General features: G+C 34.2%; 15 protein-coding genes and 1 pseudogene across 18 annotated transcripts; 5 read left to right on the forward strand and 11 right to left on the reverse strand.

Annotated features, from left to right (window-relative positions):
• Positions 1–386: 386 nt before the first annotated feature.
• On the reverse strand, positions 387–3771 carry LOC123226884 (rop guanine nucleotide exchange factor 1). 2 transcript variants are annotated; one of them, XR_006504406.1, is made up of 6 exons: positions 3191–3771; positions 2676–2792; positions 2040–2578; positions 1316–1669; positions 615–1107; positions 387–520 (listed from the first exon to the last, which is right to left on the reverse strand). XR_006504406.1 is itself a non-coding variant. In XM_044651433.1 (5 exons), the coding sequence occupies exons 1-5, from the start codon at positions 3465–3467 to the stop codon at positions 676–678; spliced, it is 1719 nt and encodes a 572-aa protein (XP_044507368.1). In that variant the 5' UTR covers positions 3468–3771; the 3' UTR covers positions 387–675. The 2 variants fall into 2 exon arrangements, 1 of the variants encoding a protein (XP_044507368.1); XM_044651433.1 differs by having other exon boundaries at positions 387–1107.
• Positions 3772–8939: 5168 nt separating this feature from the next.
• On the forward strand, positions 8940–12151 carry LOC123226845 (coiled-coil domain-containing protein 124-like). 2 transcript variants are annotated; one of them, XM_044651361.1, is made up of 3 exons: positions 8940–9623; positions 10792–10911; positions 11284–11396. In XM_044651361.1, the coding sequence occupies exons 1-3, from the start codon at positions 9066–9068 to the stop codon at positions 11350–11352; spliced, it is 747 nt and encodes a 248-aa protein (XP_044507296.1). In that variant the 5' UTR covers positions 8940–9065; the 3' UTR covers positions 11353–11396. The 2 variants fall into 2 exon arrangements, with proteins under 2 accessions (XP_044507296.1, XP_044507297.1); XM_044651362.1 differs by lacking the exon at positions 11284–11396 and adding an exon at positions 11801–12151 and having other exon boundaries at positions 8942–9623.
• A 754-nt stretch (positions 12152–12905) lies between these two features.
• Positions 12906–16000, forward strand: LOC123228253 (pto-interacting protein 1-like). Its single transcript, XM_044653596.1, has 6 exons — positions 12906–13732; positions 13826–13935; positions 14014–14818; positions 14952–15182; positions 15266–15415; positions 15596–16000. Exons 1-6 carry the CDS (start codon positions 13487–13489, stop codon positions 15686–15688), a joined length of 1635 nt encoding a protein of 544 aa, XP_044509531.1. The 5' UTR covers positions 12906–13486; the 3' UTR covers positions 15689–16000.
• A 31-nt stretch (positions 16001–16031) lies between these two features.
• On the reverse strand, positions 16032–17777 carry LOC123226684 (GDSL esterase/lipase At5g55050-like). The gene is made up of 5 exons (XM_044651209.1): positions 17509–17777; positions 17170–17309; positions 16855–17088; positions 16510–16759; positions 16032–16424 (listed from the first exon to the last, which is right to left on the reverse strand). The coding sequence occupies exons 1-5, from the start codon at positions 17744–17746 to the stop codon at positions 16201–16203; spliced, it is 1086 nt and encodes a 361-aa protein (XP_044507144.1). The 5' UTR covers positions 17747–17777; the 3' UTR covers positions 16032–16200.
• A 741-nt stretch (positions 17778–18518) lies between these two features.
• Positions 18519–21112, reverse strand: LOC123227919 (L-ascorbate oxidase homolog). The gene is made up of 7 exons (XM_044653056.1): positions 20864–21112; positions 20672–20781; positions 20261–20531; positions 19707–20155; positions 19245–19610; positions 19052–19130; positions 18519–18957 (listed from the first exon to the last, which is right to left on the reverse strand). The coding sequence occupies exons 1-7, from the start codon at positions 20990–20992 to the stop codon at positions 18745–18747; spliced, it is 1617 nt and encodes a 538-aa protein (XP_044508991.1). The 5' UTR covers positions 20993–21112; the 3' UTR covers positions 18519–18744.
• Positions 21113–25347: 4235 nt separating this feature from the next.
• Positions 25348–26712, forward strand: LOC123227920 (signal recognition particle 43 kDa protein, chloroplastic). Its single transcript, XM_044653057.1, has one exon. It carries the CDS (start codon positions 25435–25437, stop codon positions 26545–26547), a length of 1113 nt encoding a protein of 370 aa, XP_044508992.1. The 5' UTR covers positions 25348–25434; the 3' UTR covers positions 26548–26712.
• A 1336-nt stretch (positions 26713–28048) lies between these two features.
• LOC123227921 lies at positions 28049–30166 on the forward strand. The gene is made up of 3 exons (XM_044653059.1): positions 28049–28568; positions 28884–29069; positions 29780–30166. The coding sequence occupies exons 1-3, from the start codon at positions 28131–28133 to the stop codon at positions 30065–30067; spliced, it is 912 nt and encodes a 303-aa protein (XP_044508994.1). The 5' UTR covers positions 28049–28130; the 3' UTR covers positions 30068–30166.
• A 385-nt stretch (positions 30167–30551) lies between these two features.
• Positions 30552–31226, reverse strand: LOC123227786 (phosphoprotein ECPP44). Its single transcript, XM_044652915.1, has 2 exons — positions 31053–31226; positions 30552–30926 (listed from the first exon to the last, which is right to left on the reverse strand). The coding sequence occupies exons 1-2, from the start codon at positions 31224–31226 to the stop codon at positions 30552–30554; spliced, it is 549 nt and encodes a 182-aa protein (XP_044508850.1).
• Positions 31227–32136: 910 nt separating this feature from the next.
• LOC123227319 (lysine histidine transporter-like 8) lies at positions 32137–34583 on the reverse strand. The gene is made up of 5 exons (XM_044652083.1): positions 34109–34583; positions 33899–34032; positions 33377–33813; positions 32801–32932; positions 32137–32714 (listed from the first exon to the last, which is right to left on the reverse strand). The coding sequence occupies exons 1-5, from the start codon at positions 34429–34431 to the stop codon at positions 32226–32228; spliced, it is 1515 nt and encodes a 504-aa protein (XP_044508018.1). The 5' UTR covers positions 34432–34583; the 3' UTR covers positions 32137–32225.
• Positions 34584–43275: 8692 nt separating this feature from the next.
• LOC123227083 (lysine histidine transporter-like 8) lies at positions 43276–46641 on the reverse strand. 2 transcript variants are annotated; one of them, XM_044651717.1, is made up of 6 exons: positions 46465–46641; positions 45572–46283; positions 45333–45469; positions 44810–45243; positions 44080–44211; positions 43276–43988 (listed from the first exon to the last, which is right to left on the reverse strand). In XM_044651717.1, exons 2-6 carry the CDS (start codon positions 46000–46002, stop codon positions 43500–43502), a joined length of 1623 nt encoding a protein of 540 aa, XP_044507652.1. In that variant the 5' UTR covers positions 46003–46283; positions 46465–46641; the 3' UTR covers positions 43276–43499. The 2 variants fall into 2 exon arrangements, with proteins under 2 accessions (XP_044507652.1, XP_044507653.1); XM_044651718.1 differs by having other exon boundaries at positions 45572–46641.
• Positions 46642–50505: 3864 nt separating this feature from the next.
• On the reverse strand, positions 50506–50940 carry LOC123227787 (auxin-responsive protein SAUR68-like). The gene has a single exon (XM_044652916.1). The coding sequence runs from the start codon at positions 50938–50940 to the stop codon at positions 50506–50508; it is 435 nt and encodes a 144-aa protein (XP_044508851.1).
• A 931-nt stretch (positions 50941–51871) lies between these two features.
• On the forward strand, positions 51872–52655 carry LOC123228328 (auxin-responsive protein SAUR68-like). Its single transcript, XM_044653682.1, has one exon. The coding sequence runs from the start codon at positions 52084–52086 to the stop codon at positions 52507–52509; it is 426 nt and encodes a 141-aa protein (XP_044509617.1). The 5' UTR covers positions 51872–52083; the 3' UTR covers positions 52510–52655.
• An 821-nt stretch (positions 52656–53476) lies between these two features.
• LOC123227392 (auxin-responsive protein SAUR68-like) lies at positions 53477–54191 on the reverse strand. Its single transcript, XM_044652171.1, has one exon. The coding sequence runs from the start codon at positions 54051–54053 to the stop codon at positions 53607–53609; it is 447 nt and encodes a 148-aa protein (XP_044508106.1). The 5' UTR covers positions 54054–54191; the 3' UTR covers positions 53477–53606.
• A 9242-nt stretch (positions 54192–63433) lies between these two features.
• LOC123228305 (auxin-responsive protein SAUR67-like) lies at positions 63434–64101 on the reverse strand. Its single transcript, XM_044653659.1, has one exon. It carries the CDS (start codon positions 63970–63972, stop codon positions 63526–63528), a length of 447 nt encoding a protein of 148 aa, XP_044509594.1. The 5' UTR covers positions 63973–64101; the 3' UTR covers positions 63434–63525.
• An 834-nt stretch (positions 64102–64935) lies between these two features.
• LOC123227788 (auxin-responsive protein SAUR62-like) lies at positions 64936–65283 on the reverse strand. The gene has a single exon (XM_044652919.1). The coding sequence runs from the start codon at positions 65281–65283 to the stop codon at positions 64936–64938; it is 348 nt and encodes a 115-aa protein (XP_044508854.1).
• Positions 65284–66227: 944 nt separating this feature from the next.
• Positions 66228–66970, reverse strand: LOC123228393 (annotated as a pseudogene).
• Positions 66971–67267: the final 297 nt, after the last annotated feature.

A 67267-nucleotide genomic window follows, 5' to 3' on the forward strand; every position in this document is an offset into this window, starting at 1 on the left:
AACTTTAAAACGATTCATGATTTAATCCAATCCTTAAAACCGCATAAAAGTCAGTATTAATATAATATTTCTAATGTAAAATGTTTAATTGATAAATAGAGTTAATATAATCTGCACTAAAGTGTACAGTACCTATAATCTATTCTTTTTCAAAGTTTTCTTTTTTCTTTATTTCGTTTCTTGTTTCCCATGACTCAAACTCGCAACTCCAACGCATATGTACGCTGGGAATAAATAAGTTCTATTATATTATTTATTATAACCACTTTACGAAGCTTAGTATGAATTAAATGTTAATTTTGACAGACTTGTATGTAGGTTTCAAGAGACTTGAAAGCTGTCGACTGGTTGGTTGCCTGGTTGAAATATTAGCTAGTCTAGCCTACTACTACAAATCGCCCATTTTAATTAAAATCGGCTGTTGCCAAATTTAGATGGGGAGTTAAATTCTTCACCAACACGTTAGATAATACATAAGTGGCCTAAGCGTTAATCATCGTCTTCTTTCCTTAACTAACACCTGACAAAAACACCATGATCAAAACTTTTTGAGCATGATATTCCTACGGCTAAATAATATACAAGGTATATAATAACAAATCCTATTCCCTTACCCGTGAGTCTCCCGAAGATCTGTGCAACTTCTTTGATATTGGAACTGGCTGAGAAATCTTGTCAATCTCGCTCTGGTACATCCCTAGGAACTCTTCGTGAACTCAGGTTCCCGGTATAAGACCAAACCCGCTCAAACTCCACAGGGCATGGCTTTTCTAGCTTCCGCTCTGGTGCCTCCTTAAGACCACTCCTCCTCATAGATATAGGTGCTCTCCCTGGGCTTCCGATGATCGGAGTTGAAGAACAGAAAGTCGGTGTAGCAAAGGGCGAGCCATATGGGCTGTGTTGGATAGAGAAGGGGCTCAGAGACATTCGCTTCTGGATGGGAATGCCACTCGAACCTCCCCTGCTGAATAGAGAATGTGATTCTGCAGCAGCACATCGCTTAGTAGCGTCATCAACGTAAAGCACGTCATCGATTCTTGCCATAATGTTGAAAGCCAAGCTCTCCATCACCCTTGAGTAACTTTCAAGAATTGACTGCCCTACATCCTGCAATGAAAAGAACAGTTTTACAACTGGGATTTGTTTAAAAAAAATCATCATTGTTTCTTCCCAAGGAACAAATATCTATACATCATATACCAGAGATGTACAGCAACAATCTCCAACTTATGGCCTTTAAGATGTTCAAAATACAAAATTGGCATGGCTAATAAGTAGCTAGTTGTATATGATATTTAAGGACCAGCAATAATACCTTGTTATACTGAATCTTGTTCATATCCAATGCAGTCTGTGGAAGGCCTGGGAAACGAATCCTCAGGCTCCGTAAGAGGTTTTCAGCTCGCTGAGCCAGAAAATTTTTCGTTTCAGTGTCAGCAACTAGACCTTTGACCTTGCCACCCCAAGTTAGGCGCCTAACTTTCATGTGACTTGTGTGTTTTCTTTGATCTTTCTGCTTCCAAACATGCACTGCTGCCTCGATCCTGTTGATTATTTCAAGAGTGTGATGTTCCGATGACAAATCAAGGCAATCAAGAAGGCATTCAGGCGAAAACTGATCAGCAGTTAAGTAACGGTAGATGATGTCACCAAGACAAGCTTTTCCGCTCTGACAACAAAACAAATAGTTAATAATTCATTGTATAGAGCTCAACTCAGTTACTTAATAGCAAATGCTGTGAGGATGTCCATATTAGATACTTAGCCTCTGTTTATGCTAAAAGGGTAAATAAGTCAATCATCTAAACATTTAATGAGAGAAATACAATAGTACATCCCCATATCTATAGTAAATTTATTGATGGACCACATTTTAGCACCTAAAACAGTACGTGAAACTTATTCGCTCAACCATCTCAATCTTCTGGACCTGCACAGAGCCATCATTTACTGCTGAGAGGTTGAGAAATCATAATGTGGCACTAGTATTTTGTTTTGTGCTATGCTAAAAACTTAGTTTGAGTTACAGCAACCAGTACCTTAGGCAAGGTCTCCAAGTAAGGAGTTGGTATCTCCATTTCTGCAAGCACACTACTATTAATTGCCATGGCTGCCTTCAGTATCTGATTTGTGCAATCCCTACATTGCTGTAACTTTTTTCTGGCATCCTCAGACAACCCACTTTGTGGCACTTTTGGACACGGCAACCACCACTTCTCTTCCTGTCTCACGGACGGCCTCCCATTAGGAACCAATGATGAAAACCCATCACACTCACCCCCTTCACCCATAATAATCCCTCTATCAACATACCAAAACTCTGTCTCACCGAACCCATCAAGCATACTAATCAACATAGCATCAAGCTTCTTAAGTGCAGGCAAGTTCACATATAAATCTGAGCGAGGTCGTGTAGCCATCACTTCATATGTACCCCCACCTGGAAATTGTTGTATGGACGGTACAAGCTCAACAATAGAATCACTAACACATAATAGCCACTGCATTTCTCTCTTCCACATTGCTTTCTTTTGCTGAGCCAATGGCTCTAACCTCCACAATTCTCCAAACACAGTCGCTGAAAATCCAAAAGCAAACACCTCATAGTTACAAAACCGGTAACAAAATGCCAATAATTACATTAAATTAACAAATAAGTTCAGATTAAAACTAACCAGAGAGATTGGTGATAGCATTTGAGATGGCAAGCGCAGTACAAACACCTTTACCGCCACCGGACATATCTTCTCCTAGAAGTAGCTTAGCAAATCTTTCTTTCATCATCTCAACTTCTGCAGAACAACAAAATAAAACATCCTATTTAAGAATGTAAATAAAATTTAAAGTAATTATTTTAACTTTGACAAGTTAAAAGAAACTAAAAAGGAAAAGAAAAACAGAGCACATCACATAATGAGATCCGCGCTCAATCAACACTTCCCAATGTCTTCTAAACCAGTAGTTCAAAAACTTAAGTCAAAATTTAATAGAAAGCATATAAGCAAAGAGAAAACTGACACGTATTCAGATCTCCACAAATAGAAGATAACATAAGAATTTCAGTTGCCAAGAAATTGAAAGAAAACGAACTAGTACTCATTTTTCTTCATTTTTCAACCACAATTTATAAAAGAAGTAAACATTAATTAAAACACCAGAAATAAAAATAAAACAAACAAAAATATATTACCTGACAAATTGGTATCAGGCCTCTCCTGTTTCTCGTCCCAAACAACATCCTTACCGCCAATCACCGGCACCATAATCGGAACACGAAATCCAAAACCCCCGACGACCGGACGGGGAGATGACGTGAGCGAGCTCGAAGCACCTTCGGCATCAAATCTCCGACAAGAGAAGCTACTACCACTACAACTTTCGGACTCGCTGACGTCAGCGCTGAGAGAGTAGCTCCCGCACCTCTCGCTCTGCTGATCAGAGGCCTCATCATCGGACGTCACGCTCATTGCGTCGGCCACTACAACTGATTAAGATCGGACGGTCGAGGCGAAAAAATAAAGACAGAGAAAAAAGCAAAGGAAAAAGATGTGAGACTGTGCAGCTCGTTCGCTGTTTCACATTGTAGTACTCTTTTTTGGCCTTATCTTTCCTTTATATCAACTGTAGTTTAGTGTCGTGGTATAGTGAAGAAGAGTGTTGTGATTCTATTTTTTGTTTTTGTTTTTGTTTTTTGTTTTTAAAGGAATGTTGTGTGGCTGTGAAGTTGGAGTGATGATGAGGGTGAGCTGAGAGATGATGGTGGGAGCAAAAGCAAAAAGCAGAGGCAGACGGCGTTTGCAGATGTTGTCTTTCCGTAACTGCTGCTGGGCTCACCACCCGACATGCGCCCTTTTTCTGTGGGGTCCGTCTTCTATTTCTATTTTTATATGTATTTTTCTAGGCCAAATAACTATTTCCCACCTAAGGTATGCTTTTTTTTCCAAAGTCCCCTATTAACTTTGAAAATCTGATTTATCCACCTATAAGTTATTAAAATTAACTGAGTTCGTTAGTTATATCATTTTTCCTTCAAACCCTAAATACTAACAATTTCCCCTCAACCTAAATTTTCAAAAATTATATTTTTCCTCTAGGGTCTTCAAACATTCAAATCCAATTTTTTCGATAACGATTTTCAAACACCTATTCTCTCTCTCCAATGACCCCTCTTTTCGATAGTACATTTTCTAACACCTTGCGACATCGTTATCGACAAAATGTGACATTATCATCAACAAAATGTGACATTATCATCAACAAAATGTGACATTATCATCGACGAAGATAACTCGTCTTTTACTCTGAACGAAGATGATTCGTCTTCTTTGATGGTGATGCCTAGGAGGGGAAGACATCGCACGATTGGAAAAAAGAGGCAATAGGAAGAAAGAGACGTCGCCTGAAGATTATCAGTCGTTGTCAGAAAATTCAATCGGAAAGTTTAAAAACCTTAGGAGGGAAAAATTATTTTTGAAAACTTGGTTTAGGGAAAATTATTAATTTTTAGAATTTGAGGGGGAAAATAAAATAAAATTTAAGTTTATTGTTAATATTACAGATAAAATAACGATTTTGTCTTTGAAACCGTTTTTTTTTTAAAACCATGAGTGGGTAACTGAGATTTTCAAAGTTACCTGGGAAGGGGGGAGGATTTAAAAAAAAACATACCTTGGGTGGGAAATAGTCCTTTGGCCATTTTTCTATATTGTAATACTTAAACGTGTTTCATGCTACAACTTCTTTATCCTAATCAAATTCAAAAGGTTAAATAATAAGGTAATATTTTAATTTTAAATAATTATTTATATATTTATATAATTAGATATTATTTTAATATAAAATTATTTAATTATATAATAATATATATGTATATATTTATGTATTTAAAATAAGTATAGACAATTTTATTATAAATAAAATGATAAATTTTTATTTTTCAAATTTGAAATTAATTATTAATTTTAGTAGTTAAATTCAAATATCATAATTTATAATGCAAATAAAGATGTAAATATTTTTTTAACTATTAAAGGATAAATAATTATTTTAAAAATTATTATATTCTTCTTATATATTTTAATAACATATCTATAGTCTTAATTGTTATAACATAACTTTTATATCTTTAATTTATTACATTTTATTCATTTATTGTGAGTTATAATTATAATTTTTAAAATTATTAAAGAATATATTAAAATTTAAAAATTTTTAAAACATCTTAAACTTTTAAAAAAATTTTAAAATCTCCAAAAAAAACCTTTATTATTACCCTTAAAATTAAAAAAATCATATATATGATTATATTTTATTAATACTCTTAAAATTTTTATTTTTAATTGTAATTAACATAATTTATGAGTATAAAATTTTTTTAATAAGCTTAGAGGTGTACAGTATTATTTAGTTAGAGGTTTTTAAAAACATTTTTAAATAAATTTAATGAACAAATAATATAAATAATGAAATTGTTTTGGTTAGATAAAAAACTTTACATAAATGTCACTTTTGTAAATTCAAAATTATATTTTTATTATTTTACTATGATACCTGTTTTTTTTTTTTTTAATTGTTTTCCAGACAGTTTGATAATTGGGGTACCGTGGTGGCCAAGGGGAAAAATATTTTATATAATATTCAATAAAATAAATATAAGTGCCCCCGGCCAAGAGGACCAGACGTGGGGTCCACATGCATGTGCCCATCTTAACTTCAGTTTGTTTTAGCTGTTTTTGGAGGGAATGGCGCGTGAAAGACACGTCAAAGCGGCTTGTTTTAATGGGGGGAAGAAATTCCCAAGTGTTCATCCTCAAATAAGAACCGTGGTCGAGAATCTCTAAGCGTCAGATTAAAAACAGAAAAGATCATATTTCATCATTTTCAGCGCATCGTTTATGATTAACCCAGGCTGAGATCATTTAATCACACAACCATTCAGCGTCTTTGGGCCCACACCAAATACGGACGGTCTAGATCTTGTTAATGGGCATCTCTTAAGGCCAAAAGTCTGACATTATGTAAAGAAGAAGCATACGATGTCGGATATGATTACGTGATCTGAACAGCTCGTATTTCACACGTTTCAGTTCCTTGTTGGTATGATATATTCGAGATGGATTTACATTGCGTCATTGAAGTAATCAAATCAGACGGTTAGTAATTAATTAACCTGATAATTGAACTTCTTTTAATCGCCTGAATTGAATCCAAGCCGTCAAGCAGAACTCACGTGCACATAATTGATCAATAACGGGGAGCATTATTTTGAATCCGACGACCGAGGACTGAGGACCACGGTAGAGTTTCGTGCACGCCATTGACCTATCAAGAAAGTTTAAACAGTAGGTCGGCTGGTCGGATCCGGTTATAAGCTAGGCATTGTTTGGTTTAATGATAGCGGAAGGCTAGACCGAGGATAGGACTGTGTTTTTTGGGGAATGTGACAGAAATGGCTTTATATTTTGGTTACTAGATGGGGAAATGTGGACCGTTGATCTGGTAGATGTGGTAGTTGACATTGACCATAAGCAAACCTAATTTAAGGGGTAAATTGGGTATTTAATGGATAATTGAGGTTGACTGAATATAATTGCATAAGCAAACCTAATTTTAGGAGTAAATTGGGTATTTAATGGATTGGCCTTGGGACAACAGCTAGGTCTAGGGTGGACGTTGAGAAAATTCAAAATTCTATCGTTATTTGTATTTTAAACTACTCTCCCTCTCTCTCTCTCTCTCTCTCTCTCTCAAAAATAATACATATTATATGATTTATTAAATTAATATATAATATAATATAATATATATTATTAATAAAATTTATAAATATTTAAAAAATATATATAATATACTTTCTATGTATATAAAAATTTTTAAATTTTTAAATTTTTAATGGTATTTGAAAATTTTTTCAAAATAATCTCATGATAATTAGATTTTTTTAAATGACGTATACTATAATATGATATGATACAAAATATATAATATGAAAAATTAAGTCTTTAATATACGATTCGATTAACATGATTTTTATACTAAAGTTATCCTTATTATAATACATGTATAATGAATTATCAATAAAAACTATACGTATCTATTTTGAGAACATAAATAATTATATATTTGGTGTATGTCATCATGTGATTAGATAATCTTAAATTAAAAATAAAATAATATTCAATCATATGATAATATATATTTATTTATGTATTTAAAATAAATATACATAATATTACTCTAAACTTGAAACTCTATATGTATAATATTAATCTTTAATTTAAACCATTTACAATAAATGGTTCTTAATGGTTTTATATCTTAATGTTTCGAAAATACCGTGTTTCTCGCACAAAACCAAAATCTCCCAATTGCCTTAATGAATGATCAATTATTTTTCATATAAGGTGTATATGTTAGGAAAATTAATTACATTAACCACATTTCATACACCAAAATGGAATTGATTATATATTTTTTAGGGTTCAATGAATATGATTTAAATCTCTAATTTGAAAAACAAATTTACCTTCTAACTATTCTCTATAAACCCTAACTTTACATAAACAAAATTATGATTGATATTTATCTATGTGAGGGTGTTATTAGATGTTTGATCATACTTGAGGTGAATTGATATTTCACAATACGAGAGTTATCAGATATTTGACTATGTAAGGTGCAAATAAATATTAGGTCATGCGGTGATATTTGATATTTAATTATATATATAAAAGCTAAATTAATATTTTACTTTAAGTAAGGGAGTAAATTGATATTTGTTAAATTTGGATTTTTTTTGTTAGAATACTATTAGTTATGAAATGTAGAAAAACTTCATAATGGGCATGAAGGATGAAGTAAATTGATAACTTTTAAATTTTATATAGAAATTCTCAAAATATACTTTTACTTAGCATATCTAATAGAACTTCAGAAATTTGTACGTTAATGATAATCTAATGTCGGACAACACATTTCGATGCACATGCATGGTCACTCGCGCCTTAAAATGGTGCTTTGGAGGGAAGTTCATCTCACCAATTAGCACATGCTTTTTTTATTTTTTATTTTTTGTCTTGAAAGCAATTCTAGAAGTTACACTAAAAAAGGAAAAACCTAAAATGAAACAAAGTTCAATTTACCCCCATAAATTGGAAATTAACTAAACCTTGCAAGATTGAAAATTTTCCAAAAGACCCACAACCACACGTGGTGGAAAATTGTCAAAAAGCTTTTCAACGTGAAGTGTACGTGGTAAAACCTCACATATTATTGACTACCGAATGGTAATAGGTGAATAAATAAAAGGCCAAAGAACTTTTTTTTATTATATATATATATATATGTATATGTGTGATAAATAAAAAATTTAAATACTTATCTAAATTTTAATCCGTTAAGATATACTAATAAATTTTCTGTTAAAATTAACAGATAAAATCATTATTTTATTAGTAATATTAAAATAATTAAAATAATATTTTATTTTTTTCTTTTTGTTTAGAAAATTTATAATTTCTTTTATGAGTAAATTTTGAAATTTTGTTTTTCTTTCGTAAGATACTAAATTGAAATCCGATCATTTTTATTTATAAACAGTACTCCTACAATGGAAGAAGGAGTTATTATCATCTAGAGGATAATTTTTTAGTGACAATTATAGTCCAACAAAGTTTGAAGTCTCCAACCACCAACAAGGGCCACAGAGAAGGGTGAAGGAAAAAAAAAAGTGGAGGAAAAAATTATTTTTTAAAATTAGAATTATGATAAAATATTAATTTGTAAAATGTAAACAAGAAAAATAATATAATATAATATAATTTTAATATTATTATTAAATATTAATTTTATCATTTTAATGATAATTTTAATCGTTGGGTTTGTCATCACATGCAGGCGTGCTTTTGAGATTAAGATAAAAGTTGCGTGGGAAATGGTCATTTTGACCTAAACAGAAACTATTTTCCTCTCGTGATCGTGCAGAAGCGAAGTTAATCCAAACCAGAACCAAAAATCGAAACAACAATACACGAACAAACACTCTCCAATCAAATAATCATTGAAAGATGCCCAAAAAGATGGGAGTGAACAGCAAAGCCGAGGCAGCGCGGGCTCGCAAAGGCGCCACGGAATTGGAACGGAAGGAGCGCGAAGTGAGAGAGAAGGAAGACCAGTACTGGCGTGAAGCCGAGGGAGGAAAGTCTCGCGCAGCCAAGAAACGCGAGGAAGAGGCCGAGAAGCGAGCTGAAGCTGCTGCGCGGAAAGCCGAGGCAAAGCGTTTGGCCGAGCTGGAGGAGAAAGAGCTGGAGAAGTCCATGAGAAAGCCGGATAAGAAAGCTGATAGGGTTTCAATTCCGGTGCCAAAGGTGACGGAGGCGGAGTTGCGGAGACGGCGCGAGGAGGAACAGGTGCAGATGGCGAAGAATGCTGAGGAGGCGAACAAGAGGCAGGCAAGGACGGCGGTGGAAGAGGAGTATGAACGGATGGTTTTGGTGACGAATACGAATCGGGATGACTCTGTTATTGAGGCAAGGACTGTGGAAGAGGCCATTGAGAAGATGTCGGTGGCGGATAACTTACCAATCGACCGCCACCCTGAGCGGCGGCTAAAGGCCTTGTTTAAGGTTAGTAGAATCGAGATGAATTATTGAGTATTTTTTTCTTTTTTATATTTTTAATTTATGTTGCATGGAGTTATTTAGAAGCTAACTTATTGTTTTCATTTGAACGAAGTTGAATTGATATGTTTTGGTTTTATTTGGTAAAGGGAAGCAATGCATTTCAATGTCCTGTACTGGTGAAAGGGAGCAATTCATGTTTTAAAATTTTGATGGAGTTATTAACTTATTATTTTAAAAATATGGATGGGTATTTTTTGCTTGAGTGAGGTTGTTTGATTGTGGTAGAATCATCTATATTAGCTTAACCTGATGTAAAAGAATTCGCTATTCCCATGAAGCTAATTAATAATGGCCCAACTTGCAAGTAGATACTGTGAAGAGGGAGAAACTGTAGAGCTTTTCAAATTAGTAGGGCACTTTTTCCGGTGGAGCAAATTAATTCAAACTTTCTTGATGTGGGAGATATATTTGGAGATTGTAATCGCATTGATATGGGCCATGAGGCATGGATGGGGAAGGCCTCGGTGTGGCAGGGTGAAGATGGAGAGGGTCTTTTGCTCTCCAAAGCTGCCTCACTGCCTTTTCATACTTGAGGGAATGCTTTTAGTGCTCTGTCAGTCCCTTTGTTCTCTGAAGCTGCTCATTGCCTTCTTATACTTAGTGATTGCAGTGATTGCTTGGTTGCTTTCAATGAATGTATCCAAATAAATTTTCCCCATCTACTTCAAAAATTGAATAGTTCATATGAAAGAAAGTATTGGGAATTTCAAGTCAATCTGCTTGCAATTCTCCTAGGCTAGTAACTTAGTACAATGTAGTTACTTAAATCCTTTTTTAATTGAATTTTTTTGGTTTGAGACATTTGCTTATTCTGATTTTATTTGAGATTATTAATCTTTATCTTTTCATTCTTCCTTTCCTCAGACAATGTCCTTGGTAATTTTCTTGTATGCTCACTGTAAGTTCTGAAATTTTATATAAACATATTGTATGGTCTTCTGTAATGCTTGTTCTGATGCAATATTCTGATTCATGCTTTGAAAATCAACTGAAGAATTTTATGCGTTTAAATGATAAGCGATATTCACTTTTTACATTTCATCCTGTTACACTATGATGACTAAAATTTTTATTATTGTTGATTTTGTCAAATTCTTATGAACCTGTATAGGCTTTTGAAGAAGCTGAGCTCCCCAGGCTGAAGGAAGAGAAACCAGGTCTTACTCACACTCAATACAAGGACTTGATATGGAAACTATGGAAGAAATCTCCAGACAATCCTCTTAATCAGGTTGGTTTCGGAGTTTGAGCCAGGGCTTTTGAGTCAATCTTAAATGTCATTCGTAATATAATGAGTTCCTTCACTACATAATGTGTGTAACATTATTTGATCCTGATACGAACCTTAGGAGAATCACACCTCAAAAGCTAGTTATTGAGATGGGAGAGCCCAAGACTATATAAACCCCACACTAATTGCCCATACTTTCCAATGTGGGATCCAAGTCCCATACTTTGCACTTGGGATCCTAACAGACCCCTCACGTTGATGTCTAGATGTCATAGATTCATTTTCATGAATAGCAGTATGTTATGTATCTGGGTTGTTTCACTCTTTGTTCTCAAGTTCAACCTTACTCCGGTTAACTTCCTTCTTCCACAGACCTGTAATTCAATCACACAGCCAACCACGGATATACAACAACACCGGTATATGTCTACTGGAATATAAAAATGGAAGACTCAATATTTCTGCTATATTGATTAATAACAAAACAGTACAAGATTGCCACAAAATGTATCACACAATGACTCTCTTCTTCAACACAAACTCTGGCGAATTCAAGAGTGCTGGAAACCTCTCTCAAGGCTGGATTCAAGAGTCTGCTTTCTCCAAAAGGGTTTCCCCAACACTGAATTTTCTTCCTTCCCACATTCTTTCCCTTTTCCCTTTTATATATTGTTTGTTTTTCTTCACATGTTTGGTGCCTTTTTCCCAGAGTTGGCCATGTGTCCTTTCCTCTCTAAAATTGCTCCACCTCATTAATGAATACCAAGGTCCTAAAACGGTATTACTGGTCTAATGGGAACTATCTAGGTTTATGGTGATCAAATTTTTTTTCTTTTGTTAGCGCACATCTTGCTAACCTGAGGTCTATTATCCATTTTTTCATGTGTAGGTTGCAGAGTAAGAATCATTGCATCTTGAAACAAGCAGCAGGCCATTTTCCTTGGGCACATTATTGAGGAATGATGTTATATCTTGTGCAGAGTGGAGTACTTACAGTTTATACCTTATATGTGGTTATTGTATGTTTTGGTTAAGCTGATTAAAACCATAGTATTAACTTTTTTTTTTTTTTTTTTGGTTTTGGTGTTCCTGCTTGTTACTGTTACATCCATGAGGTTTGGCAAGTAAAGCAAAATTGAACTTGAGACTCCATGAATGTATGTATATGCAGAGAATTACATTTGTGTTATATGTGAATATTATCTTTCTTTGTTATAAAAGATTCCTGTTTTCACTGGTAGTTCACTGTTGTGTAAAAATTCGGCGTAGAGGCTATAAGATAAACTCCAGGTTAACTGGAAGTTTTCAGCCGAAGGTGCCATATCCTTGAAAGTTGGAGTGTCTGGAGAGTTCTGTGGAAGCTTTACTTTTGGGTTTGTTCGATACTATGTTGGCAGCAATCAGTTTAGCTATGGAGCTTTCATGCGTCATTGCTTCTTGGATTAGAAGGCGGCAGTGTGAACTGGCTCATGGGAAACCATTCGTTTGATTGGTAGGCTTTATAATTACTACAACCACCAATGGTAAAATCCAAAAGTCAAATGGGCATTATGCTTAATGCATGTGCCCATTTCTTATGGGGATGACTGGTTGGAACAATTATGGTGTCTTATCATCACCAATATCATTTGGCTTTAGTAGTTCATATATGTCTAGAGTATTATGCTTCTAATTTCTTAATTATAGGGACCTACCTGTTGGCATAGTGTCCTATGAAATGTAACAAATCCATAGATTCAACTTAAAAATTGTGTATTTAAAACTATGTGCAAATGATATATTTTAAATTGAATGTTATTTTTGACTAAACCTCGTAGAAATTGATTGCTAAATTGATGACTTTTATTGTTATTAATATATTATTGACTTTGAATATTTATTCTACTATAGTTTTGTTTTTGAGTGTTATTTAACCAATTATTATTTTAACATCCCAAACGATGTAAAACATATATTTATATACAATATTTCTTTTGTGTTTTATCGATGTAAAATTTTGTAAGGAGTCTCACAATAATGAACATGTGCTATTGTTGGCAAAATTTAATTCCATCTGTTGCCTCTAATCATCTCTACCTCTCCTCATTCAAGGCACGCTCATCAAATAAAGCAAACCCTAATTAACAACCTCACCAAACATGTACTGCCTGTTTAATTTCTACGATGAAGAGATTTAGGAAATTGAGTGCTCCAACCTGTAATTCTTCTTTGTAATGAAAGATTTGGTCCGTATTGAAGATAAGCTCTTATTTATAATCTACATTCAAGTAATTTAGTAAGTGTAAATTGTCTGTTCATTACTACAATCATTCCTCTTCATAAGAAGCAGAATGGTAGTTGGCACGGGAAGTTTTTCTTTATTGATGAACCATCAACTATCTGCTTGAGTTTTCTGAGAAAGTCTGCAATATACTTTAAGGCATTGCCTTCTTCTAGTTAGTTCAGAATTTATGGCAATGTGGGCACCAGGGGGAGGTAATTCCTGGAATCTGCAGGAACAGAAGCTGCATATAGACATCAGTTTTTTCGTATCTGAATTGGAATTGTGTCTTAACATCAAAAGTTGCATTGTTTTATGATGGTTGGAAGATTGAGGATTAAGAGAAAACTTTTAGCCCTCCTGAGAACAAAAACGGTGAAGAAGAGAACAATCATCATGGGTCTAAAATCTGATAACTATAGTAGAGGGGTGCTTCTTCAGTTACTCAATACAGTTGTTCAGCCTGGAGACAGTGTGCTGGCAGTTCATGTTGAAGAACCAAATGATTCTTTTGATCTCAACACTTTTCACATTCATGAAGACATATGCAAGTCCAAGCTGGTAGGAGAAAGATAGATGGTCTTCTTTTGAATGAAATAGTTGAGCAGAAAAATTTTGTTTGATTGATTTAATTGTTTCTTTTTAAAATGGCAGGTTGATTTCCTTGTCAAAGTCTGTACTGGAGACTCATACATATCAGAATTATCCAATGAAGTACGAGTCAATTATGCGACAATCCTAGCACTTGGATGCGGCCATTCAGGGTATTTAATCTTTTAATTAACTAAAAAAGCTCCCTCTTTCTTTCTTTCTCCTTCTCTCAAGTGATTTTTGTTGTGCAGGCCCAAAGATTCAGTAGTTAATAAATGCTTGAAAGCCTTGCCTCCCACTTGTACTCTTCTAGTAATGGATAATGTTGGAATTCAAGTTCAGATGCAGGGAACCTCACAGCAAGGATCTACAAAAGTAGTCCTTCAACCTTCACTATCATCTCCATTGAAATACCCTTCCTTGGATTTGAAGCAACCGGCAACCAGCCGTCAGTTGAAAAAGTCATTCACTGCACCATCTGCCTCAATGTCATCACCAATCAGACAAAATTGTGCTTTGAGACTCTGCAGTTTAAAGAAAACAGTGCAGGTTCCTGACTTCCTATCACAAGAACTCTCTCAGAGATGGTTACTCCTAGAAGCTGGGGGATCCATTAGGCGCTTCACGTCACAAGAGCTCAATCATATCACTGATGATTTCAGCCCTGAAATGTTGATAGGAGAAGGTGGGAGCAGTGTGGTTTATAGAGGTAACCTAGAGGATGGTCAGATGGCAGCAGTCAAACTCTTCAAAATTAGACTCTGGTCAGAAGAGGATATTTTCCAAGAAGTAGAGTTGTTATCAAGTATGAAACATGAGAACATCGTACAAATAATTGGGTATTGTCACAGCCAGGAAGTCAATGCCGTAGTGTACAATTTACTAAATGGAAGCCTGAAACAATATTTGAAACAACTCAAGTGGAATGAAAGGATGGCTGTTGCAATTGGTGTTGCGAAGGCACTGGCTTATCTTCATCACTGTTGTGACCCTCCAATCATTCATAGAAATGTGAAGTCATCCAACATCCTCCTCTCTGACAGTTGCCAGCCACAAGTAAGTTCTACCTTAACTAAATTCATTCAAAAGGCCCACTGATTATCATGTTTAATTTCACTTAGATGGTTTTACATGAGTATTAAAATTCAGTCCTATAACATACATTGCATACTTGCATTTCACTTCTTAGCTCTCAGACTTTGGAGCTGCAATTGTTCATCAAACCCAGCAAGCCTCAGCAAACATAAAGCCAACTGACATTATCGCGACCTTTGGATATCAAGCCCCTGAATACATGATGTATGGAAAGGTTGATGAGAAGATTGATGTGTACTCCTATGGGGTTGTGCTTCTGGAACTCATCACTGGGAAGGAAGCAATTCAAACAAACCAGACAAAACGTGAAAGCTTAGTACTTTGGGTAATACTTATCTTTTGAGTGAATATTGAAATGAAGCTTGTAAATCTGAAAGCACTAAGCAAATGTGCATGGTAAACTTGCAGGCGAGGTCTTTACTTGGCTGTGGCCTATGTGAACGCCTAATTGATCCTTTCTTGAATGAAGACTACAAGAAGGAAGAAATGGAAATAATGATATGTGCGGCACGCCTCTGCCTATTGCATTCATCTTCTAGAAGGCCAAAAATGAAGATGGTAAATATGTTTTTACAAATTAAATTTCCATTCTATCGAAATCCCTACTTTGAAACCCGAAAAGCTCACTTGATGGACCACTTTTAATCCTTCTATCAGTGATGCTTTTGTATGGCTAAAAGGAATATGGTTTCTAGCCATCTTTTTAAGGTAGTTGTTAACATTGATCTGTTTTGGCAGATACTGAGGTTATTTGAGGAACCAGAATACTGGCTAAAGATAAAAAGAGAAAAAGATGAGCTCCTAAATGGATTATTTCCAAAGGAGAAATAGACCTCTGGAAACACTATGATAAGTCTGGCTGCAATTAATCTAGAACTTCTGATAATATCTAAACATTTTTAACTTGTCAGTAATCTTAATCTATAGAAATTGGACTAATGTATGTCTTGATAAAATGGGTCGCAATTTGGTCCTTTGTTACCTCATAAACTAGTTAAATTCATGGTCAAGGCCAAATCAATTCTTCTCTTTTTTCTTTTATGGTATTTTCGCATTTTACATTATGCATCAGAACAATGGTCATAGTAGATGTAATGCAATACCCCTTTTTTGTGGAATTATACATTTAAATTTTATCATCCATTTCGATCTTTTGTCAGTATATTTAAAGAAAGTTTAGGGAAATACAACTCAAGCTCAAGTTTTACATTGAATTGTGTCATTGGATTCTGTTTATTCTTGTTCTATAAGCATGTGAAAGATATAACTAGAAAACAATGATAATTCACTTGTTGGGAAACAATTGACAATATTGGGGAGGAACTTCTGAGGACTATTTCTGGCTATGCTGTGGCTAACTGAGAGAAGTTGATTGGAGATACAAATCTCTGTTCATCACTAGTGTAAAGAGTTACAGCTGCCAACTTAGAAGCAGTCTGTGTAGGGTGGAATAAATCCCAGAACAAGTATTGATGCCTCTTTGAACAAAGAGTTGCATTTGGTACACAAAAGGATTCTCCATTGAACTTCCCATCTCCACAACATGCACTTTTCACTTCCTTAAATTCTGAGAAATCACAAGAAAGTTGAGAACAGTTAGATTTTATCATTTAAGACTATATTAGGACCCAATACAATAGTGAGCAGCTTACTGAATACAGCAGGATTGTCTATAACATTTATAGTCATTTCATATGTGTTTCCAAGTGAATACTTCATGTCCTTGTATTCTGAACTGAGTTTGCACATGAGAGTTTCCATTGAAACATGGAAAGCTCTTGCGTATTCGTTCAACTCCTCCAAACAACCTCCAGTAGCATTATAAATCCTCTGAGATGGGCAACATCCAATTGGCGGAACACTTATTATGCCAAACTTCCTTGCACCAAGGTTAAGCAGAGCCTGAATATGAATTCAAGTTCAGTACCATGTACAAGAATTCTGTTACTGAACTTGAGCAAAGCATATATATGAGAACAATGAGGAAGAAATCTTACCCGTAAGTAGTTTTCATACGCAAGTGCTAAGGTGGATATGAACTCTTGCTTTGGTAAAGTACTAGTAGAATGGTAATAGGTAAAAATATCATTGCTACCAGTACTGATGAAGAATAAGGACTTTGAGAGAAAATTTTCAGTTCCTGCTGGACCAATTGCAGCCATGAGCTTGCCATGAACATTGAAAAATTGTTCTATCTGCTCACTCAATGGGACAACATTCTTTTGGTTGTTCTGCAAGAAAGCATTTGAAATTATTTTTATCTTTTTAAAAGTTCATGAATAATAACTTAGAACAGAATAAGATATCTTTACCACTGTTTGTCCAGTAACATCAAGAAGGCCGGAGCCTCCAGAGGCAAAGTTTATACCTCTGAAGCTATTCTTCTTCGCAGCATATGCAATGTTTGAAGAGAAAAAAGGCGGTGGACTTCTTTTATAACCCATTAGCTTGGCTGAACGAGAAACCATGAAGAATTCCAAAGTTAATTTATGCAACAATGATATTGGTTCGAAACAGTGCAGCTGAAACTTCAGTGTTTGATAAATTTTACAAATTTATTTTCTGCATTCTATGAATCCCAGTAAATAAAATTTGGGTTTTAACAGAGATGGACCTTCATTTCACATGCATAGAGTGAGAGTTATACTAACCAAGCAAATCAGCACTGTTTAGGCCATTACTGAACCTTCCAGTTGGTCTTTTATTAGGAAAATCTATGCCATTGTGAGGGAAGTCAGCTCTTGCTGTGCTGCCAGGCAAGAAATTGTCGGTCCCAACATCAGCAGTTGAATCGCCAAATATGAATATAGGTGGCACCTGTGCATCTGCGGAGTGAAATACTACCACCAGGGCCAAGGAAAGGACCAAAAAAACTAACCCTTTTGCCATGGGAATTCCTTTGATTCCCTCCCACACTAAACTTTCTGTGAAAAGCTTCATTTAAACATTCAAGATGTTCAAGTATTTATATAAAAAAAAAAAATTACGTAATGGTCCAAACAAGTGCCGGAAAAGTTGTCATTTTCTACAAAGAAAACAAGCAGGCGATTTGTCCAATAGAATTGATTTCCTTTGTGATTATGGGTTTCAACAGGGAATGTGATCAGATGAACTAGAAAAAGGGTTCAGCTAAGTAGCTGATCTTTGAAACAGTCAGTGATTATGCTAACTCTGTGACAAAATTAGTGAATTTTCAACGTCTTCAGGAAGACTGAAGTCTGAAAGAAGTTGATCGATCCGAAGATTTTATTTAAATGTAATAAGGTAGGAATCAACATTGCATTTTCAACAAGTCATTTGCATCAGGACACAAGATAGTTTTTTGAATGTGTCAATGGTCTTGCCGTCTTTGGGATTTGTATCTAACTTGCCAAAAAAAGGAAAATCTACTGTTCCATGACAGAAACAGGGAGGCGTGTTTGTTCTCACAATGTTAGTCTTGTAAGTTTCCAAGTGTTAAATTTACTGATAAGTTTAAATGTGACATTCTAAACGAATCTTACAATGGCAAAACACTAAAATATATTGTGCATCTTAATCCTTGAGATGTTAAAATAATACTAATTAATAGATTTTGAATTTAAACACTTTAAACTTCAAGACACATTATAATTTGTAAAACCCAAAAGTAAAACTATGAAAACTTCACAGAATCATGAGATCAGGAAAAGATATTTGCATTGGATTTCATTTCAGAGAAACAACAGTCTGATCAAGGTATAACAAGGGAATTGTTTACGAGCAAAACAAATAAATTGCTTCCTCCTATCATGACAGACCATAATACAAATTTTGTTGCAAAAGAATAGGACCTCGAGATGGGGTCATTTGATTCTAATGTGTGATGATTGTCAATATGTTAACTATAACTAAAGCAGCAGCTCATTTCATAGAGGCCTTGTGTGTCTGCCTTTGGCCCTGCCACAGAGAAGTGCATTTTTTGGAATGGGGTATTCATCCCTTACTGATTGCGAAGTTGTGTAAACTCTAAGGTAGAATTGTTGTCCAAGATATTGCCGCGCCCAATACTCAGTCCTCAGGTTCCACATTCCCACATTGTCAAGTGATATGTAAATAGCTGTCCACGAATTGGGATATACCTGTAACACCAAAGGTAAAAGTTTCTGTCATTTGAGAAGTTCCATGGTTGAATTTATCATCATGCTAACATTAGATTAGAAGTACACTTCTTACCTGAGTGGTGCAACGTGAAACAGCATCTCTCAGATTGTATTGGTTTCGACTAGCCGCTGTCCACTTGCCTCCATCCATTCTGCAGAGGATTACCATTATAAGATTAGTGCACAAGCAACAGCACAAACACTAAAAATTTATAACTAGTGATTAATGTGGTACAATATGAAAAGTTCATTGTTTAAGTTCTTACCCCACAACCCAGAAGGCGTATCCATCAAGGTGCCAGCTCTGGACAATGTCTTCTTTGTTCTCAAACACAATCTCAATGAATTTTCTGTAGTCAGCTCCCATGACTGATGTGTCAAGGTAGATATTGCCACCGGTAGGCTGTTCTGGTATGCTTCCAACGCGAAAAACGCCATCAATTTTGAAGTAGTCAGCAAGCTTGAGGGGAGTGTCAGCTGGTTTAAAAGATACACTATTAACCGCATATCTTTGCTTGCCATTGACTCGACCAGCTGAGCTCTCTAGCCTGATAGTCTTTGTAACATTAATAAGACCATAGTGGTATGAACCCTGTGGATTTGGCCTTGGTCCACTTGCTGTAAGGTTAGTTCTGCATTGCACCAAAAATACCAGCAATCCTCAGGAAAATATACCCCATATGAACCATCAAACAGTTAACTCAGAAAAATTTTAACAATGGGGATACCTGATGGAGCGGGCCTGATTGAGAGACCAATCAATTTGGTTGGTGGGTCCGCCAGGAAGGGGACCTGATGGCTTGCTTTTGGAGTTGCTATAGTGGAGGATGGCGGTGGTGGTCAGGATTTTGGTGGTGAAACGGGATGAGACTACAATAAAGAAATCCTGTGCAGACTGGTCCATGGTAACAAGCACAGAGTAGGACTGACCCACGTGAACATCAAGTGATGAATAAGTAGTTTGGAGGGTGTGAGTCCCCTCAACTTCCACCAACTTCATCTTGTGGCCTTGGATGCGAAAGTTGAGTGAATTTTCCAGGCCCACATTTGATATTCTAAACCTGTAAGTTTTTCCTTGATCAACTGTGAAAGTTGTGCCATTGCCTCCGCGGCCATTGACAAGGATGCCATCAGGGAAAGGAAGCTTATGGCCGCCGTCTAAAATGGCCCTGAGTTTCTGCAACAAATTGAACAGAGAAACGGGCATATCAACTATCGATTATAATAAAAAAATGTATAGTGTCTATCATATTGATGTTGTTTTGGATTTTAGTTAACTTACAGTGTGATTAGTTGTGTACCAATCTCCAATAAGAACAGTGAAATCATCAGCAGGGGGAGGGAAAGGTACAGGAATTAGAGGCCTGCTGAGGATCCTAATGCCTCCAAAACCACCAGCGGCCTTGTGGAAAGCAAGAGATGGGAAGTAATAAAAGCTGCCAATTTGATCTTTCACTTGTAAAATGTAAGTAAAGTTCTTCCCAGGAGGAATTGGGCATGTGGTTCCATAAACTCCATCTTCAAATGAATTCCTCCTTTGTTGCACACCATTCCTGTAATTTGTCCATAAGCAAAAATCTCCAGTCAGAAAACCTAACTTTCAACAGAAGTTTTGTGTGACACAACTGTCAAACACAAAGAAAGTCAATTTAAAAAGGGAACTAAACATGAAAAAAAGAGAGTTTAAGCTAACCAAGAAATGAGAAAAGGCTCTGATAAACTGTTATGAACATTGATAATGAGATTGTCATTAGTCACTGAGTAAATATCAGGCCCCGGAAACTGTCCATTAATCAGAATACCCTGAAAAAAAAAACCCAACTTTCAATCTTCCCTGCACACATTAGCAATCCAAAAACAAACCAAAAATCCCACAAACACAAACCTGCTGGCGAACCCCAAGCGGGTAAATATCACCATATGTAACATTCCAGTCAAAGAACCTGTAAGGACTATCAGCATTAACAACAATGGTCAGAGTAAAAAGGCCAACACATAGTTCCCAAAACACCATTGCTTAATGCAGATGAACTTAAATGAATCAAACTGCACTTGAATGAAAGATAGAAAGAATATTTACTTGAATGAAGCAGAAGAAGAAGAAGAAGAAGAAGAAGAAGAAGAAGAAGAGAGAAGGTTATATACAAGTTAAAGCTAACTGAAAGGTGGCATATATATATAAAAGCTTTCACAGTGTCAAAAATAGTGTGCTTAGTGGCCTTCTCAAAGTGGTGGATGGGTCCGCCATGAACACTGTACGTGTACTTTACATTAAGTTAAGAATCATGGCCAATGGGGAATGGGCACGTAAGTGGAATTTGGCGTTATAGTGGGTGTGGTAGCAGGGGATTAGAACTCAAAAGACCGCGTTTGTTACATTTCACATGTATGGGCTGGAAAACTTGACTGTGAAGGCCCGTGATCTCTGTCGTGACGCCCGGCATACCCATGTGTCCATTTTCTGACCACCTAACACGGCACTTTGTGCTAACTATTTCATTAATCAACGGATCAGGTTTATTGTTAGGATGGACCCACTTGAAATGGAGAGTCAAGATTGCAAGATATAATTATACGCGGAAAAAGATGATGATGATGTTGAACATTCTAAATTCTAAATCTAATTACAATAAGGCGAAAAGACCATTTTCCACCCAATATTTGCTGTAATGAATTTCTCATCCTTTAAATTAAAACGTAAAAGGTTATTTTGTATAATTTTTTTTTATTTTTTATTTTTTTCCGTTCATTCTTTCTGTTAATAGGGTTTTCTAAAAAACCAAAAAAATTTAAAGTGTTTGTAAAATTTTCAGAAATTTCACTATACCTTTTAAAAATCATAACTATGTCTCAAAATAACTAAAATATAGTATTTTAAAATTAGTTAGATTTTTAATATATTTAGAGTTTAAGTTATAAATTTTAAACTAGTAAAGATATTAATTGTTAATATGAGTTTTGTAATTTTAATAAAATAGCAAAATATTTATTTTTTAAAAGTTCAATAATGTTACTAAATAATGGGTGAAATTTTAACTTTTTGAAACTTGAATGATAGAAAAAATTTTATCAAATTTTTGGTGGGACATTAAAATTTGGCCTCATAATAATTTGTGCGCAATTTGGGCGGTGACAGTGGAGTGATTAAAAGGAAGTTGCATGGTATGGAAGAGTCAAGAAGACAAAGTGTGAGTCAGCATTCACAGTAGCATACAGTTGTTGGTTGGGCAGGCAGGCTGCTCTCCCTGGTCCATACTCCCAAGTCAATTGTTTTTATTTTCTTTCTTATTGTTTTAATATGAGGCGAGGCTTCACATTGTAAATGAATTTTGGCCATTCAACGGCCCTTTGTGAAAATAAATTAAAAAAAAAAAAAGAGAGAATAAACTTGAAAAGAATATGTGGCATTCTTCGTATGTTTGCCTATTGATTGATTTAATATGTGTATTTGATATGAATTTTAAAAAAATTATACTTCAAAAACTAATTATTTAGATTAAAGAATTTAAAGTCATATAAACCCAATATTAAAAATTTATATTTTTTTATAAATAAATATGTATATTAACAAAAAAAAGATCTGAAACAATTTAAATTTAACCAAACTCAAAAAAAGCTAATAAAAAACCTCTGTTAAACAAGTTTGAACAAACTTGACAAATTATAAAAACAACTAAACCAAAAAACAAAACAACAAGCCAACACATACCTTAAAAAGAAACACAAGAAAAACCATCAAACCCTAGCGAAAGGATAGAATTCCAAATACCCATCAAGAGACTAACAGAATGCAATTGGGTCTAGGCAATTGGAAGAAGACATGACACCCAAGAAAAAATAAAAGTCTATAATTTTTAATGTATGATTTAAGTTTCATATCTTACACTTTAGATTTTAATAATATCTAATTTTAAATATTTAATTAGATATAAAAAATAATATATTATCGTATAATTAAATATTATTTTATTTTAAAAAATAAGTATATATAATTTTATTTATTGGAAATGAATATAGTCAATTTATTGACATAATTAATTTGAAAATACTTAGATTGTTTTCTTATTTTTATCCAAAATAAAATGGGTATAAAAATTTATTAAATAATGAATTGAATGTGTCACAAGTCATTCATTCACATTGATGTGTTATACAATAATTAATCATAAAAAAAAGGAAGTCAAAGATTAAGTTTTGACTGCATAAATCATGATGATATATCTCCATTAATGGTAACATGCATGCATGCATGCTTGAGGCTGACATGTCACGTGATAAATATAAACCCAAAATATGAGATGAAGAACGATTCAAATTCCATAAATTCTCTGATTTAAATCTTTCTCAGTAAAAAAGTTATTCTATGACTCATGTCCTGCAAAAAACATATGACATAAAGGAAAAACGAAACACATGCGTATAAATAATGGGCATGACATATGATAGTTAAAAGATTTTTGTCGAGGGAGATATATTATTTACCTAAGATAAATTGTGATAATAACCATCGGAATTACTTAAGTAATTATATTATTTACACTAGGTTGAGATTATGCATGAGATACTGCACAAGATTTTTCATGAATGACAGCACAGTAAGATTTATAATATGGTCCATTTTGTTGTTATTATATCCACGGTTATTTTATTTACCTTTAAAAAAGAATTCTGATAGAGTTTTTGTAATGATTATAAAAACAGTATATATCTAAAATCTTTCATGAAGTCGAGAAGTTTTTCTTTTTCATCTATTTTTCTTTTTACCTTGTATAAATTATTTATATTTATAAGATTAAAAAAGTGGAGTTATAAGTATGTATTATATCTAAATATTCATAATTTAAGTACAATTATAGATACTTATTTTTATTCAAATTGTACAAAATAACATAATTACGTTAATTATCTTATCATAATTTGGTAAAAAATAAAATAAATAGATATTTTTATAGATGTTAAAAGAGTTTTACTATCATAGTGATAGAACTTTTATCTGTATTTTAACTTGATTAGTCAATGATATATGTAATTGTTGTTTTTTTAGCTTATTGTTAAGTAGTTATTTTTAAATCTTGAATCCTGTTAATCGTATTCAGAATCTAGTTTTTAGTAGTACAAATCTTCCGGTCCATCTTAGTTGAGATGATAATTGGTTGAAGAGAAATTAGTCATTTCTATGGTTGTACTTGCACCCCTCAAGAGGCTTGCTAAGGATAAAGGTAATGTCTTTTGTGCTTGCTCTTTAATTTCCATTAGTTTGATTGTAAGCTAGCGTTTATTTGAGCAAGACTTGAGTCTTGTTTGCAGGTCTTGAGCACGCTGCCCATGTTCACCCTCTTTCATTAACAGATACACACATTAGCGAGAGAACCGCTCGCTTAAGAAGACGGTGGCGACCACCCTGAAAGGGAAGCTCCTGGCCTTAGAGAAAAGGCCGCAGTTTCGGGTTGAACTTACAACATCTATCAAAGAGGTAGAAGGAGTTGGACCAACTGCGGCCTCAGCTACTTGTCAAGTCAATTAAACTACAAAGCCCATAAATTTTGATCCTGATACTTTATTTCCAACCATCACCAAAAAAAAAAAATACCATCTAACATCGGACATCGCAAATAAGCTACATGGATAAAGGCCAAAGAACTATTTTCCACCCAAAGTATGCTAATAGCTCAAAGCTTTTCCCATCAATTTTAAAAATTCTATTTACCCACTCATAAACAGTTAAAATTAACGAAACTCTAGCCTCTTAAAATTTTATCTTTTTTTCTCTTCTAACCCCTAAAAACTAACAATTTCTTCCTAGATCAAGTTTTAAAAAATAACATTCTCCTTGGAGTTTAGTTTTCAATCTCTGATGCCATCATCGATGATAAAGCTTTCTAGAGGTATCACTATGCTCTAATTGTCTCTTTTTTCTTCTTTAGAATATTGATCAATCGAGATCTAGTCTAGAAAGTTGAAGAAGCTCTTTGACTTTTCATGTTAGATCTCGACCAATCGACGTTTCAGAGAAAAAAAGAGAGACCGTTGGAGCATGATGATGCCTTTGGAAAGTTTTATCGTTGGCGATGGCATCGGAGATTGAAAGCTAAATCCTAAGGAGAGAATATTATTTTTTAAAACTTGACCTAAGGGAAAATTGTTATTTTTTAAGGGTTAAGGAGGAAAAACTAGATTAAATTTTAATTTATTTTTAATATTATAGAAAAAATGATGATTTTACTTTTTAAATCGTTAATTTTAACAGTTTATAAGTGAATACATGATATTTTTATAGTTAATAGATGAAAAATTGAGATTACAACATATTTTGGGTGGGAAATAGTCATTTTGGCCATGGATAAAACACAATCTCCAACTTCATCCATTAACCAGATTGGATATCTTATCCACCACGAACCCGCCAATCTTAACTCACCCCACTGCTCATCTAACACCCCCCTTCACTCTCCTCTCATGGACACTTTCTTACTCAACCACTCTCTCTCCCGCCTCAAAGTCTCCCCTAAACTCCCTCTCTCCCTCCCTTCTCCTCCTCCTCATTCTCTCACTCTCTCCACCAAGCCGACTCACCACCTCACCTTCATAATTCGCGCAATTCAAAACCAACAAGCACAACCAGCTCTCCAAGACGATGATGACTCCGCGTACGGCGAAGTCGACAAGATCATCGGTAGCCGAGCACTCGAAGGCGGCACCGGAATGGAGTATTTGATCCAATGGAAGGACGGCCACGCCCCTTCGTGGGTTCCTCAGGATTTCATCGCTAAAGACGTGGTAGCCGAGTATGAAACTCCGTGGTGGACCGCAGCTAAGAAAGGCGATGAAACGGCATTAAAACAGCTCGTTGAAGCGGATGACGAACGAGACATTGACGCCGTTGATAACGACGGCCGTACTGCTCTTCTTTTCGTATCCGGGCTCGGCTCTGAGGGGTGTGTCAAGATTTTAGCAGAAGCCGGGGCTGATTTGAATCATCGTGATAACAGCGGCGGCTTGACGGCGCTTCATATGGCAGCTGGGTACGTGAAGCCGGGAGTGGTGAAGCTGCTACTAGAGCTTGGAGCTGATGCTGACGTGGAAGATGACAGAGGTTTAACGCCGTTAGATTTGGCTAAGCAGATATTAAACGTGACACCGAAGGGGAACCCAATGCAATTTGCGAGAAGATTGGGGCTGGAAACCGTAATAAGGAATTTAGAGGAGGCGGTATTCGAGTACGCGGAGGTGCAGGAGATTATGGAGAAGCGAGGGAAGGGTGATCACGTTGAGTATTTGGTCAAATGGAAGGACGGTGGAGATAACGAGTGGGTCAAAGCGGGGTTGATTGGGGAGGATTTAGTGAGGGACTATGAAGCCGGGTTGGAATACGCTGTGGCGGAGGGTGTACTTGGGAAGAGAATGGGTGATGATGGGAAGAGAGAGTATTTGGTTAAATGGACGGATATCGATGACGCCACGTGGGAGCCTGAGGAGAACGTCGATCCTGATTTGATCAAGGAGTTTGAGCAGGTTGATGGTGGGGTCCCATTAAGTGAGACTAATGGGCCTGACCCCACTAGATCTTAGGGGCTTGTAATTTTTTTTGGTTTACCGTTGAGCCTATTGTTGATTAATGATTTATTATTTGAAGTTTGAAAATTAGTAAACCAAAACCCAAGATTTGTCAAATATTTAATCAAAGTATTAATATGGAAGAATTCACTGGAAGGAAAAAACTTGGATTTTATTTCATTTTCATCCCTGCCTTACCTTTTTAGACTCTGTTTTTATTATTATTTACCTTATAATTTTGTGCATATTGCTCATTTACGTTAATAAATATTTTTCCTATCTTGAAAAGGTTTGAATTTCATAATTAAATTAAATTATTATCCATTTCTATGTTTTACTTTTTTAAAAAAATAAAATTATATATATAATTTTATATACAAATAATAATTTGTCACTATGTAATTAAATATTATTTTATCTTTAATTTAAATATATCTAATTACATGATAACGTAATATTTATATACATAGCATTATTCTTTTGTTAATATTGAACAATAAAGTTTCAGTCATTCATTTATTTGCATTTAAAAAAAGGAAAAACAATTTGACCCTTTAAACTTTAATTGATGTACTTTTTAATTATCTGTAAAATATATAAAAACAAAGCTATTAGTGGTTATGTCACCGGTAAATTACAAGGAGTGATCCTAATCTGTCTACATTTATAATAATACGATTTGGTTAGAATAATACTTGAGATAATGAGACTAATCAAATCTTACGTACTCTTATATGAATCACATCTTAATAATATATTTTCACTCGGAAATAACACAAGACGGTGTGGTTTTAATCAAAATTATATCTAGATGATGTAACTTTAATTAGAATCAGAGAGAGAGAGAGTGCAATTTTAGCTGAAATTGCACCCTCGCACCATGATGATAATCTTCCAATTAGAATTGCATAGAGGTGTTGTTCCAATCAAAATAACACAAAATCGCACTGGGATTGCATGCTTCTAGCTAGAATTGTACCCTTAGACCTTAACAATGTAATTCCAACTAAAATTAAATTCAGATGATACAATTCTAATTGGATTCACTTATTCATAATTTGACGATATGATTCTAAATGATGTGATTCCAATTAGAATTTCACTCTCACAACTTGACAATGCAATTTTGACTAGATTACACAAATCTAAGTGTGATATCCTATGATCCGATAAAGATTGCACATGAAAATAATATTTCAAACATTTAAGATAGTATTGATTTAAGATGTGATTTTATTTTAGTACTCGCAAAAGGTATGTAATTTGCTTGCATTTAAAGAGGTAAGTAATATCAACCTTGTAAAATATATTCTGGAAACTTTAAAAAAGTATATTTTGACCCTTAAAATCAAGGTTGAAATTTTAACTGTATGTGAAAAAAATTCAAGGGTGAGAAATTATAATTAAAAAACTTGGGGTGGAAAGTGTCGTTCTGCCTTTTAAAAGAATAAATTTACATTTCACATTTAATTGACCAATTTTTAAGAATAAGAATTAATTGAGTTTTTAATAGAATTAACACAGTTGTCTTCTCTGGACTCCTTTACGTTATTATTTAATCACAAGCCAAAAACTCCATAGCCAAATTCGTCAACACAATGCATGCTAAGACTGACTCGGAGGCGACCAGCATTGACGCCTCATGGCTTCCCCGGTCTCCACTTAGGCCGGTATACTACGTCCAGAGCCCCTCCAACCACGACGTCGAGAAGATGTCATACGGCTCCAGTCCCACCGCCTCTCCCGCCCACCACCATTACCACCACTGCTCCCCCATCCAACACTCTCGTGAGTCCACCACCTCTCGATTCTCCGCCTCCTTGAAGAAACCCCAAAGCCTCTCTGCTTGGAAACGCGTGCGGCTGCATCACGATGACGACGACGACGACGACGAAACGGACGGGCGTGACGGAGGGTCTACCGATAAAGTCAGATTGTACTTTTGTATTGGTTTGTTATTCGTTCTCATGTTCACCGCGTTTTGCTTGATCTTGTGGGGCGCCAGCAAGTCTTACAAGTCTGAAATCATCGTCAAGGTACATGCTTTTTGCTGTGCTTTTGTTTTCACTGAGTTGACTCGTTGTAATGACTGTGCCTTCCTTTTCTGGCACACTTTTTAATACGTTTCAGTCGAATTTACTTCAAAATCTGTTTTGGGTTACAGTGATTTCTAAGTAAAGCCAGTGGCTCAGTTCATAGTTCCGTCTACAACAGAAACATTAGGTCATTAGAGGGCATTTTGGAAATTCAAATCCCTTTTTTTTAAAGCATTTTGTTGATTAAATTATTCACTTTTTATAAAGATAATATAAAAAATGGGCGCTTATTCGTGGCTTTTAATGTCGTTACAGAACATCGTGTTCGAGAATTTTAATGTACAAGCAGGTAATGATGGATCAGGGGTGGCAACAGATATGCTGTCTCTAAATTCAATTGTCAAGGTGTTATACAGAAACCCAGCTACCTTCTTCGCCGTCCACGTCACTTCTACCCCTCTGGAGCTTCACTATTTCAGTCTCAAACTGGCCGCCGGACAGGTAAATCCATGGGAACTAACTTAATCTCAAATCCTTATTGCCCTTTGAGTGTAAGGTTTAAAAAGTCAATATGGAGAGGGTAGAGTCCAAGATGAGTTGTTATTTAAGAGTGAAAAGAAACTTGGGTAGTTGGATTAAAGTTTCGGAGACTTTTTTGGCAGCCACGAGAGATGAGAATCAATTTTGATTGGCACTGGTTGTCTTTATACGAGTGTCCGTAAAAGACTGCAATGTCTGCAGAAAAATATGATGCCTGCGTTTATGTTGGGAAGCATAATTGGGTCCACTCTTGTAATTACTAGTAGGTTACCTCTCTGGCTTCAAGCCTTCTGCCTTTTAGAAGATGGCTTCAATGTATTTTTATTACTTTAAGAGTTTGAACATTCTTCCTCACATGCCATGTCTGGTGCCATTTTAACAGTTTTGGTTAGTTCTTGTGACTTCTTCCTCACTCCAACTATGTGTTAGGATTTACAATTATCATCTTGAGATGATTAAAGCGATTGATTGCAAAAGTTCTAAACTTTATCTCAAATAGTTTATTACAAATTCATGAATGTTAGTTGTTTCTGATTAGGCATCTTTATCTAGTAATACACTTATAAAGATTCTACTACTATGATTTAATGGTTTTAGACTGGTGCTTGCGAAGTGGTGGTGAGTAGTGCTTTTGTTAATCTAATTGATTTGTGTATAAATGGGTGAAATAGATGAAGGAGTTTAAGGAATCGAGAAAGAGGCAGAGGATGGTAGTGACAGTGGTGAAAGGAGATCAAGTGCCACTCTATGGTGGGGTTTCGGTTCTTGCAAATGCTGGACAGCAACTTCAGAGAGTTGAAGTTCCCCTGAACTTGACATTTTTGGTGAGGTCAAGGGCTTTCATTTTGGGGAAATTGGTGAAATCTAAGTTTTATAGCCACATTCGATGCTCCATCACTTTAAAAGGCAGCACACTCGGCAAGCCCCTAAACTTGACTAATTCATGTGTTTATGATTGATAATCTTCATCTTCATGATTCTCGAAAACATCTTGATAACTTCTTGACTTTTGAAAATTTGTTTTCACATAAAATGAATGCATCTTTAGATGATTCAAATTCAACGTGCCAATAAAATGACTTGAAGTAGATTTTTTTTTTTTAAAATGATTTGAAGTAGATTTTTTTTTTCGTTTTTAATTAACAATGTAAAATTTACCAGGTCTATTCATATAATATATCATTATAAACCAGGTGGATTTTCTGTGAAACTGTTCTTGGGAAAGCTCATTGTTTGAATTTATTCTCTTGGAGCTGATCTTTGCTTGATTTGTCAATCACAAACCTGTAAAAACAGCTTTTACTAGAAATTAAACATAAATTCAACCGATGCTGAAGTTACAAAGGACCTGAACGCTTAGATGAGATAACAGACAGAGACACCAAGACTCATGCAAGACCATGAAACAATCAAATGTTACACTAATAATAAACTTGAATGAGTTTATTTTAATTCTCCTTTGTGTTTCTCTTCATTTGCATGGGAGCCTGGCAGCTTCTCTTTGATCTGCTGGAAGAATCCTTTCTTCTCCTTCTCTTTGCCTTCTGCAGAATGCTTATGTGCAGAATCTGCGGGAGCAATGCCCTCTTCTGCTTTCTTGTGCTGGCCAGGAAGTTCTTCTTTTATTTTCTCTAGAAAGCCTTTTTTCTCATCTGGATGATGAGTTGCTTTCTCATCACAATTCTCTACTGCAATGGAAGAGTCTTTGTTCTCTGTAGTTTCTACCTTTTCACCAGAGATTTTCTCCTTTATCTTTTCCTTCAACCCCTGCTTCTTCTTCTTTTTCTTCTCCCCGTTTTCATCCTCTTCCTTGCTTGACTGCAAGTTTCAGTAACCCTGATTTGTGAGTAAAAGGTTGATTGCAAAACACCATTGTTGCTAATAAAAATATTAGTTTTCCTGTTTTATATTACAAGTTGCAATAGAAACTTAGTGAGAGCTTACAGAGCTAGAGTGGCTATGGGATCGGTCAAGTGTTTCATTTGGAGCTGGCTTTTCATCTTTCTCAACTTGATCCACATCATCCTCTTGAGATTTCTCCTCATCTTTCTTCTTAGAGAAATCGAACATCCCACAATCCTTATCGTCATTTCCTCCAGGGTGATTGTGATCAGCCATAATGCCAAGCAAGATAGAACTACAACTTAGCAGTAAAGTGAACAGAAAACACAAGCTTTTGAACAATAGCTAATAGTATTTCTTTTGAGTTTCACCGTGAAAAGAGCTTAGCATTTTTAGCAGAAGCCATGGAAGCAATTTATTGGGTAGCGGATGGAATAATTCCACATGAAAGATTGAAAATGAATTAATGTTTTTGTTGGTGTATGTGCTACGCACGAGAATTGAAAGAAATGTCCAACAGAAATTTTGACAGTGCATGAAAATGCATCTTGAGAGGCTAGCACCGGCTCTCTTGTCGGCCTTGGAGGAAGAAGACTTCAAAGGCCGGTGTGGTCGGTCCGCACTAATCAAGAGATGCCAAGTGCCTGCCACCAGGGAAGGCAGAGTCATTGACATGCAAAAATTTGTACTGAACGATTAAAATGTTTTCGATCTATGCTTTTAAAGGATAACTTGAGTGACAAAAGTAAAATGTCCAAACAAAATAGTATTCAAAACTTATAGACAACATATCAAAAATAAACTTTTGATTAATCTAGTATTGTGGTTATGGGCGATGTTGATAACATACTTGAACTCCAAGTCAAACACTGGCATTGCATGGATTGGAAAACTAAGGCTGTGACTACCGATAGGTAGATTGCGCCCATCAATTATTTTGAGGTGTTTCGGCCATGAATTTGCCAAAATGCACTCAAAATCCCTTTACGTACAGGAACCTACAAATTAAATTGTGCACTTTGTTTTCTGGTTAAAAATGGTATCAATAGCTTGATTATGTCATGTTTTGCAATGCTTCATTACCATGTTTCCATAAGCCCAAAATCCAGCTATAGCTAGTTGGAATAAGCACATTGCCATTATTAGATTTGAAATTGCCACCACTTTCCACTTCAAGAAATGTATCAGTTAATACTTTTGAGAACACATTATGCTCTCTTTACACTGATATATATGATACTGAAATTCTGGGCGAGTCTGTACATGTACACAAAATTAAGGCCTAAAGAAATTAGCATTTAGGCCTTCGGTAGCCAATTTCCAGAGTGCTGCAATAACCAAGGCAACACTCAAAATCGAGCCTAAACAACCAAGACCAAAATTAAGCCACCACCACATTGCACCATTTGGGCGGGGCTTTTTTAAGGAAATGTACATGAAACATGGATAAGCATAAGTCAAAGGCAATGTAATTCCACCAAGAAGAGCTGCCAAGCTTCCTAAGAATGGAAATGCCACTGCTATAAAGAATGCCAACCCTCCGAAGAAGAGCCTCAAACCAGCCCGAACCCACCATGGACAGCGTTTCTTCTTCCTCATAATGTACCTCAACTCTAGGTTGTCGAAAACTGGCATGGCGTATATTTGAAATGATGTTAGGTTGTTTATCAACGCTAGAAGGTAGACTGTGCCCATCAAATATTTTGTTGTTTTAGGTCCATAAACTTGCAAAAATGCAGCCAATAACCCACCATTTATCGGAACCTGCAAAAAAACAATGCAAAGTTTAAGTCTCTTTACATTTCTCTGGTTTGAAAATTACATATAAATCATATTATGGAATGTTCTACCTTTTTTCCATAAGCCCAAAATCCAGCTATAGCTAGAGGAAATAAGCATATTGCTACAATTAGATATGAAATTGTCACACCTCTCCACATTGGCTTAGACGATTTCTGTTTTTGGTTAGAAGGCAGTGTCCCCTGAAAGTTCACATTATTTCCAGACGTTAGTACCAAATTTAATCGACATTTGCTAACATCTTTGGTTCAATAGCCTGATTTATTGTTAAGATATTGTGTATTTTGAACACACAATTTATTATAGTTTTGTTTTGTAGTTTTACAAGTCAAAAAAATCTTAACAATTTAAAAAGCGTACGAATTATTTAACTAATCTTATAACATCGCAAACGATGTGAGATATATATATAAACTCTACATCTCTTTCATGCTTTGTTATATTTACAAATTTTCAAACGATGCTAAAATGAGATTAGTTAAATAAAATGTCTCACAAAACTAAAAACAAAACTATAATAAACTATATATTAAAGTAGACAATATATTAATAGTAGGTCAGACTATTGGAACCAAGATTTTACAAAATTTGAGTGCAATTCAGGAGAGAAAATTAAATATTCTTACCTGTATCTCAAGCACTAGATTGTGACCTCTAAATGCCAGCAGAATTATCCCAATGGCATTGAAGACATTACCAAACTTGGTCATATCTGACTTTCCCATCTCTGCAGGGCTGTAAGAGACTTCACTGGGGCTGCCCTTGCTGATCGGCAGCACCCATAAGAGAGTACAGTAAACAACTCCGGTGACTGCTCCGATCACTGAGATCTTGGTTATGGAGTCCAAGTTGGGCAACTGGGCTACCAGAATAGCCATGCAAGTGAAGACCAAGAACCACGAAGGACCACTCAATGAATTGGCTTCACTCGTGGCTCCTCCATCACACATAATCTTGTATAAAGTCTTCATGTTCCCACCAGCTGTGATAATCAACATAACACATGATCCTCCTGATAAGTACATCACGGGAAATATTGCAAGAAGCTTCCCCAACTTTGGACCTGCAAGACAATAAAACAAACAGTCTTGCTTTATATGTGATTAGATGATTGAAATGTTTGATGTAGATTTATTATAATTACTAACCAAAGGCAGATATTGCAAGGAGGAGATATCTACTGTGGCGTTCGCCCGTGACAGATTCTGCAAGTTGAACAAGAAGCCATATTGTGTAAAGTTGCCATGTAAATGCCAGTGACAAAAATATGATTCCCCATGACCTGCAGAAATTAAAGCAAACACAAGAATGTTAAGATTATTCAAGCATGTAAGCTTAAAAATTGGCAAAACACTGACCAGCCAAGAGTGGCGAATGCGACAGGAAGTATAAGGGCTTGAAATCCGATTCCTGAGGAGAGTAAATGAACCACAGCAGAGAAAACGTTGCCATTTCTGGATTCTGTGATGGGAAGCCAAGCTTCTTGTGGATTCAAGTACTCCACCGTATTATTCTCTAAATTACCATCTTCTATGTAGGGTCTTACAGTGGAGTCTCTCATGTAGCCTCTTGATTCAATCCTGATGATTTGTAGAGGGTGAGGGTGAGGGTGATCTCCATGGCTTTTCGATGGTTCACGAAGAGATAACTCTTCAACAAATCCTACTTCATCTACTTCCATCACAATCACAAAACCAAGGCTATATTATCAGTATGGTTGATGTGCAAGGAAAAGGAACCAAAAAAAGGTTGCAGCCTTGATTTGTTCATGAGATGCTGCTGATTTATTGAGTTCCAAGACGGTCTTTCTTTATGCCTAAATCCTAAAGATGACTTGATAATTAGAGGAATATTACATATGAAAGTGAGATCAGCTTGGTGGTATAAATTACAAGCTGTGATGTGACGTTTACCGTAATAAAATTATTATTTTTCATCCAAGCTGGGAAGTCACAAATTTTTACCATTTTAGGTCGTCTATTCAACTTTGAAGGGGTGGTCAACATATATAAAGTTTTTTCGTTAAAGAAAAATTTTATTATTCGAATTCTTATATTATAAAATTATATACAAAAAGTAACACCTTTTACATAAAAAGATCTTAATACAAAATCAAATAAAGAAATTATTATATTAGCCTTTATAATTTTCATATTTTTGTTGGTCTCGAAAGTCAAAAATCAAACCAAATCTAATTAGATCATATATTTTCGACTATACTTAAAAAAATAAATCTTAAAAAATAGGATTTATTTTTTCTTTTACAATTATTTATTCATACCCATTTTAATTTTCTTATTTGTCTCTTAAATGGCATAATATTTGCTCATTACCCAATTAATTTTAATCCACCAAATCATTTATTTCTAAAAGAGAATCAAAGTAATTGCCCAAATCTGATAAGAATTAGTTAAATGGGGGGTGTTATATCTTTGGTGCACCATAATTTTACTTCAAATTTACTAGAATTTATATGATATAAAGATCAAAATTTCCCTTGTAAGACCATTTAGATTTGACAATCACATTCAATCCAATTTCATGATGATCCTATAGGAAAAAATAATCTCCTAGGAAATTTTACTCCCATCAACAATCCAAAAACCAGTGAAAAAAAAAAAAAATATCCACAGAAACTATGGAAAACACCTAAAATATTTTCATCTAGCTTGACTTTAATGCGAGTACACCAAATGAAATGAACTTTCTTAATAAAGAAAATCTTGGCATTCTCCTTTTTAGATCTAATCACAATTTCTAAGTTTGAATTAGATTTCAAAGTTCGTTCTCATGCATTATAGAATTTTAAAGTTGTCAGCTTACATGTTAAATGTGAAAAACAAGGAGATGCGTTGATATAAAAATTTGTATTAACAAGAAGTACATAAGACCAAAGATCTCGTATAAAAAATGATTGGAGGTAGAATTTTGTGTTAAAAATTAAGAAAACAAAATATATTTTTAACATGATTCAACCCGTTGTTTGAGAGTTTATATTCAGAATTATATTATTTACATCTCTATGAATTACATCACAAAAGAATTTGTTTAGACTCATTATTTATTTACTCAATTTAAATTTAAATTTTTTTTATATCAATAAAACAATGTATATAATATTTTTAAAAATAAAATAAACATTATTTATAAACTAAAAAATATATGTATATAATATTTTTCATTTGATCTCAAATGTTTGTTTTCTTATGTTATGGACAGGTTAAGCGTGATGCACAAAAATAATACAAAGAAATTTTGTTTGATGCATGGAGTTGCGTATGTAGACCGCATGCCAAGTAGGAATGAATGATTAATGCCTCAACAATAAATTATTTACGTTTACCAAATTGCACACCATGCAGTTGCAGTTGATAGCCTCCCGGTGAGGGCAAAACTTGGACTTGTTTTGTGGTTCATGACGATGACTTCGATTGAGATTGTTTTGTAATTTTCCATCTACCTTTTTTTTCTCCTTTTCATTCCCCATTTCTGGTTTATTGGTTTAATTATAAATAAAAAATAAAAAAAATATACTGCATCCGCTATCATAATTTAAATATAAAATTATGTTAATAAAAGTCTTTTTGCAATTTTTTTTTTTTATGATAATCATGGACTCTATTCGTATTTATTAGAGGGATAAAACCAAAATATAGTAACTATTATATCAGATAAGTTAAAATTTTATAAACATGACAGAAATTTAAATTCATATATATTTTTTTAAATTATAATATTTTACTAGTTTTGATAATATTAATACATCTCAATAAAATTTAGTATATTTAATTCTATTTATAAAGAAATTAATTCGGTTAAGATGATTGTGAGAAGTTTGATTCATTAAATTTTGTTTTTCCCACAACTTTTAGGCAAGAGACTTCTATTGTGTTTAAGAGTCTGCATCTAGTCACTAACCCATAAAACAAGACGAAAGAGATAATTTATTAAGTTGAAACTCAAAATTAAATGGTAGTTGGTGCAGAATTTCAAACATAATTTCGTAAATTAGGGGACTTTTGCTATAGTCCAAAACTTTATACAGCCAAAGCTGGCAGAATTGAAGATCAAAGACAAAAGAGACTTTGGAAAAAGATTAAAAACCACTTGACAATTGACCTAACTAACAATCTATTGGAAAAAAACAATTGAATTGATGACACGAGTTACATATTTTCACCTACTAGTTCAAAAAATTCAGCTTTTGAATTTTATTTTTTAATTCATTTAAAAAAAAAAAAAATACATAAAATCACCCAAATGTCTTAGATATTTGTTGAGAAGGGCCTGAAGTAATTGGTGGAAATTATTAATGGAAATCTAGTCGGAAGCATTGGCTTGAAGGGACCATAGTTTAAGGGTACCCATTTGTTTCTTTATTTTATTATTATTATTATTAATTTTTTGGGTTAAGGAGGAATATTATTTGAGTCGGCTGGCCCCTGATTTTCGGTGGGTTTTGAGCTTATATTCTCTTGCTTGGTTAGCTTCCACTTTTGCCTCTCACAGCAGGTGTTTTGTTTCTTTATCTGCCACAACACTTCCAAGATGTTTTCCTAGTGGTGGGCACTGCAGATTAATGACACAGTCTTTTCTGGAAAAAGCTTCTACATCGGGGAAAGGGAAATGACGGGGACTCCCATATAGATCACCTTTCTTCATTGACAACAACCGTTAAACAACTCTCTTTAACATTGCTTTAAAATTTTGGATAATTTAGATATGTGAGAAAGCTCATCACCCTGACATCATCCATGTGTTTTGGCCATTTGAGATCGAATAAGTAGATCATTTCACACTAGGATCAATCGCGGATCCAAATATAAAATTAAAAGGGTTAAAGTTGAATAAAAGTAAATTAAAAAATTAAAAAAAATTAGTGTAAAATTCTAAAGATTATATTGTAATATTATATATATAAATTATTAATTTTTTTAAACGTAAAAGGGTCAACTGAAAATCCTTAACCCTATTCGGTCTGCCACTAAAGTAATTTCCTGATTTGTAAGAATATTTTCCCATTATCAAACAATCTGTGCTAAATTTCTCATTTCTGTTAATTATTCTTCAACCAACTATTAATATTTTTTAATTAACATAACAAGCCTGTTGGACGGTGCAGCATTGGGAATATTTTTTTACCCTAGCTAAACTAAGACTTTTTTGGCAAGTTTAATTAATTTCTAATTGTGTTTCCACACCTTTTACATTATAAAATTGGGAAAAGTAATGTGAAATTATGTGATCCCTTCAATTCTTGGATCCATTTTAGGAGCACCCAAATCATGATCTTTCTTAAAAGTTTAAAAGAATTAATCCTACCGTATATCTATCACTTAATTATAATTAATACAAAATATGTATCATTAACGATAACTGGTAGTTAAACTTACAATAAAATTATATGTATTTAGTTGAGTATCTTAATGATAAAATATCACGTGATTGAACGATTTTTAATTAAAAATAAAGTAATATCTAATGATATGATGACATATTATTTAGATATTTAATTAAATATTCAAAATTAAATACATATAACATTTCCAGAAAGTATGGCCGACATAAAGTCGTATTTAGACAAAACATTTTGGTGCTTACATTATGCTATCCGTCAATAGATTCTTAACACTTTTCGTTTGGTGCATGCAATGAATCAACAGAAACTATTGCTTTTTTGGGTTGCAATTCACTATTTCCTTTTAGACCACATCAATTTTTATTGCTTTTGTTGATTGCAATTCACTGTTTCCTTTACACCACATCAATTTTTTATATAAAACTGGTATTATTCAACAAGGAAAATTATGTTCACTAATTAATTTATAAATGCCATGACTATGACCATTTGATTGATTATTATTTTGTAATCGTTCGTTAATAAATTAATACTTATTATTAATATATATAATTTTATTATTTCAAATATTAAATAAAATGGAGTTTTAGGTATTATATAATATTGTTTTTTAAACGTAAGATTTATTATAGTTTTAGTTTTTTTGATAACTCAAAACCTTTATATATTATTTAATCAATTTTATATTAATATGGTCAAATATGTGTGTGTGTGGGGGATAAAACTTTTATTTAAGTGGGATTGATAAGATAATGGGTAATGGCTAGTTTGATGAGTCGACTTTCATGGAGCTATTTGATTTGAGAATGCCATTTCGAGCAAAGGGCTGTCTACCCATTTGCTGCCATCTGGTTATCACTGATTTTTTGTCGTTACTCCATATGAATGAAGTTGAGGGCTCCTTGATATAATATCAAAATATGTTTAGTTATTTTAAACGAATCGTGATGTTTCTAAAAATAGTTCTCATAGTTATTTTCAATTATGAATCAAGAAATATATAGTAAAGTTTCATCTTGGCAACGTTTCGTTAAGGATTACTAAAAATAAAAAATTTGGGTTTTTCCTTTGTTTCGACAAAAATATTTGTTCAACCAAATATTAAATTATGTTACTTGTTATATCACTGAATTTTGATAATTTTTTGTTTATTATTGCATCGATCTTGTTGTTTTCAACTTATTTTGTTCGACAAAACGTCTAGTTACTTAAGCTAAAAAAATGATGACACTATTTAATAATCTTTTTTCACGATGTAATTTGATCTCTCTCTTATCTCTATCACACCTCGTTGTCATATAACTTTGCTGTTCTCGACAACTTTTGTATCATGGCTTGATCAGTAACAATGGTAATGTTAAAATTCAATAGTCGCTAAATTTTTACGGACTTAAATACAAGTTTTTAAACTCTTAAAAAAGCTAAACATTATATGTAAAATATTAAGATTAGATTTATAAAAGAGCTATTTTTATTTCTTTTTAAATTTATATATGATGAAACTATTATTTTATCTTTATACTATTAGTGTTTGGTTTTGTGTTATTTGGAAGGGGTAAAAAGTTTCTAGGCTACCTTTTACATATATATGTTTTCTCTTTAATAAAATTATACGTATATATTTTTTATATAAATAGATAATATATTATCATATGATTGAATAATTTTAAATTAAAAATAAAATAACATATAATCGTAAGTATGTATACATAACATTACTCCATTATCTCCTATTTTGCGGTTTATCCATTCAAATTGCTTTACATAAAGTGATTTAAAGTTTTCTGTATGAATGATATTAGGTTTCCCTTCAATTTTCTATCTTCAAAGTGGGATAAGGACTTTTCAGCCTTGGCCAATATTTAGTATAATTTATAACTTTATAATTTGCGTGTTAGGTTTTGATAGTTAATACAAATGGTTCCACCAAGTTATAATATAAACTGGCATTCAATCTCTTTCTGTGTAGTAGGAACTAACAATAATAAATAAAGCAAAAGTGTTTCAATTATTGAGTTTTTAAAGCATTTTCTAGTAAGAATTCAGTCTATCATTTCTCGGTTAAGTGATCATCCTTGACTCCATCGTTCCTTTCTTGTAGCTCGACACCATGATAGGCAGCTTTTGTTTATTTATTTTTCACTTAACTTTTGAAGAACATGAAAGAGAACAGCTTAATTACTACACACTTGGGATTAGATTAATGCTATTCTACATGAAAATCTTCAGAAAAAGTTGAGTGGTGTTCTTTCACATAGTTCAATCTATTCATATTTTGGACCCAAGATTGAGAGAGAGAGAAAGAGAGAGAGAGAGAGAGAGAGAGAGAGAGATAATGATCGAAATATATGAACAACCGCACTTGTAAAATCATTCATTCATCACCCCCACTGCGGTTAAAGAATGGCCATGAATTGAGCTTAACATGAGAATCACAGAAGACAGTTTCTTCATTCTGGACTTCCAGCTTCTGCAACTAAATTTGCATGCACGCATGCACATAGTATGGTTCTTATAAACTTATGCTTGTTTTTATTTATAAATAATATTCTAGCACGTGCAACTCTCTTATCTGTCCATCGTTGATATTAATTAAGAGATATTTGTTTTGACAATTTTAAATTCAAATAATTTTTTTATGTAATGTTAGGGAACTACAACCAATTCTCAAGCATGGCAGTCTAACATATTATGTAAACTAATATTAATTATAATTTTGGTTTAATAAAATTAGATAATTAAATAGTTTAATGAAAATTTATAGATAAATTTCAATAATAAATAAAAGTCTAATACACATATGATCTGGGTGTACAACATTAGTATGAGTCTTAACGTTTATTAAACTTTTAATGAGATGATTAATTAGCTTATTATATATTGACTAGATTCTTACTTCGAAACTGTATTCAAATTGTATGACTTTTTATATATTCTTCGACGGGGACATGGACATCTACAATTTTATAAAATGGCAACTTCCATCACTTGAAGATAGCTACTTAAAAGACAAATTCTGAGGAAAAAATTTGACTGAATTTTTGTATTTCTAATATTAATATATAGGGTTATTATTATTACTAATATTAATCACGGTTTAATACATATATATGATCATCATATCAAAGTTGCCAAAATTACCCCATATATGGAGTCAATTTTCTGTCATTGAAGGTTTTCTTAGAGGTAAAACAAGTTATTCTATATTGTGACAATTAAAGAGAAGTGTGATGGTGAGAGGTATTGACTTGACATTATTGTGACAATTACATAATTTCTTCTGTATTGGATTAGCAAAGATAACTGGTATATACAAGATGTTGATGTAAAGTGAAAGCCAATAATTGATCAACAATCCCTTTTGCTGTTGCTTTTACATTTTCCTAACCTCGGAAACCCTATCTAAAAAATAAGTGTGCATCCTGTGTGTTGAAACGACTGCACTTACACATGTAGTGTCATATATTTGAACAGGTTTGTGGCTGTGTTGGGTGAATGTAGTCTAGCCCATCGTGACATGTTAAGATTCGCCTTTTACCAGGGCATATTAGCCCGTATATTGATAATATTCGAAATATAACCTAAGACCTTTTAGATTGTATTTCTAAAACTTTTAACAAATCAAACCCACATATTTTGTGAGCTAACTTATTATATTATATTTTTTATTTTTTTGTTGGCCATATCATATTGGCTATAGGCCTTACCCTAAAACCTTGCACGAAACATTAAAATTATAGGTCATGCCTGGTTATATTATCTTTTTATTTTTGTGTGGAATACTGACCCGACCCTTTTGACAAGTCCATATATCCCTTGTAAATATTCCATAATCATTCAGCTAATCTCCTTCTCCCAGCTATCAAAATTTTTAGGTCAAAGAGAAAATGGCAATTCAATAATTACTTGGATGATTAAGTCCTCTTATAATGGTTTTAATTATTGTACATTATAAAATTTGTAATGTACAATAGAGATTAATTATGTAGAATATCAATGATTCTCTAGCCAATTTTTTTGATATAATTATATAATAAAACTATGTATATAATTTTATACGTAAATAATGATATAATATTATATGATTAAATTTTATTTTTAATTTAAAAATATATAATTATATAATAACATATTATTATTTATACAAATAATATTACCGTTAAACGTGATACTTTGGACTATCTTTAACTAATGAATATTAGTATAAAAATATGTGTAACATCATTATTTATAATCTATATTTCAAACATGATTATTCAGCCAAGAAAGAATTACAATAATAAAGTAAATGGCTTTTCAATTATTGAGTTGCTGAATATTTGCAAACATCTTACACTAAAAATTTTATTTAGCACATTCCCAATGAGTGAAGTATGATGTAATATGTTTCCTTTCTTATAATGGCATAATTATTTTTCAATTAATATTTCAAGCACTTAGCCTTTTTTGTCTTAATTTAAAAATGAAATAATCTTATCATCAATTTATTTTTTAATAAAATTATATATATATATATATATATATATATATATATATATATATATATATATATATATATATTTATATATATCATCATATGATTAAATAATTTTAAATTAAAAATAAAATAACATATAATTTTATATATATATAGTATTACTAGTGGTCTTTTATTATTATTTCTGAATTTATTAATACTCACTTTGGTAAAGGAATTAGACATGTTGAGAGGGCAAGCACAGCTCGGTGGGACATGACCTATAATTTTTTAGATCATGCCAAGCCTATGGATCTAATTATAAAAATAAAAAATTGATAAATAAAAATATAATATAATACATTAACCCATAAAAAACTCATACAGACCTGGCCCAAGAGGCCTTGGACTGTATAATAGGTCTTATCATGCCACAAGCTGACATGATTAGCAAGACCCGTCTTTTGGTGGGCGACAGCAAACTCGGCCCAGCATGATCAATGGCTGTGTCTAAGGTTAGATTCAAACCAAACTTAATTTAAATGAGTCTAAAATGAGTCAGTCCTTTATAGTCTCAGTCAAGCTTTAGCTCGAACTCGAGTTTAAGTTATTTATCAAATTTTTTAATTAAAAATTTTGATACAAAATAATAAAGATATATATCTACCATTGAAAGACAGAAAATATAAAATAAAACAAAAAGGTGTTGAAAAAAAAAAAAACACAAATTTACTATAAATATCTGCATTCTTTACAGAATAAACGTCGTACAACAAAAAATACTCAAATCAGTCACCCCATAATTTTACATAAACGATGAAATAAAAATTTACACCATTCACACTCGATGAACCTAATCCCCAAGGTGTAAAACTTATGCCATAATTTATAATTAAAAAAAATCTATAATTACTCAGTCATTTACTCCTAATTTTCAGCTAGGGTGGAAGAAATTAACCTTAACACCCTTAGTAATGACAGCATAAACTCCTCCAGCAACAACCGTTGCACTTAGAGTAAGTCCTAGGAGACCAAGAAACCAGTTCAGGTTATACATACAACTATATTTCTTAGGCTTCTTGATTTTAAGCCACATGAAACATGGATAGGCTAATGTCACTGGCAATGCAACTCCTCCGACTAGACCGACTGAGCTTCCCAGCAGTGGTATTGCCACGGCTAAAAAGAACATAAAGAATCCGAAAATGATCCGAAAGAGTGATCGGAGAAACCATGGACATGGACCCTTCGTCCTTCTTGTGTAGACTGACTCCAACGCATCAAATACTGGCATGCCATAAATTTGGAATGAGCTAACGGCGTTGATTATGACGAATAGACTTGTTAACCCTAGGATGAATCGTGATGTGTCCAATTGATGGAAGGCGTACAAGGCTGTTAGCATTCCTCCATTTTCTGGGATCTGTTAATTAGTAGAAAACAAAGGTTTTAGAATGGTAATTATGTAGGAAATGGTACAATTCTGATAAAATTTAATGAGATATATGTGATACCAATTGACCATATGCCCAGTAGCCTCCAATTGCAAGAGGAAATAAGCACATTGCAATGACTAGATATGCAAATTTGACACCCTTCCACATGGGTACACTTGAGGGATGCTTCTCATCAGAAGGCATTGTTGCCTGCATAAAATGAAATATAATTAAAAAAATAGAACATTAAATTGTCCCAATTTAGTATTAAGAAGTGGTAAAATGATTTTAAATTAATTGGGAAATTCCTTCTTATATAGTTGAATATTCAATATGTTCAACTCCTAGTCAAAGATCCATGTCATTAAATTCTGTGCCTAAAAATTGAACAAATATCTTAATGACCAAAAGTCAACTTCTGCTGCTAGGAATGTAATTCGTTTCCTTTTACATAAAATTTATGAGAAAGTCAATAAATACTAAGGAAGAAAACTAAAAAACTTAAATTGATTCTGACAAAAAAGTCTTAATTTTGGTAGCAAAGGATTACAATGGACCGAAACGAGGATGAATAATCGTCCTCATTTCTGTTTTTATTAAAAAATCTCATTCTCATTCGAAAAGAGACAAACCGAGTTGATTGTTATCCCTACTCTAATCCAGACCGGACTATGATTTTGAAATAAGATGCATAGTTAAAAATTAATAAATAATCCAACTTTCTGAAAGCAATAATATGTTAATATTCATTAGTACTTACCCCAAAACGAAGAGTAAATATAAATTAAAGAAAGTGAATAGTGAATACCTGAATCTCAAGAGAAAGATTGTGGCCTCTGAATGCAAAAGCAACGATTCCAAGGGCATTTAAGATATCAAAAATCCTCTCCGTGTCATTTGGAGCTTGAACGGGGTCGTACGAGACGCCAGACAGCCTATCTTTCGAAACTGAAACCACCCAAATGGAGGTACAATACCCGACGGCAGTGGCGGCGCCGATCAGAGAAACTCCGGCAATGGAGTTCAAGTTGGGGAGCTGAGAAAGTATAACTGCAGCACATGTAAAAACCAGGTGCCACTCAACAGGTGTTAATGGCGCCGGTCCTGCCGAGCACGTGCCCCCACACACAGTCTCGTAGAATATCCTCGATGTTGACCCTCCTATCATCACCAGAGCCATGCAAGTCCCCGCCGATAGATACATCAGAGGGAAAATGACTATCCACCTCGCTATCTTCTCACCTGCGCCATTTATAATTAGTGAACAACCAGAGAGAAATACTTACAAAAACTGGCAGTTTTTTTGTTTTTTAAGTAGAAGAGATACTTACCAAAAGCTACAGTGGACAGTTGAAGATATCTGCTGTAACGCATGCCCGTTTCAACAGATTCATGAAGTGCCACAAGTATGTAAAGAGTGTAAAGTTGCCATATGAAGATCAGCGTCAAGCTTATTACACCCCAACTCCTATAAAATCATCCAAAGTGTTCAAATCAGAAACATATTTCAGCTCAGTGAAGAAGATGACCATAAACAAGCTTGATGATAGTCAAACTAATATTTCCTTACCAGCCAAGAATGGGGAAGGCCACGGGGAGAACAAGAGCTTGAATTCCAATTCCTGCACAGAGAGTATGAAACGCAGCGTAGTAGGCGTTTCCATTGCGGGATTCAGTGATGGGGAGCCAGGCGTCATGAGGATCAAGCCTTGTGAGTTTAAGAGCCGCTCTGATGGGGCTACTCAAAGGGGTGATAAAGCGTGGGGTTCTAATTCTGGGGGTTAAATTTCTTGGGGTTGAGGGTTTTGGGGTTTTGCTTGGCTCTATGTAATCAGGAGACGCCAGGAGAGGCGACCGTGTTAAAGATGGAGAGTGAAGCTGCGACGGAGGAGCTGATATCGGTGGCGACGGCGCTGCGTAGACTGGCCTTGGCGTTCCAGGATTAGACTTTGGCCTCGGGATTCCATTAAACTTGGATTTCACTTCATCGCCTTCACCCATTTTGAGGCTGAAAGTTGAAATTGAACCCTCTTTGTAGTATGGGGGCTCTCTGTCTCTTTAATTTAACTAGCCTCCTCTTTGAAACACTTATATATCCTCCTATATATATAGGCCTCACAGGCAAATTACACTATGAAAGATGATGAAATCTTTTAGGTCTTGAAATGGGAAAATTATTGGGCCATGTATGATGTTGCAATAAAGGGAATATTACAGCAGCCAAAAAAATAATTCTTTAATTGGTCTTCAAACAAAAATCATCGCCAGTCATCCAAAGTCGCCTACAAAAGCAGCAAAAATTTGAAGTCGCCCATTAATTTATTTGGCTTTAATTTGACTATGACTTGGTCCTAACTCAGCACAAGTAGCTAGAAAATGAAGTCAAGAGGTGGCTAAATATAATGAAGGAGAAAAAGCTAAGTTCGTTCTGAGTAAATTACGAATGCCCAATAAGCCAATTACCTTATATTACAAGCTTGGAGATAATATTGGAGAAGCATGCACATGCAAAATGAGACAACCAGCGTGAAAGGCAAAGCTTCCATGGTGGTGCTGGGAAGTATCAGAAAATGTTTGTAATGAATGTTATGATGAGTTGTGACAGCCAAGAATGGTATTGAAGTATTAGAAAATGTTTATATTGGCTTTAGTTATAATTGCTTTGGATTCTTTTTTTCTTATGATATATATGGGTAGTTGTTAGTTGAGAGATGTGGAACATGGGATTTTAGTTTTAAACGTTTTAGATAGAGAGATTTGATGAATCCAATAGCAGTGGATGTTTTTCATAATAATAAAACTATGTGCACCAATTTTTGGTATACAATTTATGTATACAGATGAGGTGTTATCATGTGATTGAATTTTTTTTATCATATGATGACACATATTTTAAAATCATCTAATTACATGATGACATATTACTGTATATATGAATTGTGTACAAAAAATGGATACATATAACATTACTCTCATAATTATCTATGTTAAATTTCATTTAGCATAAACAAAATATATTTATCCAATAGGATTTACATATAAGTTTTAAAATACTGGGTTGAAAATCTGTAGGGTTATAGGAATATTTGATACATGTTACAATTTGAATCTGCCACTCCCAAAATTACCTATATATATTGAAGTGATAAATCTTTCACTTTTGAAACTTTTCTAAATAATAATCTTTTAAGAAAAAATTACATTGTTTTAGTTTCGAAGAAGACACCTACCAAATATATAATAAGTTATTAGAACTATTCATACTTTTAATAAACTTTAAGACTCACCCAAATACTGTTTGCCCAAATCGAGTATTGAACTTATGTTTATATGTCACTTAAACATATTTGGAAATTGTTATTACACTATTCCATCATCTGATTTAATTATAGCAAAATTATAAGGCCAATGGACTATATCCCACCTAAGTTTTAATACGTTCTTAAATCATACTTACAAGATTTAAAAAAGCTAAAGTTCTACTCATGAGTTAACTGCTATTAAATTTTTTGTTAGAGACAAGGGTGAAATCATCATTTTACTAATAACATTAAAAAAATATAAAATTTATTATATTTTCTCCCTTAAGTTTTAAAAACTAATATTTTACTCTTAGTTTTCTAATTTTAAAAAGTTATATTTCTCTCATCTCAAATTTTTTCTTCACCCCTCTGACTACCATCTCTGGTGTCGATGACCTCCTCTCTCCACCTTAAACCATTGGTCAATGCACGAGAAATAATCTTGAACAGATCTCTTTGTCGGAACTTTAAAAACTTTAACGACAAATGATTCATGGGTGAGATTTTAAGTTTTTTAAATCTTATAGAGGTGACTTTGAAAATGCATTAAAACTTGGGTGGGCAAAAGTCCTTTGGCCAAATTATACTTATATAATATTTACCCACTTCATAAAATTTTCTATCAATCTAATTCGCATACATTAAGGAAGAAAAAAGTAACGTGAACAGGAAAAGCACTTGCATGCACACATTAATTGGTGACATTTCAAATCATATAAACAAATTAAACATGAGAGATAAATAAACTGTTCTTTAATTTTATCTTATTTATCTCATGCCTTCCCTTTTGCAGGAGTAAATTAATTGAAAAAATGGAATTTATTTATAGTTGAATTCAAAGAAGTACAACTAAAGGGGCCATCCATTTTTCTGGTTCCCACTCTAACCACTTCATTTTATCAAAGTTTCAAAATTAGCTATTATTAGAGAATTAATCTCTTTAATAATTGAGTTGATTAAAATTAATTTTCCGGGGCTTTTATTTATAATGATTAGGGTTAAATTCAAATCAAACTTAAGTTACTCAAATGAGCCCAAGACATATTAAGCTCAAACAAGTTTGAACTTGAGTTTTTGAGTGTTTAACTCATTAAGCTTACGAGTTAAAAATTTTGATACAAAAAGATATTATTTTGAACAATATGTATTAAAATAATATCATTTTAATAATGAGTTAGTTAAAAGCTTAAGCTCAAACTAAACTCGAACTAGACTCTTTTGAAACGAACTGAGCTCGAACTTATTTGAAGCGAGCTCGACGAGTCTGAACTCGAGCTCGAGCTCAATTTTATGTAAATCGAGCCTAGTTCAAACTCGATTTGGCTCAAATCCAATCCTAATAATGATATCAAAATCATTTTGGGAGCTCCCTTAAGTACCATCATTTAAAGAAACAAATTAAAAATTCCTTATGAAATTTACAAAGATGGGAGCCTGATAGTTGAATAATGTATTAAAAATTTAATTTTTTGTATTGTATATCGTGTATCATATTATATATTAATAATATGTTTTTTACAAAATAAAATATTAAAATATTAATAAAATAATAACATCATCTTTTTGAAACATATCTAAAATTTTAAAAGTTTTCATATACAACCCTATTGCATCATTATTTCCTATAAAAAAAAATGTATCGATCTATATCGGTAATATGTAACGTATCATAAGATACGTATTATATCATAGGATACATTCACTTTATCGAATTAATTCAATATATTTTATGATACTAATCTTTTTTCACTTTTATAGTATTATATAATAAAATACATATCGTATATTATAGGATACTGATAACTATAGATAAGAAATAATTTCGAAGCTAACTATGTCAACTTGGTACATTTTGGTGGGCATTTTTGGGTCTTCATTGCAAGAGGAGACCTTTGAATTGAAGTACCAGTAAACGATTCCCTCTTAATTAATTTAAAGAACAAAGACTGAATTTTTAGTCAATTATTCTAACAACGAAACAAATAAAACGTATATAATTCTTCAATAAGATTGCCATTGGAATGTAAGAGGTTCTTGCCTAATTTTCTAGTATAAATTCTGACTTGGCTGTATTTCTATAATGAATTAAATAATAACAGAACAAGATTCATGAATATTTATTGACAAATAAAGGTTTTTATTTAAAAAAATATAAAATTTCTTAATTGTATAGTATTTTACCGAATAAGTAAAGGTTTATACTTTGAAATTAAAATAAAAAATCCAAAAAAAAAAAAAAATGGTTCAATTCAACCAAACTTGAACCATTTCATCCTAAGAGATAGTTTGAATGATAATCGATGTAAGGTGCCCAAAAATGAAAACATGTGTTTAAAATTCGTAAACGGTATATCAAAATCAAACATTTAACTTGTTTAATATAGTCAATCTAGACTAGTTATTAAACGGTTTTATTTGTTTTATATAATTAATTCAATCCCAAATAAGGTTTCTTTGAAACATTTCGAGTTGATCTTTTAGTTTGTAAATAACTTTATTGTGATACTTATGTGTAAGAAGCTTCCATTATTTTGATTGACAAGTTTAAAGATTAAAGGTGGAATGGAGACATTTAAGATTTATTCGAAGAATATATATGTTCTATATAAGCTTTTTTTTTTTTTAATATTAATTTGTAGCAAAGAACGAGTTCATCATTTAAGTGGTTTATCTGACAACAAATGTGGTTAACAGGTAGTGATAATGGCATCAAGGGAATAGATAAATTAATTAACAAATAAATAAAGGCTTTGAAAAGATGAAACTTTGAACTTTCTTCTCCAATTAGGAGACTATCAAAAGTAAAGGTTTCTTCTTTGGGACCAGAGACATCAATTAAGGCATTTGGCCCAACTCCGCCTAGTTGCCATACCAATGGATGTCCCATCGGCCTACCAAGCTTGAAATTAAATTTCATTTTCACACATTGACACCCGACTTAACTTGACTTTAGAATGCCCCCACACTCTAAGCTCTTGGCCCGCCTCTGCCCTTGTGAGATTTAAAAATGGTTTTGGTCATTTTAAACCTTTACTTTTGTTTTCTGACTTTAGTAGTCATTCGGATCATTGTTAATGAAAAACAAAAACAACTGAAAGAACAAAAGCATGAAGGAATTTAAAGAAAGTTATCATAAAACCATTGAACTATAAATTAATTTCACATGCATCATTTACAAAATCTGTTAGTCCAAGTGATCAATTCAACAGCTACAAATAAGTGATTGGTGGCCAATTTGTCCATGCTGGAGAGACTGAGACATTAATGAGCATCTATTACTAGCAATGGACATGACTAAAGCTTCCTCCATTTGTCTGTCAACACAACTTCTGATCAATGAGATTGCATACTCCATGAAGGTTGCATCACATGGCAATGTGATTGGACCATTGCCTGGTAAACCAAACTCTTCCTCAGAAATCCTCAGAAGTTCTTGAAATATGTGGCTGCTAAGATATGTTATGGGAAACACAAACCTATTTTGATCACTTGTGTAAGCAATAAAATGACCCTTATCTGCCACTGATGATGATGTGCTACTTTTACTGAACCCTGGTAGCGAAATCCTTTTTCTCTTGAGGGCAGCTATCCTTTGCCACTTTCTTGCTAACTTGATGAGTTTCTTGGCGCTGATCATTTTGTTTACAGTGTGTGAATGAGAGATTTGATGAGAAATTTTAGTGCTTGAACCCTTGATATGCAATGGTTGAGTTGTGTAAAATGCAAAACAAGTGCATTGGTTTTATATTACAAGGCCATAGAGAACTCCTTTGCAGGTGGGGTTCTGTGTAAGGCTTCTCGGGTGCATAATCATGTGCTCATCGCAAAAAACTGGTAGGCAATAAACCAAATTTCTGCCAAGTAGTTTGAGGTGCCACCGGTCCCAATAGTTGTTGAGTCTTTATTGTTGGGTGCTTGAGAACCACACAAAAGAAGAAGTATTTGATCTACTTGGCTATAAATGGACATTCTATCTAGATCTAAACTCTCTCATAAACATTTCTATGAAGAAATAGTTTTGCAATCTGGTATGGGAAAATGATTTGGCAGGTATAGGCATGTGCAAGACATACACTTAGAGCATGTTGGCCCCAACATGTTCTGAGTGAACTACCAAACAAGATATGCATGTATCTATATATGTGGTTCGAAAGAATTCAACTTTAATAAAATTGTAAGGGTTCACATTTTGCAGGTCACAACTTGAAAGGCACTATCTTTAAGACTTTAGTCTTTGTAAGTCACAGTGTCACACAGTATTCTGTTGGCATTGCAGTGCCTCCTAACAAATTAGAATTCGAAGCCCAGAGGGTCCCAAGTTATTGTTGGCCTCAGAAGTGTAAGTGTCGGTGAAAGAATGGGGCATCCCCTTGCCTCTTGCATTCAATTCCAGGAACATTTAGATGCACATGCTTATTGATGTGTTCCCAAGTACTAGTTTTAATGAAAGAATACATTAGGAGTCCGTATTTTCACCTATGTGCTCAAAAATTTGGTGAAAATAAGATTGATTAATTGACAGTTTTCAGCAATGTTCAATTTTGTTTTGTAGATTTTCTGGCAGAGCCTAACATGTCATAGATTAAAGGTCCCAAACAACATCACATGGTCTTGCGTCTAATGTGGCTTGTACTTAAGGAAATCTACCATTGATGATTTTTTCTCAGAAATTAGACTATATAACTAAGTTATCTGCAATTATTTTCACTCAGAAAGGCGACACAATTCATTAGTTAAGCATTCTTTGGTTGAAATCTTTCTACTATCAGAATTTTCTGGAATGCTAAGTACCAAGAAACTGATCAAAATGGCAACCAAGTGTCAAAAGGCCGCTGTAGAAGGAAGAAAAAGAATCTTGTTCCAAAGGGCAAACAGTATTAGCGATTCATCTGCAGCTACCAAAGGTCACTTTGTTGTTTACACAACGGATTGCAGGCGGTTTGTGATTCCTCTTCCATTTCTTAACAATGACATTTTTAGAGAGCTCTTAAAAATGTCAGAGGAGGAGTTTGGATTGCCCAGTGATGGCCCCATTACACTGCCCTGTGATTCCTTCTTGTTGGAGTACATGGTGTTACTTATACGAGGCAGCGTTGTGAAGAATCAAGAGAAAGATAAGCTCATGTCAGTAGTTACAGCTTGCTGCTCATTGTCATCCTCTTTGCAGCAAGGACTAAGACATCAAAATATGGTTGTTTGTAACTGAGATCGAAATCAACTTTTTTTCTCTTCTACATGATTAAAAATTATGTGAGCTTAGGTTACAAATCAAAGTCTTCAAGGGACTGTTAAATTAAAGGGATCATGAAAATAAATATCTGGCTAACAATTTGACACAAACTTACAACAAAATTTCTTAAAATTAATATGAATTCCTGACTCCAATATAAATAACTCCGGGTTTCCAATTATCAGCTGGAAGATTTTGTGCCCATATCGACTAACCATCGTATCCGGCTACACACCTTGTATGGATGTTTATGTTCGCTGCACACTTTGATGCTGGGTTGAGATTACTTTTATGATATTAGACATCTTTTGTTTGTTTCTGCATAATTGTCATGTATCTTTCTATTTTGTTGTGAACTAGTTGATGAAATCCAATTGCAGCCAGTGGTTCAACAACCCCAGTGGTTCTAGTAATCGTCCATGATGCTAGTAATCTGCCTGACAAAATTTCAATAACAGGTTCTGAATTCCCACCGGAGAGTCAAATTTCTGCCAACAAAAAATATTGATTTCTAATATGTTAAATGTTCAACCAGAAAAACTTATGTTTTATATATTTACAATTCGGCCAAACTTCGTGCAGTTCAACCCCACATTTTTTTGGGATTCAGATTCTCACAGGCTAACCAGTTAATTAAGATGTGGCTGCCAGGATCCCATCACTGAAGTTGGAAATACCCTGTTGGAACGCTTTGTCTAGAAATATACTTCAAAAATTGCCACTGAATGAGGAATATTTAATGTTGGCTAATGATGCAGTAAATTGATGGATTTAAACACGGTTATGAATTAGAATGAACTGCCCAACATCAAACAAGAACATAGATGGATGTGGATCAAGAAGTAACATTGGCAAAAGAATTATATATTAAATTTAAAGGTTCAATTTCTTTGCAATCTTTCCCCTTTTTATGTAGAAAAGCCACAATCTCATTCATCGCAACTGGCAACACATATTTCTTTGAATCTGAACAGCATAGTAGCTTACATGAATATATTTATATATTCATCAATACATCAGTTATCTTTCAACAGTGTTGTGTGCTATTTACAAAAATCCAACTGTGGTTGGCTTTAAAAGTTGTAGAGCAGTGCTTGTTGGTTACTTTGCTCTCTGCAGAGATTTGAAGTTGGTAAAGAACGACCGGTAGCCAAGGACATAAGCAATGCCTTCTCTAAAGCTTTCATTGCGTGCCTTTGAATTAAAGAGACTACATAGTCCATGAAAACTGCATCACAAGGTAATGTGATAGGTCCACCGCTTGGAAATCCAAACTCATATTCTGCCATTGCAAAAAGCTCCCTAATGATGTTATTTTTAAGATAGTTTAAGGGAATCTCAAAGTGCCTTTGATCAGCAGTGTATACAACAAAATGACCCTTCTCAGGCATTGAAGACGTGCTGCAACTCTCTGCTTCAACAGCCCCTGTGGTTTTGGGCAATGAGATTCTTTTTCGCTTGCTTGCAGCAAGTTTCTGCCACTTCTTTGCTAATTTGATTAGCTTCTTTGGACTAATCATGTTTTCTTTTCTTGATAACTAGAGAAAATGGTCTTACGTAGTGTGAGAGAATTGTATTGGTTCTAAAGAATACTGAAATGCAGTGTTCGCTATGGATTGAAGGCCACTGAAATGGGTTTTCTTATATGGTTAAAAGGCTAGAGAGAGTCCATTTAGTGCAGCTACCCCTGTGTAGAGACTTATGGGAGACAAAGCCATCTGATTTGAAGATAAGTGTCTCTATTTAGGCAATTGGTCAATTTAGCCAGTTGTCTGTGTAATTTGACATATGAAGGTGGAGCCTTACACCCAACAATATCATGTTCTTCCTGCTAGGCGGTATGCTGGCTTGTTGGTCCGAATGTGCTGGTCTTGGTGGCTCAAAATCACAGACTTTGTCAACCACAGAGTGAAGGTAATATCAATCAATCTGTTAACAAGAAGATCCATATGACTCTCTTATGAGCATGACAACAAATTTATGGCTCAGATTGCCTAATTTTCTTTATCTTCAAGTCTTACTCTGTTGCATTTACCTTGTTTCTCAGATATGCACCTTCCTTATCATAGTAAATTATTCAGGGAAAAATAAAAGCGATTCAATTGTTTTAGTCGCTAGGACCAAAACTGAAGAGATGTGATCAAGTCTTGCAGGTTAGAGCATTATGCTTGGCATCAACCTACCAAGCTAGAGCAATAATAGGTACCCTTTCTTTTCTCTGCCAATTAGTTCAGCAACTATTGATATGCTATTTCCGAAACTGACTAGGCATGAGAAGCATTTTGAGTTACAGGCTTTTCAAAATAGCATTGTTGCATATCCATTGCAGTTAATGCCTTTGCTAAACAAAGTCTTTTTTTTTCCCTTGGCATGAAATCAATTGATTTACCCTTAGAAAATCACTGTTGGGATTTGTATAGGGCAGGCCTGGCTACATTGGAAAACTTTTTCTCATAAAAAAAGGCGTCAGTAAATCACAGGAATAACTCTAATTGGAGGAACTTTTAATCAACTTTACATTAATGTATTAACTATCTTGCTACAATGTGTTGGAAACCGTTTACAAATATACAATCAGGGTACGCAGTGACAAAACAGTGTGCTCAACACAACAAAAGACCAAAAAATTTCAAGAAAAAGAACATAAAGCTCTGATACCATGTTAGCAATTGGAAGTATTGCATTATATTTCATTTCACTTGAAAGAGTTTGTACCAAAAATTACTTAAATAGAAAAATGAAAAATATATGCCAGACATGAATTGATTGCTGAAGTCATGCTCTTATTGAATGCTTAAATTATGATCTAATTGATTGCTGAAATTGTGCTCTGAATGATTGCTGAAATCGTGCTCTGAATGATTGCTGAAATAATGCTCTTACTGATTGCTGAAATCATGCCCTGATTGATTGAGATTATGCTAACAACAGCCTTTTTTTGACACTTTCTGGCTAATCCAATGTGCCTCTTTGACTTAATCATTACTATTGACGGTATATTTTGAACAACTGGATTTAAAGGAGGATATTTCTTTGTAAGTCTTTGTAGTGCAGAAAGCAATATCAGTTTGCTCTTATTTATAGACAGGGAAAGACAGCACCATATGCCAACAATATTCTTTCTTTGTGGTGGGCTCATAGGAATAGATGATAATTAAAATATACTACTATGATGATAATTTTCAAGAAATCTTTCGTTTGCATGTGGTTATCACATAGGAATAGTTGTTTGTTTGTGACCATACTTTGCATGTACTTGGAAATTTTACTTGTTACAGGGGAGCACATTTTTTCTGTCTTCCAGATTAAGGACACAAGGAAAATACTCGAACACCAGGGTAGAAAAGTACAGAGGAAATTTTCTGAAGAACTTCTCGATTTTTTCTCTTACTGAATAACAATCGATTACAACATTTTTATACAATGGTTTTGTCAGAATATCTGCATTTTGATGCTCAATTGGTACAAATTTGACAACCAACAAGTCTACAGCAATCAACTCTTTAATTTAATGCACATCTATTTCAATGTGCTTAGTAATGCTGTGAAACACAGGATTGCAAGCTAAATAGCTCAAACGAAAATATTTATGTATTCATGAATATACCAGTTATCTTTCTACAGTGATATGAACAATTTACAAAATCCAACTGTGGTTGGCCTTAGAAGCTGTAGAGCAGTGCTTGTTGGTTACTTTGCTCTCCGCAGAGATTTAAAGTTGGTAAACAGCGACTGGTGGCCAAGGACATAAGCAATGCCTTCTCTAAAGCTTTTGCTGCGTGCCTTTGAATCAAAGAGAGTACATGCTCCACGAAAACTGCAACACAAGGTAATGTGATAGGTCCACCGCAAGGAAATCCAAACTCATATTCTGCCATTCCAAAAAGCTCCCTAATGATTTTATTTTTAAGATAGTTTAAGGGAATCTCAAAGCGCCTTTGTTCAACAGTGTATACAACAAAATGAGCCTTCTCATCCATTGAAGATGTGTTGTGACTCTCTAATTCAGCAACCCCTGTTGTTCTGGGCAATGAGATTCCTTTTCACTTGTTTGCAGCCAGTTTCTGCCACTTCTTTGCTAATTTGATTAGCTTCTTTGGACTAATCATGTTTTTTTTTTTCTTTTGTTAACCGGAGAAAATGATTTTATATTTGTGAGAGAATTGCATCGGATCTAAAGAACACTGAAATGCTGTGTTTGCTATGGATTGAAGGCTACTGAAATAGGTTTTCTTATATAGTTTGTTGGTAATTTTGAATGAGAAAATAAAAACAGAGTATTGCTATGGAAATTGAGAGTAATGATTTTGAAGCAAAGAAACTTAATTTTCTTGACATTAGAAACATTACAATTTAAAGCTTAATTAATAACGACCTATTAAAATCATGATTCTAAGATTATGTCATGATCACAAACATGAAAAAAATAACCAACACAAAAAAAAAAAAAAAACAGGAACAATTTGAAACGTTCAACTAAGCAACATTTATGACTTCACATCGGCAATCGTAAACACGTCTTCTAACACTCCTCCTTGCTTTAGAAGCTGCAAACTCCAAGTTTTGTCCTCAGAAATTTAAACTTGCTAACTGGCAATGGCTTGGTGAAAACATCTATAGCCTGATCTTCTATTTTGTAGTAGACAAGAGCAACAACTCCATCTTTTTGTACTTCCCTTAAGAAGAATAGCTTAATATTAAAGTGCTTAGTTTTCCCGTGAAACACAGGATTTTGAGAGATAGCAATAACAACTTGGTTGTCAACAAGAATCTCCGTGCTTTCCTCTTGCTTGAAATTAAGATCGATTAAAATCTTCCTTAGTCACAAAGTTTGCTTAACAACAGCTGTTGCAACAATAAACTCTGTTTCAGCTGTGGTTTGAGCTACAATTTCTTGTTTTTTCGAGCTCCATGAGAAAACACTAGAACCAAGTGTGAAACAGTAGCCTAAAGTGTTCTTCATATCATCAATGGAACCTTCCCAATCGCTATCTGAGAAACCAACCAGCTTGAACTCTTTGCTCTTTGTGAATTTAATGCCAAAATCACACGTGCCTTTCACATATCTAAGCACCCTCTTTGCAGCCTTGAGATGTCATTCGCTTGCACAATGCATAAACCGAGACAAAATACTTATAGCATTCAAGATGTTAGGCCGAGTTGTTGTGAGATACATCAAGCAACCAATCAGGCTTCTGAAATATGCCTAATCAATCTTCCCTGTTCCATCTTCTTTATAGAGCTTTTCTTTTGAGTTCATTAGAGTGCTCATTTCTTTGCATTCTTCGAGTTAAAACTTCTTCAGAATCTCCTTGGCATATTTCTTCTGACAGATGAAGACTTCATATTCATTCTATCATCTCAAAAAACTCCATCATCTCTTGCTTAAATTTCTCCGCAATACTTATGTTGTTTCCTATCACAAGCAGATTGTCCATATATAGTGAGATGATAAAAATGTTAGCTTCATTATGCTTGACATATAATGTTGATTTAGATAAGCTTTTTGCAAATCCCAAGTTCTGCAAATGTTGATCAATCCTACTGTACTAAGCTCTTAGAGTTTGATTCAATCCATAAAGTGCCTTTTTAAGAAGATAGACTTTGTCTTTTTCTCCTTCCTTTACACAACTTTTCGATTGCTCTACATAAATCTCTTCTTACAGAAAACCATTCAAGAACGCTGACTTGATGTTGCCTTTGGCTCGCAAGTATACGAGTCAATCAAGTAATATAGAAAGATGTCGGTCCCACAGAGATTGGTTGTTGAATACTAGTTTGTTTTGTAATTTAAATTAGCTAAAGAAATAAAAATGCTATGGATTGGGATTGAATTAAAAACAATAAAATAAAGCGACTAACTAAATAGAAATTATCAAAGGAAAATAATTACCTAACAAATTATAAGTGAAATACCAATTATAAAGAAGCCTAGGGTTTATGATTTCACTATCAATTACTCAAAAATCAGTAACGAATCCAATTAAAATCAATGATAAGATGAATTGTTGATGGTTGATTATCCTATTTTACCCAATTCCTCTCTCAAGGTTAATTAGGCGTGTTAAGATTAAAAGCTTACCTACTTTCGTGGTATGTTGTTAATCAAAACCCATTAATTTCTATGACAATCAATTTACCCACAAAAAGTTTATATTTATCTCTAAATAAAACCCTAGGTTTAGCAAAGGCATGAACTAAATGGGTATGTATTTCTCAATATCACACTCCAATCTACAAACAAGCATGATATTGGGCCCTAACACCAAGCAAGAAGTTAAAATCACAATTGCTAAATCGAACATTCATCATCATTAATTAAAATCAAAACCCATTACATAATCCTTGAGAATTTATAGATTCATCATAAACCCTAGCAAAGGAAATTAGCTATTCATGGTTATAAAGTTCAAACTACAAGATAAAGTTGGAGAGATAGACATTTTGAATCAATGAAAGAAGATAATAAGAGAGATAAGAAAAACTTTAAGGTCTTCAAATCTTGATTCTCTTGGGTCTTCTATCCTTAAGCTTGGATCTTCCCTCTTCTACTTGTTTCTTGAAGCTTTTTCCCTCTAAAAATCCTTTGAGCTGCTGTATATTTGGTTCCCCCTGGTGAAGAAGACGTAACTTTCTTTTTATACCTATCACTAAACCCTATTTTCTGTTTTTCTTTTTTTTTTTTTTTAATTTACGCCCAGTAATTATGGGCACCAATTATGACCATAAGACTGCCCATAATTACCCTCTGCCTCTTGATGTAAACCCTTCTCATTTGCTTCTTTAAGCTTCCATTTTCACTCTAAAAGGGGCTTGAATGACTCCAAATCATCTACAAATATAATTCAAAGAACAAAATAAGATCAAACCATCAAGATTAAATAAAACTTAAAGAATTTGACAAAATGGACTAAAATTCACTTTAAAACTATACTATTATAACCCTATTTGTGTGTATGAAATACACACATCACTTGACATCTAACTGGTACACCTTTCAATTCTTTTATGTTGTAACAGCGAGTAAAAGCCTGATGGTGTCAAGTCTAGCAACTGGTGCGAAGGTATCTGAGTAGTCCACACCAAGTATTTAAGTATATCCTTTGACCACAAGTCTAGCTTTATACTTGTTGATTGAGCCATCAATATTAAATTTAGTTCTGTACACCTACTTGACTCTAATTACCTTTTTGTTTTGGGATTGATCAACCAACTCCCATGTTTTATTCCTTTCAATCATGAACAACTCCTCCTTCATTGTAGCAATCCAATTTTGATTCGTCTTGGCTTTTTCATAATCTATAGGTTCACACACAACAATATTGCATTTTTGATAAACATCATAAAGTAGTCTTGTGCCTGTGATAGGACTGTCATCCACCATTTCATTCTCCTAATCTCCAATGTTTTGTTCTGCTGTATCCAAAACAGGAAACTTAAGATTTGGCTCTTTTGAGGTTGGATCTATCTTTTTTGCGTCATCCCAGTTCCATTCTTCATTTTCCATAAAGTACACATCCCTGCTTATAATAATTTTACCAGTTTGTGGCTGGAAAACTTTATAAGCTTTTGCAACTGAGCTGTAGCCAATAAAGATGCCTAGAAGTCCTCTTTTATCTAGTTTATCTCTCTTGATCTGTGAAACATAAGTGAAGCACAAACATCCAAATATTTTAAGAAAATTCAAAGATCGTTTATAACCATACCATGCCTTAAAGGGTGTTTGATCCTTCACTACTCTTGTGGGAAGCCTGTTTTGCAAAAAAACTACAGTGTTTGTTGTTCAACCCATAAATGCTTTGGCAAGTTCTTCTCATGTAGCATACATCGTGTCATCTCTAATATGAATCTGTTCTATCTCTCACTTACTCCATTTTGTTGTGGAGTGTATGGAGCAGTTAATTGATGTTGGAAGCTTATCTCCTCACAAAAACGATTGAATGCTTCAGAGGTGTACTCTTTGCCATTGTTTGAACTAAGAGTTTGAATTCTATCACCATTCTCGTTCTCAACTCTAGCTTTAAAGTTTCAGAAGATTTGAGTCATCTCTGACTTGTGCCTCAAAAAGAAGATCCAACACATGCGAGTGAAATCATCAATGAATGTAACATAATAAAGACTACCTTTTAGAGAAGGCATTCTTTGTGGATCTGCAATGTCAATATGAATTAATTGTAACTTCTTTGATGCTTTCCATGTTGCCTTGGGAAATGGTTTCTTGCTTTGTTTTCCAAGCTAACATGCTTTGTAGTTTGGACTATGATTATCAAGTTTTGGAAGATCATTTGCCATCTTCTTGGATTTCATCTGCAGCAGCTCCTGATGATGATAGTGTGCGAGCCTCTTGTGCTATAATTCAGTGATATGTTCTTTGATTGGGAAAACAATTTGCTCCTCCTTCAATAGATTTAGAGCAAAGCTTTTCCTTTTCATTTTTACTTTGAAAATATCTTGGCCAACTGCATCTTTAATCAAGTAACCTTTTTTTTCGAACACAACTTTATAACCCTTTTCAATTAGTTGTCCAATACTTAACAAGTTTTGATCAATTCAGGGACATACAACATATTAGAAATGAACTTTGTACCTGAACAGGTTGAAATTGCAACTATTCCTTTTCCTTTTATAGTCATATACTTGCCATTTCCAACTCGAACCTTCGATGAGTTTGCATTGCTTAGTTCCCTGAATAAATCCTTATCAAGTGTCATGTGGTTAGTACAACCACTATCAATAAGCCAACTCTCACTTGATTCGATGTCAGAGAAACATGTAGCGACAAACAGATGATCCTCCTCCCTTTGATCAGCAGTCTTTGCCTCTTCACCATGTTGTTGATTTTTGTTTTTGTAGATTATAGCTTCATGCCTTATCTGATTGCATTTAGTGCACTTAGCATCAGGTCTTCTCTAGCATCTAAATGGAGTATGACCCTTCTTTCCACAATGTTGGCAAGGTGGATAGGATTTTTTCTAATTTTCATTCTTTTCTTTTGCATTGGTTGATGCTTTACTCGCCCTATTTCCTTCAAAATCCTTTTTCTTCTTCCTTTTGTTTTTGGCCACGTTTTGATGCTTGGCTGCCAAAGCTCCTTCGGTTGTTGTATCCTCCCTTATTAGTCTTCTTTGTTCTTGTGCTTGCAATACATTAAGCAATTCTGCTATGAAAATTTTTGACAGATCCTTGGTATTCTCCAAGGTAGTAATGGTTGCTTCATATCTTTCAGGTACTATGACAAGAATTTTTTCTACAATTCTTGAGTCAGTAAATTCATATCCAATAAGCCTCACTTTGTTTGCAATACTAAAAAGCTTGTCGGAGTAATCTTTAATTGTCTTGGAGTCCTTCATTCTTTGAAGTTCAAATTCCCTGATCAAGTTCAGGACTTGCATCCCTTTAATTCTTTCATCTCCTTCATATTCGTTCTTGAGATAATCCCATATCTCTTTTGCTGACTTCAAAGACATGATACAAGTGAAAATGGTGGATGAGACTGCAACAAACAAGCAAGCCATTGCCTTTGATTTCTTTGTCTTCTTTTCTTTCTGCGCTTTGATCTGTGCCATGGTGGGATTGTTCGAAAGTGCAGGAATTTCATAGTCTTCTTCCACTGCTTCCCAAAGATCCAAAGCTTCCAAGTATGTCTCCATTCGTACTGCCCAAATTTGGAAGTTGTCTCTGTCGAACATTGCCAGAGCAATTGCGGAGAGACTGGCTTCTGCTTCCATGATGCGTCAAATTCATACACAGATCCTTTAAGAAGAGGGCTCTGATACCAGATGTTGGTAATTTTGAATGAGAAAAGAAAAACATAGTATTGCTACGGAAATTGAGAGTAACGTATTTTGAAACAAAGAAACTTAATTTTCTTGACATCAGAAACATTACAATTTAAAGCTTAATTAATAACAACCCACTAAAATCATGGTCCTAAGATTACGCCATGATCACAAACATGAAAAAACATAACCAACACAAAAAAAAGGAGGAACAATTTGAAACATTCAACTAAGCAACATTTATAACTCCACATCAGCAGTCCTAAACACGTCTTCTAACATAGCTAAAAGGCTGGAGAGAGTCCATTTAGTGCTGCTGCCCCTGTGTAGGGACTTTAGGGAGACAAAGCCATTTGATATGAAGATAATGTCTCTATTTAGGCAATTGGTCAATTTAGCCAGTTGTCTTTATAATTTGACATATGGAGGTGGAGCCTTACACACAACAATATCATGTTCTTCCTGCTAGGCGGTTTGATGGCTTGCTAGTCCAAATGTGCTGGTCTTGGTGGTTCAAAATCACAGACATTGTCAATCACAGAGTGCAGATATACTGGTTAATCTGATAACAAGAAGATGCATGCAACTATCTTATGAGCATACCACCAAATTTATGGCTTAAGACTGCCTAATTTTCATTATCTTCCAATCTTTCTCGGTTGCATCTACCTTGTTTCTCAGATATGCAACTTCCATATTATTGTAAATTATTTCAGGGAGAAAAGAAAACGTTTCAACCCTTTTAGACGCTAGAACCAAAAATGAAGGGATGTGATCAAATCTTGCAGGTTAGAGCAATATGCTTGGCATCAACCTACCAGGCTAGAGCAATTTAGGCACCCTTTTGTTTCTCTGCCAATTAGTTCAGCGACTAATGATATGCTACATCCGAGACTGACTAGGCAAGAGGAGCATTTTGAAGAGCAGGCCTTTCAAGATAGTATTGTGAATATCCACTGCAGTTAATGCGTTTTTCTAAACAAAGTCTTTCTTTTCTTGGCCTAAGATTGATTTACCCTTAGAATATCACAGCAGGGATTTGTATAGGGCAGGACAGATTGCATTGGAAAATATTTTCTCATAAAAAGGAAAGGAAAGTAAATCTCAGGAACAACTTAAAGTGGAGGAAAATTTTATCAACTTTACATTAATGTATCAACTATCTTGCTACAAGGTGTTGTAAACTGCTTACAAATATCCAATTATGGTTGCTTTAAAAGCTGCAAATTAGTGATTGGTGGTTACTTTGCACTTGATGGAGATCTGAAGACTGTAAACAGCGACTGGTGGCTAAAGACATGAGCAACACCTTCTCAACATCATTCGTTGCATGCCTTTGGATCAAAGAGATTACATACTCCATGAAATCCGCATCACAAGGCAATGTGATAGGTCCACCGCTTGGCAGTCCAAACTCTTCTTCTGCCATTGTAAATAGTTCTTGAATAATGTCATTATTAAGATATCTTAAGGGAATTACAAAGCGCCTCTGATCAGCAGTGTACACAACAAAATGGCCCTTCTCAGCCACTGATGATGTGCTGCAACTTTCTGAATCGACCACCCCTGTGGCCTTTGGCAATGAGATGCTTTTCTGCTTACTAGTAGCCACTTTCTGCCACTTCTTTGCCATTTTTATTAGCTTCCTTGGGCTAATCATGTTGACTCTTGTTATTAGATAAAAAAGATTTTCAAATGAATGTGAGGAGAATTGGATATTGAAAGTTTGAAACACTGAAACGCTGGAATTTCTGGATGGAAGTCTATTTAAATGGGTTGATTATATAGTTGTAAGTCAAGGGACACTCCCATTAATATTGCTACCCAACTGCAGGGAATTATATGAAACAAAACCATGTGAAACAATGGCGAAGGAATATTTAGGTGGTTGGCATGATGGGCCATGCTTGAAAACAAGGTGGACCTCTGCAGGGCACCATATTGGTTTTTTCTTTGTCCATGTGGGTTTGTACTTTGTGACAGCTCAAAACTACCAGAAGCAGTCTGAACCATCAATATGACATAAGAAGATGAAAATTTTCTTGAAGCAATCACTTTGGATCTGCAATGATACGCAACAAGAAACCAGCTTGTTTGGTCTAAGATGCTAGTAATCTGCCTACAAAATTTCTGTGGCTCAATCTAGCTGACTGAAATAAGGTTCTGATTTGCCATTGAAAAATACAATTTCGAACAACAAAATTCAATTGATTTCTACAAAAAAAGTACTTGCTGGTTTGTACGCTCTTGCTTGAAAAGAGATGGTGTTATGTAGCAATCAGTAACAAAAGGCATGGCATCACAACATTTTCAATGTTGATAATCTATTATTTGCAATGTATCTTTCTGTGACATTTCTAGGCAAATCCCACATCAATAAAACATGAGAGATATTGGGTTATATATGAATGGATGTTAAGATTAAACTAGTTAAATAGTCTGTGAATTGTTTGAACTATGAAGATGTAAAGGTACAGTGGGTTAGCCTATTGTCCATTTTCGACAAAGGTATCATGGTCACTCCACTAATCATAGAACCAAAGTTTTTTCTGTATATTTACAATTGAAAATATATTACATCAGATGCATACAAGTCAACAAGGTCATTGTTATCACGGTTTCTTCAATAGCTAAAAACAAGTACTTGTTGATGGCTGTGTCCTAGTCCTACAGCAAGAGAAGAGAATTCTGAGCGATGATATGTTGCAAGGGAAGTTAGCAGAGCCTTCTCCAGACTCTCAGGTATATGTCCTCTAAGCAATGACATGACATACTCCAAGAAGGCACTTTCACAAGGCACTGTGATTGGTCCACTGGTGGGAAGTCCAAACTCCTCCTTGGACATTCTTAAGAGCTCCCTGAAGACACTTTTGCTGAGAAATTCCAATGGAATTGAGAACCGTATATCATCAGCTGTGTACACAATAGAATAGCCTTTAGTAGCCATTAATTGGATTCTCCGGTGCTCCATTGCAGCTATTTTTTCCCACTTTCTGGCTAATTCAGTGAGCCTCTTTGAGTTGATCATTATTATTACAGAAGCTGTAAAGAGGATTTCTTTTTAAGGCTCTGCAGTGCAGAAGGGAATTTCAGTTTGGTCTTATTCATAGACAGGGAAAGACAACACCGTATACCAACAATATATTTTGTCTTTGTGCTGGGTTGATAGGATAACCACCATGTGACACTCTTAGACAAATCTCTTATGGGCAAAACATTGAAAAGATGATAAGTTTGGATGTATATTCCGCTTCAGAATGTTAAATATGACTAATTAAATATCTTGTAAACTTTTTTAAGTTATTAAAATGTATTTTGATTATATCCAAAATGGATAATATCTAAACAAACCATCGATGTTACATAAAAACTTTGTTTGGTTAACTACATAATTAAAATATACTATTTTGGTGATAATTTCAAAATAATCTTTCGTTTGCATGTGGGTGTTATATAGCAATATATGCTTGCTTGTGACCATCTTTGCATGTACTTGGAAATTCTACATCTTTTACGGGAGCACATTTTTTTCTGTCTTGTGGATTAAGGACACAGGAAAAATACTCAAACAACAAGATAAAAAAATACAGAGGAAATTTTCTGAATAACTTGTCCGTTTTTAATCTTATTAAATAATAATCGAATGCAACAGTTTTATACAAAAAGATATAGCTGCCAGGATCCCATCACTGAAGTTGGAAATACCCTGTTGGAATTCTATGTCCTGAAATATTTTTCAAAACTGGCCACAGAATATAATTAATATCCAGTGTTCGCTAATTATGCAGTAAATTGATGGATTTAAACACGGTTATGTATTAGGATGAACTGGCCAACATCAAACAAGAACATATATTGATGTGGATCAAGAAGTAACATTCGCAAAAGAATTATATATTAAATTTAAAGGTTCAATTTCTTTGCAATCTTTCCCCATTTTATGTAGAAAAGCCACAATCTCATTCATTGCATCTGGCAAATATACAACTATGGCAACACATATTTCTTTGAATCTGATCAACATATTAGCTCACATGAATATATTTATATATTCATCAATATATCAGTTAGCTTTCTACAGTGTTGTGTACTATTTACAAAAATCCGCCTGTGGTTGGCTTTAGAAGCCATAGAGCAGTGATTGTTGGTTCCTTTGCTCTCCACAGAAACTTGAAGTTGGCAGACAGTGACCGGTAGCCAAGGACATAAGCAATGCCTTCTCTAAAGCTTCTACCACGTGCCTTTGAATCAAAGAGACTACATACTCCATGAAAACTGCATCACAAGGCAATGTGATAGGTCCACCGCTTGGAAATCCAAACTCATATTCTGCCATTGCAAAAAGCTCCCTGATAATGTTATTTTTAAGATAGTTTAAGGGAATCTCAAAGCGCCTTTGATCGTAGTGTATACAACAAAATGACCCTTCTCAGCCATTGAAGATGCGCTGCAACTCTCTGCTTCAACAACCCCAGTGGTTGTGGGCAATGAGATTCTTTTTCGCTTGCTTGCAGCCAGTTTCTGCCACTTCTTTGCTAATTTGATTAGCTTCTTTGGACTAATCATGTTTTTTTTTCTCTGTTAACTAGAGAAAATGATCTTTTGTTGTGTGAGAGAATTGTGTTGGATCTAAAGAACACTGAAATGCTGTGTTTGCTATGGATTGAAGGTCACTGAAATGGGTTTTCTTATATAATCAAAAGGCCGGAGAGATTCCATTTAGTGCTGCTACCCCTGTGTAGGGACTTACGGGAGGCAAAACCATCTGATATGAGGATAAGTGTCTCAATTTAGGCAATTGGTCAATTTAGCCAGTTGTCTTTAAAATTTGACTAATGGAGGTGGAGCCTTACACACAACAATATCATGTTCTTCCTGCTGGGCGGTTTGATTGCTTGTTGGTCCAAATGTGCTGGTCTTGGTGGTTCAAAATCATAGACATTGTCAACCACAGA

Source organism: Mangifera indica, chromosome 10, assembly GCF_011075055.1.
Source record: "Mangifera indica cultivar Alphonso chromosome 10, CATAS_Mindica_2.1, whole genome shotgun sequence".
In the NCBI taxonomy this organism is placed as follows: domain Eukaryota; kingdom Viridiplantae; phylum Streptophyta; class Magnoliopsida; order Sapindales; family Anacardiaceae; genus Mangifera; species Mangifera indica.

What these genes read in the sequence shown, in the direction of transcription:
- LOC123227787 (XM_044652916.1), bottom strand. Translation starts at nt 50,940, where the DNA reads ATGATCAGCGCCAAGAAACTCATCAAGTTAGCAAGAAAGTGGCAAAGG.
- LOC123227921 (XM_044653059.1), top strand. Translation starts at nt 28,131, where the DNA reads ATGCATGCTAAGACTGACTCGGAGGCGACCAGCATTGACGCCTCATGG. An exon ending in AGTCTGAAATCATCGTCAAG is followed by an intron (nt 28,569 to 28,883) that starts GTACATGCTTTT and finishes ATGTCGTTACAG; the next exon opens with AACATCGTGTTCGAGAATTT. An exon ending in TCAAACTGGCCGCCGGACAG is followed by an intron (nt 29,070 to 29,779) that starts GTAAATCCATGG and finishes TGGGTGAAATAG; the next exon opens with ATGAAGGAGTTTAAGGAATC.
- LOC123228253 (XM_044653596.1), top strand. Translation starts at nt 13,487, where the DNA reads ATGATGGTTGGAAGATTGAGGATTAAGAGAAAACTTTTAGCCCTCCTG. An exon ending in ACATATGCAAGTCCAAGCTG is followed by an intron (nt 13,733 to 13,825) that starts GTAGGAGAAAGA and finishes TTAAAATGGCAG; the next exon opens with GTTGATTTCCTTGTCAAAGT. An exon ending in CTTGGATGCGGCCATTCAGG is followed by an intron (nt 13,936 to 14,013) that starts GTATTTAATCTT and finishes TTTGTTGTGCAG; the next exon opens with GCCCAAAGATTCAGTAGTTA.
- LOC123227788 (XM_044652919.1), bottom strand. Translation starts at nt 65,283, where the DNA reads ATGGAGCACCGGAGAATCCAATTAATGGCTACTAAAGGCTATTCTATT.
- LOC123227920 (XM_044653057.1), top strand. Translation starts at nt 25,435, where the DNA reads ATGGACACTTTCTTACTCAACCACTCTCTCTCCCGCCTCAAAGTCTCC.
- LOC123227083 (XM_044651717.1), bottom strand. Translation starts at nt 46,002, where the DNA reads ATGGGTGAAGGCGATGAAGTGAAATCCAAGTTTAATGGAATCCCGAGG. An exon ending in GCCTTCCCCATTCTTGGCTG is followed by an intron (nt 45,470 to 45,571) that starts GTAAGGAAATAT and finishes ATGATTTTATAG; the next exon opens with GAGTTGGGGTGTAATAAGCT. An exon ending in ATCTTTCTCTTGAGATTCAG is followed by an intron (nt 44,212 to 44,809) that starts GTATTCACTATT and finishes CATTTTATGCAG; the next exon opens with GCAACAATGCCTTCTGATGA.
- LOC123228305 (XM_044653659.1), bottom strand. Translation starts at nt 63,972, where the DNA reads ATGATTAGCCCAAGGAAGCTAATAAAAATGGCAAAGAAGTGGCAGAAA.
- LOC123227392 (XM_044652171.1), bottom strand. Translation starts at nt 54,053, where the DNA reads ATGATTAGTCCAAAGAAGCTAATCAAATTAGCAAAGAAGTGGCAGAAA.
- LOC123227319 (XM_044652083.1), bottom strand. Translation starts at nt 34,431, where the DNA reads ATGGAAGTAGATGAAGTAGGATTTGTTGAAGAGTTATCTCTTCGTGAA. An exon ending in ATCTAGTGCTTGAGATACAG is followed by an intron (nt 32,933 to 33,376) that starts GTAAGAATATTT and finishes GTGAACTTTCAG; the next exon opens with GGGACACTGCCTTCTAACCA. An exon ending in TTTGGGCTTATGGAAAAAAG is followed by an intron (nt 32,715 to 32,800) that starts GTAGAACATTCC and finishes GTTTTTTTGCAG; the next exon opens with GTTCCGATAAATGGTGGGTT.
- LOC123226884 (XM_044651433.1), bottom strand. Translation starts at nt 3,467, where the DNA reads ATGAGCGTGACGTCCGATGATGAGGCCTCTGATCAGCAGAGCGAGAGG. An exon ending in GCCTGATACCAATTTGTCAG is followed by an intron (nt 2,793 to 3,190) that starts GTAATATATTTT and finishes GTTGTTCTGCAG; the next exon opens with AAGTTGAGATGATGAAAGAA. An exon ending in ACAAGATTCAGTATAACAAG is followed by an intron (nt 1,108 to 1,315) that starts GTATTATTGCTG and finishes TTTTCATTGCAG; the next exon opens with GATGTAGGGCAGTCAATTCT.
- LOC123227786 (XM_044652915.1), bottom strand. Translation starts at nt 31,226, where the DNA reads ATGGCTGATCACAATCACCCTGGAGGAAATGACGATAAGGATTGTGGG. An exon ending in CCCATAGCCACTCTAGCTCT is followed by an intron (nt 30,927 to 31,052) that starts GTAAGCTCTCAC and finishes TGAAACTTGCAG; the next exon opens with TCAAGCAAGGAAGAGGATGA.
- LOC123227919 (XM_044653056.1), bottom strand. Translation starts at nt 20,992, where the DNA reads ATGGTGTTTTGGGAACTATGTGTTGGCCTTTTTACTCTGACCATTGTT. An exon ending in GAGCCTTTTCTCATTTCTTG is followed by an intron (nt 20,532 to 20,671) that starts GTTAGCTTAAAC and finishes GACAAATTACAG; the next exon opens with GAATGGTGTGCAACAAAGGA. An exon ending in GGTACACAACTAATCACACT is followed by an intron (nt 20,156 to 20,260) that starts GTAAGTTAACTA and finishes AATTTGTTGCAG; the next exon opens with AAACTCAGGGCCATTTTAGA.
- LOC123226684 (XM_044651209.1), bottom strand. Translation starts at nt 17,746, where the DNA reads ATGGCAAAAGGGTTAGTTTTTTTGGTCCTTTCCTTGGCCCTGGTGGTA. An exon ending in CGTATGAAAACTACTTACGG is followed by an intron (nt 16,760 to 16,854) that starts GTAAGATTTCTT and finishes ATTCATATTCAG; the next exon opens with GCTCTGCTTAACCTTGGTGC. An exon ending in AGACAATCCTGCTGTATTCA is followed by an intron (nt 16,425 to 16,509) that starts GTAAGCTGCTCA and finishes GTGATTTCTCAG; the next exon opens with AATTTAAGGAAGTGAAAAGT.
- LOC123228328 (XM_044653682.1), top strand. Translation starts at nt 52,084, where the DNA reads ATGCTAAGTACCAAGAAACTGATCAAAATGGCAACCAAGTGTCAAAAG.
- LOC123226845 (XM_044651361.1), top strand. Translation starts at nt 9,066, where the DNA reads ATGCCCAAAAAGATGGGAGTGAACAGCAAAGCCGAGGCAGCGCGGGCT. An exon ending in GGCTAAAGGCCTTGTTTAAG is followed by an intron (nt 9,624 to 10,791) that starts GTTAGTAGAATC and finishes GAACCTGTATAG; the next exon opens with GCTTTTGAAGAAGCTGAGCT. An exon ending in CAGACAATCCTCTTAATCAG is followed by an intron (nt 10,912 to 11,283) that starts GTTGGTTTCGGA and finishes CTTCTTCCACAG; the next exon opens with ACCTGTAATTCAATCACACA.